The 72,089-nt window shown below is 47.0% G+C and overlaps 1 long non-coding RNA gene and 1 pseudogene across 1 annotated transcript; one reads left to right on the top strand and one right to left on the bottom strand.

The window, feature by feature from the left end:
* Positions 1-519: 519 nt before the first annotated feature.
* Positions 520-2,396, bottom strand: LOC110297937 (GTP-binding nuclear protein Ran-like; annotated as a pseudogene).
* Positions 2,397-24,599: 22,203 nt separating this feature from the next.
* On the top strand, positions 24,600-63,262 carry LOC115031518 (uncharacterized). Its single transcript, XR_003837161.2, has 3 exons — positions 24,600-25,230; positions 61,324-61,462; positions 63,099-63,262. It is a non-coding gene; the product is annotated as an uncharacterized LOC115031518 (long non-coding RNA).
* Positions 63,263-72,089: the final 8,827 nt, after the last annotated feature.

Below are 72,089 nucleotides of genomic sequence, written 5' to 3'. Positions count from 1 at the left end.
TCTTTTGAGACAGGGTCTCACCATTTGTTCTGACTGTCAGAGAATTCACTATGTAGATTAGGCTGGCCTCGAACTCATGGAGATCTGCTGGCACCAGGTGCCATTTTTAATTTTTTTTTTTTTTGATTATTTGAAATCCAACTTTTTTTTTTCTAATTCTAAACAAAAGAAAGGGACTGACAGGTATGAACAAGATCTGACCACTGAACATTGCAATGTGACTGTAGCAGTCTTATCTTTGAAATTTGGGAAGGAAACAATTGTGTTCCAAACAGCTAAATACGCAAGTTCCACTCATGACCCTTCCCCCACAAACCAAATGTATGTTTTAACTGCTACATTCACTTGGAAGCCCATTCATCTCCCATCTGTCCACCCATCCATCCATCCATCCACCCATCCAGTATCCCATAAAAGCACACATTCTGCTTGGCTAGCCCATGTGGCACATACTCTGACATCACAGGCCAGTTGCCTGTAAAAGCTAGACTTCTGACACAGAGGCCCAGCTCCACTTTCTCACTGCTCATTCTCAACTGGTAGGGCAGTTGTTTGAACAACCTCTAAATCAAGATGATACCATGCTACCAAAGCTGGGTCCGTGACCATCCCACGTGGGGCAAGAGCAGGCACGGCAACCAACTCTAAGTTAGGTGCTCCAATGCATAGCTGGAAGGTTAGAGGAAAGCCTTTTCTAAACTTATTACTTTGGGCAGAAATGTCATAGTGCTGAAAATTCTTTTCTCAGTGGAAGACAATAAATAGATTTTGCCTTCAGTTTCCTGTCCTTAATGTCCACTTTGTTGCCATGTAACACAATGGGGATGTTTTCACACATGCATCTCAGGTCTCTCCGTCAGTTAGGCACATGCTTGTAAATAACTCTTGTTTTTGTTTTTGTTTTTGTTTTTCGAGACAGGATTTCTCTGTATAGCCCTGGCTGTCCTGGAACTCACTTTGTAGACCAGGCTGGCCTCGAACTCAGAAATCCGCCTGCCTCTGCCTCCAGAGTGCTGGGATTAAAGGCGTGAGCCACCACGCCCGGCTTGTAAATAACTCTTAATGTTACATTAAACATCATGATAGCAAGCTGGGCTATTGGACTGCTATAGTAGCCATCCTGCAGGTCCCTGAACGTCTTCTGGCCAGCCATGTCTCACATGCTGAACTTAATGGGTTTTCTGTTGGAGTGGAACGCAAGGGCTCAACGCCACATGCGGAGTGACTACAAAGTTCTTTTCAAACTCACCTGGCAACTGGCACTTCATGAATGTTGTTTTTCTGGTGTTGCCGTCATCCACCAGGATGAGTTTGAACTGGACCTCTGGCTCTCCCTATGCCCCAGTTTTCTGTTCTTTTCTGCTCTTTTCTTTTCTGCTCTTTTCTTTTCTGCTCTTTTCTTTTCTGCTCTTTTCTTTTCTTTTCTTTTCTTTTCTTTCCTGCTCTTTTCTTTTCTTTTCTTTTCTTTGTTCTCTCTTTTTGTGGCTTGCTTCTTTTTTATTGCATATTTTCTTTATTTGCATTTCAAATATTATCCCCTTTCCTGGTTCCCCTCTGAAAACCCCCTATTCCCCTCCCCTCCCCCTGCTCACCAACCCACCCACTCCTGCTTCCTGGCCCTGGCACTCCCCTACACTAGGGTATACAGCCTTCACAGGACCAAGGGCCTCTCCTCCCATTGATGACTGACTAAGCCATCCTCTGCTACATATGCAGCTGGAGCCATGAGTTCTACCAAGCGTGCTCTTTGGTTGGTGGTTTAGCCCCTAGGAGCTCTGGGGGTATGGTTAGTTCATATTGTTGTTCCTCCTATGGGGCTGCAAACCCCTTCAGCTCCTTGGGTAGTAACTCCAAAGCAGTGGTTCTCAACCTTCCTAATGTTGTGACCCTCTATAAAGTTCCTCATGTTGTGGTGAGCCCCCCACACGAAAAAATTATTTTGTTGTTCCTTCATAACTGTGATTTTGCTACTGTTGTGAATCATATTGTAAATACCTGATATGCAGGATATCTGATATGTGACGCTTAGGGGTCACGACCTAAGTTAAGAAGCATTGCTCCAGAAATCAACAGGATGCAGTGATGCCCAAGTGAACAAGTAGAGGGCTTAGCCACTAGCTTCAGATATCTCACAAATCTGTTTCTTTATTCCATGTAGTTTTTTCAGTTAGCCACTTAATTCATGAAGATCTGTAACTTTCCACATCAGGTTTTCAGGCTATTCCAAGGGAATTGGCCTCAGACAACAACAATATGATCATGAATGTAGCTGAAAAGAAATTATAGAGAAAACATTAGCAAATACGATCCAGAAAAGCACTGAAAGTAAGACATACCATGAGGAAGTAAGGCTTCGTCCCATGAACGTGTGGGTTAACATTGGGAAATCTGTTCATAATTCCACTCTACTAATATGTTAAAGGAGAAAAACCATGTGGCTGTCTCCATGAATGTTGAATGCACATTTTTATGAAACTAAACATTGTTTCTTAATTAAAACTTACTGAGTTCTGAAAGCTATAAAGCACAAATAATATGAGAAATGAAGGGGAACACAGAATTTAATAGTAGAGTTAGAGAGGCCTTTCCAGTAAAGATAACACAAGATGGATGCTGTCCCTGAGCTCAGCCAGGATGAGATTAGCTTTCTAGCTGAAGCAACAAGGTAAGATAAATAAATACAAGATTCAAATAGTGGAGGGAAAGAGACAAACAGTTATTTGAGGATGGTAGAACTATTTGGATGGACTATGTAAAATGATTAACTATTAAGTTTTTTAAAATTAAGGCTCTGGCTACTAGGAAATATGCAGAACAAAATTATTTTGTTGTTACTTCATAGCCGCAATTTTGCTACTGTTGTGAATCATATTATAAATATCTGATATGCAGGATATCTGATGTGTAACCCTTAGGGGTCACGACCCACAAGTTAAATATACAGAACCTTCTTGTATGTGAGTCACCTTTGGTTGGGAACAGTGGTAAACTTTTGTTATTCTAACAAGTTCAGAAGATAGCCAAGGATAAAGCGAAGGGCTTTACTTTAGTTTCCTGTTTAAAAGCCTCAGATCTAATTGGTGGGGTCACTGTTTTGGGTTTGTGGTAGAAGAATGTGACAAATCCTTCACCTCACAGTCAGGATATAGGAGAGAAGAGAGGAAGGACTGGACTCCCAGTATCTCACTCAAGGGTGACGAACCTACCAGACGGCCTCCCTCCAGACTCTATCCCATCACCATGGACTGGAGATCAAGCCTTTAACACAGGGCACATATGAGAGACATTCTGCATCTAAACTCCAGTAGCAGCCACCAGGGAGATTCCTCACAACAGCAAGCTCCATATCCCACCTGGGAATAACCACAGATGGAAAAATGTCAGGGTCAGTGTTGTCGTTTCTGCCAACCAAAACTTAGTGTGGTGGTGTTGGAAGCTGTGCCTTAGGGAAGAGTTCTTCATTCACCATGTGACCTCTCTCCTAAGTGTCCCTGCCACAGATGCCCCAGGGAGCTGTAATGCAGCCAGAAGGGCCATAGGACAGGCTGTGCAAGTTAAGGTTGTCAGTCTTAGACTTTAACTCTCCCAAACTGTGACCTAAACAAACCTCTTCTTATAAATTATTCAGCCTCGGGTATTTTATTATAGCAACATGAAGCAAACTAAGACAGCTAATGTAAAGAAAAGTGTGCCTTTATTATAGCAAGCAAAAGAAGAATAAGCAATAAGTAGTATTTCTCAATGGTAGGCTCATTATTATAAAGGCAATAGTTCTCAAATTAGCTCATAAGCACAGTGTAGTAAACAAAACACTGGGATGTTTTTTGGTGAAAACCTAATTTGCTCTAGAATTTATCTGGGAGAATAAATGTGAACAAGCAGTCAACAACCGAAGAATAAAAACATAATAAAAGGGTAATTATATTATTAGCACAAACTATAAAGCTCCAGAGATTGTCCCCTCAAAAAATATGACCCTGGGGCAGGTGAAGCTATCTCGGGGAACAGAGTAAAGAACACATAGAAACACAACAGAAAGTAGCCTTTTACATCACCAGCAACAATAGGCAATTGAAATATTGTGACAATTAGCGATCCACTTAGAAGAAAAAGAAAAGAACCTGAAATAAGTATTAGAGCATGTTACTTTGTAATCTTGGGATAGAGGAGCTCTTTCTTGGTGTGTCACAAAGCCTGAGGCTGGCAGATTTAACTAGGTACAAATTCTGATTTGTCTGTGGAACAAAAGACAGCTTTAGGAAGTTAAAAGATGAGCAACAGACCTGTGTCTCCAGTCACGGAAGTATCCGTGACTCCAGTAGCAGACAGTGATGTGTATCTAGACTGCAAGGGCTTTGTAGAAACTGGCCCAAAGTGCTGGGCTTGTTAAGAAAATACTTACTGACACCATAGCTAGACCTCAAGTCTCACTGGAAACGTCAGCTAGGTGATCACCCAGCAGCTTTCCTCCAGTGATTCAGGAATTTGGATTCTGTGTCTTCTCCATGTAACTTCCAAGGCTGAAGTGGGACACACAGCAACACCATATCACCATGACAACAGTCTGCATCCTTGGCCCAGCTGGAAGGCCTCTGATTTCCAAAGAAATGCCATGCCAAGGGCCCCACAATGATGAACAGCCACAGTGTGCATACAATATGGTCAAAATCTCACCCTTCACCCATTCAGTTATAGCAAGGTACTGACTGAGTGGGGAGTCAGGGACAGCGTCTCCATCCTGTGTGTGTCCAGAGTGTGCTTGGGAAAAGTCCTAGATAGCTCATGCCTGATCTTTAGTGTGCTCTATGATGGGCTACAGGCTGGGGAGATAAAACATGAACCTTTTGCAGGGTGATGTTTTCATTTTAGTAAGGAAAAACAGAGGAGAAAGCCAAGCAGATCTCAGAGAACGATCATTTGATGTTGTTTAGGTCACTGGATCTAGCTGTATTCTGGGAATTCGTCTTCAGTTTCTCATTAAACACAAGAAAGAGCACCTGACACAGGGCCTGGAGCGTCCTGTGCGATGTAGATCGACAGATGCACAGGTGGGCTGTCTAAGGCTTCTCTCAGCATGCTCTGCACACACCCCACAACGGTGTCTCCTTAAGTGACCAGCCAAAACCATCTCTCCTGGGAAGTGACATCTGCATTTTGGCATTAGTGAGGAGTCCCAGGCATCCACGTGAGCACTAGAAGGAACAGTAATGCAGAGGAGAAGTAGAATAGAAACTTCTCAGGCAGCAAGTTTGGCATTCTTGAGTTGCACAAAGAAGACTGGCTTGGAAAAATTAGCCGGGGTAGTTTGGGTAGTATCTACAATTGTCCTACAGGAGGAAAAAAGTAACTGGAGGCAAAGGAGATGGTTCTGAAAATGCTTCAGTTTGTCTTTGAGTTTGCCTCTTGGTGCCTCATTTTGCTGACTGGAGTCATTTGACAAGTTTCTGAGCAGTAGACCATGTTAATACACAGACTGAATCACAGGTCTGTAGACGTTCACTTCATCACCCTTGATTCCATTAGAAAGTTGACACTGTAGAGTAGCCCACATAATTTCTCCTGTGCTGGCTTCCTGAGAAAGGTTTCAAATCCAATGAAGTCTTAAGTGGCCGCTGATGTTGTCTAGGTCACTGGAACTAGTTGTAATTTAGGAATGTGTCTCCAGTTTCTCATTAAACACAGAGAGAACCATTCAACTGAGCACCAGACACTGGGTCTGGCTGGCTCTGTGCAGTGTAGACCAAAAGATGTGCAGGTGGGCTAAGACTTCTCCCCTGCATGCTCTGCACCCCCCTCTGCACCCCCACTATACACAAGGTGGTGACCATGTTCCTGACACCCACGATACCCACTCAGTCAATATCTTGCAGCCATTGAGTGGGTGGAGGGTGAGATTTTCTGTACTTTGACCACATTTTGTGCACACGGTGGCTGTTCATCATTGGGACATTTCTTTGGAAACTGGAGGCCTTCCAGCTGGCCCAAGGATAAATTCTATTGTCATGGAAATCTGATGGCTGTTTTCCACCTCACCACCTGCCTCTCACCACCTTTCTCTCCCCACCACTCCCAGAGCCCCAGGATACCTCCTCCAGGCTTTTGCAAGCTTGGTTCCTCTATGTGGAAAGGGTCCCAGTTGCCAGCTCAACTTATAGACTGGTCAAATAAACTGCTTATCCAGAAAGCCCTAGGTCAAAAGTCACTGAAGGGCATTGCTGGGCTGTCCCTCCTTCCCTCCCTGGCCACATCAAATTTCCCTGCCATCTGCTTTTCCTGCCTTTTCCATGGTGTTGCCACAGTTTTATTCTGTAGCCAGTATTTTGTTTTGAGTTATAGAGACAAGTCCTTGCTCTGTTGAAATTTCAACTCAGCCACTCACAAATTATATGAACTGGGGCAAAGCAGTTCCTTTTTCTATTTTGTCTTTTTCACTATAGAAAGCAGGAGTTAGAAGTTAGGACTTACTTCAAGCAGAGTTATGGAAATTAAGAGAGTAAACGCCAAATCATAGCGTTAGCTCATACTATTTGATGAACTCGTTTCCTCTCTCACATTGTGTTCTCTCTGAGACTCTTCACTCTCTGTCTTCTTATTTGTTGGTCCCTGCTCTCTGGTGGATGCTCAGTAATTTGTGTGTGTGTGTGTATACATGCTCCAGGGGTCCAAACTGGGTGTTTTCTCAGTGACTCGGGGTGTTTCCCTGAACCTGGACCTCACCAATTTGGCTGGATTGACTGCCTAGAAAGCCCAAGGGATCCTCCTGTCTCCACTTACTAGCTGGGATTATAGGCATGCGCCACTGGCCCTACATGTTTAAAATGTTTATTGCTGTTATTTTTAATTACGTTTGTGTGCATGTCTCTCTGTGTGTATAAGTGTGTCTGGATGTATGTATGTATATGTGTATGTGTAGGTGGGTGTGGGTGGTATGCAGGTGAGTACAGGTGTCCCGGGAAACAGAAGGATTGGGAGTTACAGGTGGTTCTAAGCCCCACAACCTGGGTGCTGGGAATTGAACTCAGGTCTACTGCTAAGGCAGTAGGGACTCTTAACTGCTGAGCCATCTCTCCAGCCCTTAGCCCTGTGGTAGGTGCCACAGATCAAACTCAGGTTCTCATGCTTGCACAAGAAGCACATTGCAGACTGAGCCATTTCTACCTGCCCTTTTTGCGCTCTCTCTCTCTCTCTCTCTCTCTCTCTCTCTCTCTCTCTCTCTCCCCCTCCCTCTCCTTATTTTGCTATTGGATCAGAACCAAAGGGGTAGATGGTGCAATTCTGTGGCTCCTCCAGCTCCCCAGCAAAGGGAGTTAAAATGATGGGAGTTGTTATATGAGACAAGGGAATTGAGGAAGATTACTCTGATGAGCTGATATTTGTAGAGAGAAGGGAGAAAGCCATGCAGAAAACAACAATAGCAGCAGCAGTAGCAAAACATCGACAGAAGAGGGGATGGCATGTGCAAAGGTTCTGAGGGACATGGGGGATGTGTGTCTGTGTCTCTCTATATGTGTCTATCTATGTGTGTGTTTCTCTGTATCTGTGAGTGTGCGTGTTTGTATCTGAGAGAGAGAGAGAGAGAGAGAGAGAGAGAGAGAGAGAGAGAGAGAGAGAGAGAGATCACAAGCTAGCCACATGGCCACAGCATAACGAAATGAGAGAATTGAGAGGACACTTTTCTTCGAGTCCAAGGCAGGATTTCTGGATTAGTAAAATCAGCCATCGTTGGACCTAGCACAGCTGCAATATGGAGTATGTACTTCTACTAGAAGCCCTTAGACTCTTGTTTCAAGATCTTGTAACTTTCCCCAACCTCCTCTGGGTGCTAGGACTTCTCATGAGTGCCAGGACCCTGGAACATGTGCCACCAACACAGACCAGAAAGCACGTGCGGCGTCTCAAGAGAGATTGGCTGGGAGGCAAGATGCACAAGACAGCAAACAGAGGTGACCCTCGGCTGAGAGGCTCGAGCCTGGCTGGGTGATTGATTGCCAAGAGACCGCCTTGATTTTGTTCTCTAATTATGGGGTTTATTTGGTGCACTATAGCAGGCCTGAAACCCCTCATAGCAGCCAGTACTGATTCTTGTTACAATGTCCTAATTAAGCTTTGATTTATATGCTAATTTTATTCCAAGTGTGTTCAAAAGGGGGAAAGTTATTAGACTTTATTTTGAGATTACATTTTAATCCTGAGGTCTGCCTGAGAGCCCCGTGTTTGTTCTGTCACCTTTTGTGTCTAGGATGTTGGTGGCAATTGTGATGATTTCCTCCGAGAGAGAGATGATGAAGCGGCGAGGGGCTGTTTGGAGTCGGTGGGGCTTCTGCTAATTGGAATTATGTAACCTCTCGCCTTTGTCTTGACAGCTCTGCAATGAGGCTTGCCTTGACTGCCCAGCTGGTTATGAGGGACAACTGGGGTGTGCCTTAGGGATGTCACAGGCGGTGAACGTTCCGTAGGAAGGCCATTCTATGAGGGAGGCATTGGATTTGGAAAGGTGAGTGGAGGTGGGGCTTCAACATATAAGCCACTGGAATCTGTCCTCACAGATTACACCCCAGATTACAGGTCACACTAAAGCAGCAAGGGAGGAGGCAGCTGAACTTGGCTGCAGAAAGCATTCGGCTTTTTTGTTTTTTTCAAATCATCATTTATCCTACATGGGCTAACTCGAACTTTTCTGTTCAAGGGCTCAAAAGTCATGTCATGAAGCAAATTAGACTTTAGAAGTTCATGCAGATTCACAAATGCCCTGAGATATGCTGCTAACTAGAAGATGTATGTACATGGGGATATCCCTCCACCCCTGGGGAAAACACTCAAGTTTAAAGGAGATTTTCCATACTGGCCTTGACAGTGTTAAAAGAGCCACAGGATGAGGTGTGAGACGGAGACATTAGGTTTGGGTCTGTCCTTTTATTTACTGGGTGTGCTCTGTAGTCCCTTCCTTTCAGCCTATCCAAATCTTCAGGTGAAATCTGACAGTACAGGGCCTTGGGCACAAGTTGAATCAGGTGGTACATTTCTCTCAGCAGGTCCTTCTGTGCCAGCAATGAGCAACAAAGAGTGTGGGGCTCTGACTTGAGTCTTATTTACCTTCATGTTATGGGAAAGTAGCTTCTAGCCTAAGTGGGGCACAACCACGGAACTCTGGACACTCATGATGTTGAAGTCCTCTGAACATAGCACGGCTGTGTCCCTGATGCCATCCGTGGCCCTGGGGTGCCCTCACCCTGCAGCTCCTCCCTCCAAACAACAGTGAGGATGTGGGAGGGTAAACCTGGGCATAGTCATTGCACAGTCACACTTTCTCACTGTTATAAGCTCTCTAGCCCTGCGAGTGGCATCTTTAGATTATTCTGGAAAATTCAACCAAACAACCAAACAACAAAAACACCCTCAACACTTAGGAACTGAATTCTGTAAAATGGCAGTAAATACTGAAAGTGCACTCATAGGCTACCTACCAGCGCCAGCTTGTTCACTGTCCTCACAGACTCTCTAGGAGAGCCTCTTGTCACCCCAATGATAGAGATGGGATGACAAAGGCCCCAAATCATTGTGGTCATATAGCTTCTGTGTGCTTAGTGATGATAATAAACATGTCAGCCAGGCTCCAAGTCTAGGCTCAGAAGCATTGTGCAGCGTTATCTCCTGTGGGTTCCTTTTCTTGCTCTTGTTCTTTCTGTGTGTGTATGACAGGGTCCCCCATGTAGCCCAAGCTGGCATGGAACTGGTAACTGGTGGCTCTCCCACCTCAGCTGCCTAAGAGCTGGGCTTATAGATCTAAACCCTGCTCAATCCCATCATTTCCTACATGTCTCCTTTGCAACCTTCTCTATAAGAACCATGCACTTCTTCCCATACTATGAGGACCTGAGGTGTGTGTTGGCCCCTCTAGTCCAAGATTGTTTGCTCCAGGGCATTCCAAGAACTGCTCTGTGAGAAACCAGGGCAATGATATTTAACCCCCATAGATGACCCCAAGTTGAACAAGGCCCTCTCACTTCTCAGTGCGCCGCAGCCCTGCACTGCTGCATAGCGCTGTGCAGCCGGAGTTTTGCATCTGACCTAGTTGGGTTATGGTGTGACTTCAGGAAAGTTCAACACTTGCTTTAGATGCAGTGTGTCAACACCTCTGCTAATCTCCCCTGCTCCCTCATATTTTTAGCTTTACACCTTGGCTTCTGTGAACTCTATCGTTAAAATGTTAAGTGGTGGCTGCATAGAGGAAGGGCATTTGAGCTTTCCTGAATTTTGGACACTGAAGCAGAGGAGATGCCTGTTCCACTGAGGCCCCAGTGAAAAATATCTTTGAAAGGTATTGGTACAGAAGTATACAACCTACTTTAATCAATTCTATAGACTCACAATCTGCTGAGTTTGCATTGGGTGGGTATAGGCACATCTGTTGGTGGAGTGGTTGCCTAGCACTCATAAAGCCCTGGGTTTGATTCCCTAGCACCACATTATCTGGACTTGATGGTGGTCATGTATAAGCAGCACTTAGGAGGTACAGGCAAGAGGATAAGAAGTTTAAGGTTATCCCCAGTGACATCCAGAGTTTGGGGCCAGCCTGAGCTACTTAAGACCCTCATCCTATCTTATCTAAGACATTTGTATTTGACTTTCTCTCTTCATCTACATTCAGACTACTTACTCAAAACAATGGCATACAATCACTTAACATTGATACTTACTGTTGTGCAGAGGAATTTCACAGCAGTATATTGAAGCACACAATAGCTGTCTTAGTCTTCTTTAGCTGTTGCTGTAGTTTGAACTTCCAAAATCTGATGACCAAAACAAAAACATTGGAAAGAAATAAGCAGAAGTATCCAATCTAATATAATCAATTCTATAGACTCCCAATCGGCTGTTTGCAAGGCCGTTGGAGGAGTACATTCAGTTAGCCAAGGATGCTCTAACCTCCCATCCCTATGATAGGCTCTAGGCAGATGTCAGGTTGGGGCTGGAGTCTTCTGAGCCTGTTAGTTACAGTCTACCAAAGAACCAGAAGCCCTGTGCAGTGTGGCGGATTGGATCTGTCCACAGAAAGCCTGAGAAGTCTGACAGGCCAGTAATTAGTGTTCACTGCCATGGTGGCTGCAGGAGAAAAGGGAGATGACAGTTGTGCATCTATACCTTTCCTGAGACTGAAGTAGAGACCACAGAGCTGGTGTCACAAGACCAAAATCACAAAGGAGATATCTGCCAAGAAGAAGAATGGGAGCTGGGCATCTCATTCACACCAGTGCTCCGTGCTCTGTCCGTGGTCAGCCCTACCTAGACACAGTGTGCAAAGAAGTCTGGGAGATAATAAGAGTTTCCTGTGTGGAGAGCAGAAGCAAGGTTCCCTCAAGTTTATGAACAGATCTGAGAATGGACAAGGAACTGACCAGTGGGTGTTTCCTAGATGTGTGAGCACGTGACAAGAAGAGCAGGTCTGCTCTCATCCTTGGGGTTGTGCACATTCACACTGGCCTCTGATACATTCTCAGGCCATCTGGGAGACTCTGGCCGTGGCTCTGCATTCTGTGTTTCCCCTCTCACCCCAATTCCTCTCCAGACTGGAGCCTTTCCTTTCCCTCATACCCTTCTCTCGGAGGCCACCATAGATTCTGAAAAACTCATCATGCTTTGTTGGTTGGGTGATGAGACCCCAGGAGTCCCCTCAGGCTTGGGTCCAGACAGTAGTAACAGGTCCATAAGTAGTGAGGAATGGATCTCTTCAGCTTCCCTTCACCCTATCTTGGACGATCATTTTCATAGAGGTAGATGCCAAGACCTGGTCGTTTTCTCTGCCTTTACTTCCATGAGTCTGAGGAAGGATAATGAAGATAATGAAATGTAAGCTAACATCTTGAGGCTTGTTCCTACTGACATCTACAGATAGACAGGAAGAAAGGCAAGCGAGCTGACTCACCCACCCCCTCACCTTTTTACCACTCAGCAGGGGCTGGGAATTTTACAAAGGTGAAGGAAAGTTCTCATGATCCAGTGTCATTGACCCCTGCCAGGCTCATCCCCTAGGGAGACTCTGTGAAGCACTCACAGATTTTACCTTTGTGCTACAATGCTGGGTTTCACCTTGGTAGCCATTTCCTGCCTCCCTTCCCATTCCCTGCCTTGGGCTTCTTGCCTGCTTCACCCTCAGGCCTTCCTGGATATATGGTGTCTGCTCTTCAATCCGGGTCCTGTCTAATGTTCTGCAGCTCTCGGTCACTGGCATCAGTTGGGCCTTCCTCTAAGGGCAGAAGACATTGAGCTACTCAGGCAGCCAGCAAGTCCCAGCAGTCCTCCTCTTCCATCTCTGACTCCACATCTCTGGAGTTATAAGTATGCATGCGACCGTGTCTGGCTTTTTAATACAGGCTCTAGGGATTTGAACTCAGGTCCTCATGCTTCTGGAGCAAGCAGACTTATCCACAGAACCATCTTCTCGGCTCCCTGTCCTTACCTTTCATTTTATTTTTGTTTCTGAGATAGTGTATGGCTTTTGTAGCTCAGATGTCCTTCAAACTGGCCGTGATCCTCCTGCCTCTGCTTCTCCAGGGCTGGGATAAAGGTATGTGCCATTTCATTTGGCTAGAATAGATTCTCCCTTTTGAAGATTTATTTTTATTACTTTAGATTATTTGTATGTGTGTGTATCTATGTGGAAGTGTGTGTATGCCATTGCAGGTACCCTGAAGGCCGAAGGCCAAAGGCCTTGGATTCCCTTGAGGTTGGGTTATAGGCAGTTTAAGCCACCTAATGTGTGTGCTGAGAATGAAAGCTGGGGCCCTGTACTATAGCTATTCCCAAAGCCTTCTCTCCAGTGCCAGTACAGGCTCCCTCCTCTCCTCTTCTTCCTTCTCTTCTTCCTCTTCCCCCTCTGCCATCTACTTCTTGTCCTCCTCCTCTTTTTGTGGTTGTCAAGTTAAAGTTTTTTGTTTTCATTTATTTTTTCGAGAATGCCATTACAATATATTTTGATCATATTCTTTCCCCTTCCCCAATTCTTCCCAACTTCTACCTACCTAACTTCACATTCTTTTTCTCAAAACAAAAACAACAGAAACAGTAAACAAAAACAAAGCCAAAACAAATTAAAAAAAACACAAAACAAAATAAAACAACACCACCTTTGATGTATGGTTGCTGTTGGTCAACTATTCCTGAGCGTGGGGCCTGCCCTGGGTGTGCCCTATATGTATAGTGTCTCTCCACTGGAGAAAGCTGACTTTCCTAGGAGCTATCAATTGCAAGTAGGTCTTCTGTGAGAGGTGAGACTTTGTGCCAAGTTCCCCCACTAATACATCTTTGGTTCCTTTATACTAAGCTAACCCAGTGGCCCAGAAAGAAGACAATATTTTGAAATGTTCTTTGAAGACTTAGACTACCTAGGCTTCTAACAGTCAGCCCCCAGGGGAGAAGGCAGCAACACAGAGAGGTGGCATCTGCAGACTTCAAAGATGCCTTCCGGGAGCACATGCAGGGAGTGGGCTGCAATGCCGTGGGTAACAATGCCATGTGTGAGTATGTTCATGTGTGCATACGCATGCAGCAGTCAGGGGATTCCAGGATAGAGGTGGCTAAGAACTCCTGGAAGCACGGAAGTAGGGGATTTCCCCTATCTCCAGGTCTTTGTCATCGTGTTCTAATCCTTCCTCTGGGCCATTCTTCACTCCAGCAGAATCTCCTTTCTGATTTGTGGTTGCTCCTTTGCACCTAATTCTTGCTTTACAAACTCACCAACAGCAAGACTATACAGTATGGTGGATATCGGAAGAGAAACTCTGGGCTCTACAAGGTTACACTTGCTTCCCCAGGCCACAGAAGTAGGAGCAGCAGAGCCTACTGCAGCTGAGTCCTGAGAGTGGGAGCAACTCCTCCCCTCTTCCCTCTGTGGCGCAGCGGAGGCTGCAGAGACTCCGATTGCAATTCTCCAACACCCACATTCAAGGTCCCTTTACAGAGATGTCTGAGCTGGTGTTTAGAAAGGCTCTCAGCTGTCAAATGTCGTGCCAGTGAGCTACATGCCCATGCTATGTGAATTTGAATCTCAACTTCATACCTAGCTCTTTGACCTTAAAAGAAAAACAAACAAACAAACAAACAAACAAACAGAAAACCTTTAACCTCTTAGAGTCTGATTCCTTAGGGATAATATCTGTATCATGGGATAATTGTGAGGACTAAGTTGGTCATTACACATCATGCACATTGAAAAAGCATGGATGTGAGCTAAGATTACCTGCGGGCTCACCTATTGTCACTTTCAGTAACAATCCCTTTGAGAAATGCTGGCCTGCTAGAATGGTTATGACCTCCGTGGTCCTGCCTCTAAACATGTACCGGACTCTTCCCACCTACTCTACATGTGAGCAAAGATGAAAGCTAAGATGCTCCCTTTTGGTGCCTGGATGAGGTGCATGCAGTTAGTGTACACTATGGCCAAAGGGGTCTTGGATGGGAGAAACAAGCCCCAGGGTAGCTCAGTACGTGAATGTGGAAGCCTGGACAGGGAAGGACAGGAAGGTTGTTAGGACAAAGGCCAAGGTTCAGACAGGGCAGATAGTTCCCATTGCCAGCCAGGCCCCTCTGACCTCCCCCTCCCTCCTTTATCGGTGCCTCTTTCCATAGGGACTGAATTGACCTTCCCACTTTCACCTCCTCTCCAAGCCTGTTGATGTCTGTGATGTGACTTTTTACTGATGTCTCTGCTTCTTTTCAACAATGTAGCTGAGAAAACCTTCTGGAACTGTCCTTTAAAAAAACCTCCATGTCTTCTAGAACAAACCTCCCCAGCTGACATACCTCACACTCTTGACATTTCACCACACTCTGGCTCCACTTATGTTCTGACTACTTCTTTTTTTTTTTTTTTTAAAGATTATTTATTTATTTATTTATTATATCTAAGTACACTGTAGTTGTCTTCAGACATTCCAGAGAGGGAGTCAGATCTCGTTACGGATGGTTGTGAGCCACCATGTGGTTGCTGGGATTTGAACTCCGGACCTTCGGAAGAGCAGTCGGGTGCTCTTACCCACTGAGCCATATCACCAGCCCCTGTTCTGACTACTTCTAACTTACTGTGGTGCAGAAGTCTTGGTACAGGCTTTGCCATTACTTTTTCTCAAAAGACTTTCACATGGCCAGCCCCCTCAGGTCTAATTCTTGTCATTTTACAAGGTGACAAGGTGACAATCTCCTTACCTGCAGTCCCTGTTTATCACTCCCCACCCCCATACCCATGTCCTTCTGCCACCATCTTGGATGTGCCAAAGTATGCATTTGTTTCTCTGCCCTGATTGGCTCCATTGCTAGAATGCAGAGTCCTGGGAGGATGGAGTGCTTTGCCACACACCCACTCTTTCTTACAATCTCTTAAAAAACAAAGTACCCACTATAGTGCGTGTAGAGATTATGTTGGTACCCATCCCAGCCTCCACAGAATGCTCCCCTCTGGGGAGCATCTTTTCTGAGATGTGACTCCTCTGCCGCCAGCAGATGTGGGTGTTTCTCGGCAGGCTGTGTTTACAGTGTCCTCCCATGCTCACAGACGTTCCACAGTCAAGGCCATGTAGCCATCCACCCTCTGCTCCCACCCTCTGCAGCTGACAGAAAACTCCCACAGCACTGTCTGTTTTAGACACTGCTAATGTCTCAATCTAGCATCAGGCTCTTCATGCCTGCCCTAGCTGCTCAGATGCAATGATACAGTGTGAAGATCACGAGAGGCATGTTTGAGCAGAACCTATCTGGGAAAGGGTAGAGAGACCCAGAATGTTACAGCCATGTCCCCTCCCATCATCCTGTCTGTACACACCATTGCTGAAGATGTTGGAACTCAGAGAGAAACTACATGCATTTAGTTACCTTCAGCAAACTGTGGAAGGGCGGCATTCAAAGACGGGTATGGTAGGCTTCCTGGTGACAATGGGGGTAGGGTGTTGGCTTTCCCTCGCAGTTAGTCTCTAGCTTCACCATTATCTAGCTTTTATTCTTTCAAGAGTGAAATTCCAGCTGATTCCAAAAGGTCCATAATTGCAATTTAATGTCATCACACTGAACTGATGTTTTTGAAAGCTTGGAACAAATCCACCAGTTCTTCGAGTTGACTCCCCAGAGGACAGCTCTGACAAGCTTCCTCTCAGGTGCACCTCCATGCCTCCATAGTTGCTCAGGCAAGGGGTTGTGGTGATAACCCCCTAACCCTCCCTTGAAGACTTCCTTGATACCCAAGTCTCTGCTATACATTCTGAGGAATAAAACAAAGGACTATAGTTTGTACCCTACATAGTGTTTAGTTGGGTTGTAAATGATCTGCTAACAACAAATGTTGTGACCAAAGGCAGGTTAGTCAAGCCTCCCTAGTCTCCTCTTTGTTCCTTCAGAGCTTGATGATAAACAGAATCTATTTATAGTTACTGAGGGTTTACGCAGGGCCAAGGATTTAGATTGACTGGCATGCCTTTGAGTTGCCTGATAAATTAAGATGAAGAGTTCTGTAAGCATAAAATAGTTGCTGTCTAGAATTTTGAGACATTTTAGACTGTTGAACCTTTTGGTAGCCCTGGGCCTGTTCGTTTGAACCCATTTAGCCAATTCACAGGACTAACTAGCATACTAAACTCTCCCCGGCTCTGTAAGACCATCATTAGACTCTGAGTCAGCATTCTGACAAGCCACAGCAGCGTGCTTAACGAGTGGATTGGATGTGCAAAAATGGTTTGCCCACTCATTAAGGAGCTCCTCCTCATCTCAGGAAGCATCCCTTTCCTGTGGCTGTTTCCCAGTGAGCCAGTGTGAAACACAGCACGCACCGGTCCTCTGCCTGGGCTCAGACCCTCTGTGCCGCTTCTCGTGGGTTTGTTGTCTCCAGTCTAGCTGCCAGGTTGTGTGTGGTCTCTTACCCTGATATCTGTCAGTTCAAACTGGTAGACTGAGTGTGATCTTTTGATTTTTCATGGGCTTGCAAATTCATGAGCCAGCTCTATTAAAGCCGTAAGGGTTGATCATACAGGCTGTGGATGCAGAGGACCAGAGAGAGGCCAATCTCTTAGTCATCTCTTTTGACTTCTCAGGACCCCTAATTCTTTTGAAATTCAAATCAGACCTATGAACAGACATCCACATATGGAGACACTCCTAAAATGCACAAGAAAGCAGAATCAGATGGGTCTAGAATCTCAGAGGGAAAGGGTGAAGTTGAATGAATGCTGAGTGGGACTAGGCTGGCAATTGGAAGGGAAAAGAAAGAGGAAGTTGGATAGGAAAGAAGAGGAGATGGGAGAGGATAGGAAAATAAGGAATGCCCTGGGTGGTAAAGTTGGTGTTATGTAGAGGATGAGAAGAGGAGTCCTGTTATCCCCCAGGCTTCCCCAGGCTGGTGGGAACAAGGTGGTTCTGCTTTTGTTTCATTTTTTAAAAAAGGATTTATCATCTTTTTAGATCATATTTTTAATTGCGGGTGTGTGTGTGTGTGTGTGTGTATGCACGTGAGTGCACGTGAGTGTTGGTGCCCTTGGAAGCCAGAAGCATGGGACCCTCTGCAGCTGGAGTTTCAGACAGTTGTGATCCACTTGATGTGGTTGCTAGCAACAGAGCTCTGGTCTGCAAAAGCAGTGTATACTCAACCACTGAGCAAGACATTTCTAAAACACTCACCTATTCATATGCCCACAACCACCACCCACTATTCATCCATCAATTCAGCCACTAACCCACCTGTCCATCTATTCATCCCTCCACCCATCTACCTTTCCATCCCATCCCATCCCATCCCATCCCATCCCATCCCATCCATCCACCCACCCACCCACCCTCCTGCCCACAAGACAAATGTTCACTGAGCATTCATATACTCCATTCTCTTCTAAGTACAGAGCCTAAGAATATGAGAAAATCCTTATAGCAAAGAAATGCCTCTTGCAACTTGAGTAAAAACTCGAGTATGGGATGGAAGAGTTGAGAAAACAGATGATAGTATGAGAGCCCATGGTGGCTATTTATGGTTGTCAACTTGACTACATCCAGAATGAACTAAAACCCAAATGGCTGGACACACCTATGAAGGATTTTTTTCTTAATTAAATCGTTTGAATTAAGAATTGATCCACTTCTCACCTGGATCTTTGAGGAGGGAAAGATGCACCTTTGATTGACTCACATCTTTTGAGGTTGGAAGATCCACCTTTAATCTGGGTCATGCCTTCTTCGGGCAGCCTGTATAAAGGCCCCGGGAGAAGGAAACTTGCTTTCTCTTTGCCAGCTTGTTCCTGCCCTCACTAGGAAGTCCATTCCTTCTCTGGGCTTAGAATAACTTTTTCAGTAGTTCTGCGTATATTGAAGACTATCTGAGACAGTCAGTCTCATAGATTGAACAACTTCTGGAATCTTGGGACCTCAAGATTGGGTTCCCAATGGTACTAACAGAGCCCCCATCTTACTTTATGACATTTCCATGTATGCATATAGTGTACTCTGAGCCATTATGCCCATCACCTGGACTTGAAGACAACATGGAGGTGTGAAGCCTTGGGTTCAGGTATTAGAAGCCGAACCAGGTACCCATGCTTACCCTCTTCACACCTTGCTTTTACCTGCCTGCCCATGCACAAGTCGCTCTTTTAATTACTACTTCTCATTGGCTTCTGGCCTGACTCCCATGTCAATAACCAATCCTGTTCTCTCTTGAGACTCTGAATCCACTTCCAGAGACACACAGCAGTCAGTATGGAACATCTGTGATGAGAGCACTGCACAGACTGGTGGTGAAGTAGCATATGGGGTGCTGCTGCAGTCTTCCAGCTCACACTATTAGAACAGAGGAGACCTAGTCATGCCCTACCCTGGATTTTTCATGTCCAAGAAAGTTCAGCATTCCAGCTTGGCTGACATAGGCAGACTGAGGATTAAGATTCAAATAGATAGCTGGATATAAATTCTTAGCAAATATTAGTAAATTTTGCTGATGGAAACCAGGCCCTTTGGTAGGCAATGGGCATGGGGACGTTTATATCTTCAGCTCTCACTTGAGATTTCAGTATGTGTGTTTGAGTGGGGGTGGTAAGGGGGAAGTGGAGAGGTAATAATGAATAAATGAATGAAAGAATGAATGAGATACCCACTCCACTCCTGCTATCTGGACACATCCGGTCTTTCCCTTTACTCCATGTCTTGGGATCTGACTTAGGTGAGAAATTTTTATTTCTGTCAGTTCCAGCTACATCTTTCTGCTTGGCAGCTAGGTACCAAACCACTCTGTGAAAGGGAGACAGCTGAGCAAAGCCACTCTGGTTTCAAGATAATACCCGGGGAAAACAAGACACTAGAGTCATCCCCAGATGGGTGAGCCTGGGGAAAGATACATCCTTTTCTAGTTTCTGAAGGCCTGGCTGAGACATAGCCCATGCACTCCTTTTCAGTGGGTCCAAGAAAGCAGACACCGGTCTTCGCATAAAGATTTGAGTTTGACGTTGGGAAGCACGCTCCAAACCTCGGAAGGTGCTCAGGAATTTGCTTCAAGAAGGTGCTGAGTACTCTTCAGTGGCAATCAAGGAGCTCCGCCTTGAGGGAGACTTCACACAGTCTGGACAGCTCCCTGGCGGGCTCCTGTCTGGGGAATTTCGAATTTGGAGGGAGCTGCCTAGGTTCTCTGAGAGGTTACCTCTTCCGGTTCTCCAGTCTCTCTCTTTCTTGAATTGTCAAAAATAAGTGCTCACATACAGGTGCTAATAGAAGACCCCACCCACCCACCCCATCTCCAGAGGGGCCTTGTCTGTCTTTCCAGTCCCGGGGCGGGGGGAGAGACTCCGGACCCTGAAAGGGGACCAGAATGGCGAGGCTGCTCATTGGTTGTGAGGCACCATGTGAACTGCACTGGTTGGCTGGGGGAAGGGAGGAGGAGGCGGTTTCCCGGGTAACGGGAGGGCAAGGAGCGGCTGTAGTGGCAGCGCTGGGGCTGAGGAGCGCTGGTCCGAGTACAGAGCGATACAGAGCAAGACTGGCTGGAGGCTGTGGCTTCGGAAGCCGGCGTGGGCACAGGTAGGACCCTGCGCTGCTTCCCTGGGGTCAAGCCTGGCTGGGCTGCCCGCTAGGACCGGCCTGGGGAAAGTTTACTGCCCAATTGGACTGGCAAAAAGAAGAGGACTTGAGGATGCTCTGGGTGGGCTTGGAGATCTAGGCAGGGTGGGGTTGCAAAGGGGTAGGGGCTAGGATAGGAGACCGCACCCTTACTCCAGGACCTTGAAGTAGGGGCTACGAGCCTGTAAAGGAACCGAATTGCATCACAGAGATCTCACAGGAGGACGCTCAGCCACCCGTACAAGCAGGCCAGCCAGTCTATCCACCCTTGTTTAGAGATGATCTGAGAAACTTCCCCAGCAGATGCCGGGCTAGCTGCGCTGCACCGTCAGACCTTGGTTATGAGCTCCGCTGTACACTTTCTCAGGCCTCTCGTGAAATTGTGCACACCTCCATCTGGAGTGGGCGTGTGCCCCTCTCAGTGTAAGCGTCCAAAGCAGCTTCCCATCTCCCTGCGCGTGTTCTTGTGTTTTTGAGTGCTCTGCGTGTCTCTGTTCCTACTCTGTGATTGTCTCTGGGTGTGAGCAGGCGTGAGTCCCTTCTTATTTGTTATATTTGTGTGGGCATCTGCAAACACTCTCTGAGGTGGTGTGGGACTGAGTATCACTGGTCCTGGCTTTTTCTGTTACAGTCTGTGTTTTCTCTCTGTCCTTTCTGTGTGCTCGTTTTGGAGTATGTTTGAGGGTGGTTTTATGTCGGTGCCTCTTTTTCTGGCCACATTTGTCATCAAATATAGGTCTGGCACTCATCTGTGCATCTCTCTCTCTCTCTCTCTCTCTGGATGTGTGTGTCCCTGTGTGTGATCCGAGCAGCTGTGTGTGTGTGCGCGCGTGTGTGCTCGCGCAATGCCTGTATATATCTTGTGTCTCTCCTCTGCCTTCTAACTGGGTCTTCCCATGTCAGCAGGAGAATGGGGGTAGGCTGGTGGGAGCCTGAGCTGGGACACCAAGCCAGGCTAGGTACTGTGGTTCTCTCTCATACACTCTGCTCCTGGCAGCTGCCGGCTACAGGCAAAGGCGGCTAGCAAGCTAATGGGGTTGGGGGGAGGCGCCCGAGCACTGGAGCCCAGGCCCTGTGGGGGTACATCCGCCCAGCCAGCTCTTTTCTTGCAAGCAAAGGGACTTCAGTGGCAGCAGCAGAGGCAGCCTGCACGGCCCAGCTGGAGCCCTAGTGACTTATTTTTGTGTGCGATCCTTTTTTTTTTTTCTTGAGGAAGAGGCGCAAGCATGCTCTGCTTGCTGGCTTGCTCAGATAAAGGCACGGGGGTTGGCGGCTGGGTCAATCATCTGGCAAAAGTGCTTGGCACACAGACTTCTTTGGAGCATCCTGCCCGCACCCTAAGTCTCAAGCCCACCATAGCTCCTTGGTACTCTTTCACACACCTCGGCAACTTGTCTATCACTCAGTTGATAAAGGGCTAGGTCTGCACGAAGCACCCCTGGTTCTCTTATTGGCACGAGGAAGCAAATGCTGAATTAGGGATTCCCTTATAATATGGCATGGGTCAGGCATCCCTTTCACATCCCTCTGCCTTCGGTGCTGGCTGGAAATCAGAATCCAGTGCTGCTGCAGGGACACAGGAGATCAAACGGATAGTGCCCGGTTTTGAAAATGTAGGAGAAGTATGCAAAATGTGGGAAATAAACTCAGGCTTTAGCATCTCAGCAGGAGTGAGTCCAGACTGGAAGCCTTAACTTGCTGCTGTTTGGCACTGGAATCCCATTGGCCATTCACTGGGACTGGGGCTTCCTACAGTAAAGGACCTCAGTAGTACTCTGAGGGAATCGTTTTCTTAGAGACTAGACCCTGCCTTGTACCTGGTGGGTTGAACCTGAAAAACAGCCCTCTATACCCCTGTTTCGATTGTTCAAAAGGAAGAAGTAGGGATAGGTCTGTAATGGGAAACTGGAGCTCTACAGAGTCTATTTTGGGTCGAATGTTTGAATTATCTGCAATATGACTAGGCTTGTATTGTGGGCTTCTGGATCATGGAGCTTGCCCACAAGGCTCCCTAGCTTACCTGTTGGTACCTCCTGGTCCAGGCTTCTCCTCCTGTGTGTCCTTCCCACCTTCTACCTCCACTACACCCCTTGCAGAGGCTGACTGGCTAATGCCTGGCTGACTCGTGGCACAGAGGTGCGAGTGCTGAACAGCTACATTTCAGGATCAATCCAACAGGCGCATTCACTTTCTAACGATCCAATTAACGTTCTCTCAGTCCTGCCTCCTCCTTGCCTCCTTGCACTGAAACTTCTGGAAACTTCTCTGTCAGAGCCCACATCGGACGTGGCACTGACAGCAGCATCTCCATGAGTGCTCTGCACCCTGGCACAGGAAGGCAGTGGCCCCCAGAACTGGTGTAGACTGTCTTCTAGAGAAAACAAAAGGCTTGCAGGAGGTGTGGCACATCTTCCCACTCCCCGCTGGCAGGGAAGATACTTCTGTGGTGACAGCGTCTGTCCCCCATGTGCTTTCAGGGTGTATGCTTCTGTAGGTGTGATGGGATGTGACAGGGTCTCACCCGGGGGAGGGCTGGCTCAAGCCTGGTGGAGGGGCCAGAGCTGTTCTCAGACACAAACAGAGGCCAGGGCTAGAGGAGATCCTTCTGGGCACTGGGCTTTTTTTTCCCCTTTCTTTCTTCTTTCTATTATTATTCATGAGCACAGCCAGGAGCTGTAAGTGTAGGCTCGGAACTAGACAAATGGCATCGAGCTTTCCAGAGCAGTTTTGACATAGGTGAGAATTTTCAAGCCAGACTTAAGTTCAGATTCCAAGCACATGGCTTCTTAACTGTCTTTTGTTTTAGGGAAGTTGACTGGCTGCTCTTGTGCACTCTTTATTTAGCATGAGGCAAGCTGACTGGCACATGACAAAGGGATTTGTTGAATAAATGGATATGTGTGTCAGTAGATAGCATAGAAGAGGCATAGAAGGCATTCGATGACCTTAGCAGGTCACATACTAAACAAACATTTTTCTTTAGTTATTAGCATCACCTGCACTTTGTAGATGAGAGAGCTGGGGCTCAGAGATGTTAAGATACTTGATGAAAGTCACACAGTGAGGCAGTTGCAGAGACTCAAACTCTGCTACATCTGCCTGAATCTTCTATTTAGGTCTCAGCTGGACATCTGGATAAGGTACTACTTAGGGAGAAGTTTGCTAATTTCTTCGGATTGTGCTCTGGAACTAAGGCTCGGAGGCTTGCCTTTGCTAGAAATCTCTTGGAGGGGCAATGTTCAGGGTGCTAGTGGGCACAAGGGGGCCTAGCTATTTCCTGGGTCCACGAAGAATGTCTGAAATCTTGCTCTGGGGAAGTCTTTTCTGGACTTTCTGCTCATCAATTCTTAATCCAAATCAGAAGGGGCAGTGTGACTGTCTGAACTCTGTGCTGGTCACACTTGTCAGGGGTGAACCTGAAAAGCCATACTTCCTTCCAAGGCATCTCTCCCACTCCAGGCTTTCTGATCTTGTGACAGCTGTTAGTTAAAAACTCTCATCTCTGCCTTTCAACCTGATTTGCCACTGAGCTTCATGGAAGCGTAACAGAGTTTGATGACAGGGTGACTTCTGCCTCATTTCAAAACGGCTGCCGGTCAGGACGGCTGCAAGGAAGGATCTGGGGGCTTCTGTCTTAGGCTCAGTCTGGCTGGATCTGACCACAGCTCTCCCAGAGGCAGGCACTGACTGAATTGAAATTGTTTGGTAAGAAATGTTGGCGGGGGAAACTTTTGAGTAAAGCTCTCCAGCATCACCCTGCCCACCCCACCTGCCTCTTCAGCCTTTGTCTCCTGAGGTGCTGATGTTTCGAGGAGAGATATTTGAGACTGTTGACTGAAGCATCCTTAGGATGCTTCTCAGACCCGACTCCACCTCTCAAACCACCCAGGGAAGGATGTGCCCAGGGAGAATGTTCTGAGCACAGGTGCTCGTCTTCTTTCCCCCTTCCGTGGCTCGCAGAGCCTCTGTGACGTCAGGCGGGAGGTGACTAGTGTCTACTCTGCCTGCTGGTTCTAGCAGGGAATGCAGCTAGTTCCGAGGCAGAGTTGCTTTTGAGAGAGATGTCTGTCAGATTGATACTGCACTTTCCCCTCCTTGTGGCCAGGGAGTCTCACCTGCCACACGCCATCTCCTACAGCTGTAGGGGTGTGTGGGGTGGGGGGTGGGGGTGGGGGGGATGTTGTTGCTTCTGGCCTCAGAAATCATTTCCTCTTTCTTGCCATCCCATTGCTGCTGTGACAGTAAGCCCTACATGGGTTTGAAAGATAACTCCTTTCCAGTACTGCCCTGCTTTTTCAAGAACAGGAGAAATGGGGGGAGTCCATGAGCTCTGCCCCCCACCCCACCCCAGCCAGGTTGCTTACCCATGGATGTGACCAGTGTTGGGTTCAGAGAAAGACTGCTGGCTGTTGCTGGGTCCAGGACTTGCTGTGTGGCTCCAGATGGCAAGCAAGACAGCTCAAACATCACACTTCACCACAGGCAAATCTGACCATTGAGCATTTTTTTTTCAGGTCTGGGTCTCTCTGCATGAAGGAAGATGACAGCCGGGAGGGGAGCTGCCACGGAGACAAGCACTCACAGGAGCTGTGAGGAGCGGCTGGCAGAGAGGCGTTTGTGGTGATTTATAGGAGCCAAGGGCTGCAGAGAGGGATGTGGATGCTATCAGCTCGGTGGATTAAATGCCCATTTACATTGTTATTGATATATAAATTATCCGTACCAAGCAGACAGTGAGGAAAAGGATTCCTTGGGCAGGAATGGGGCACATACCCCAGGATATGGACTCTTCTTTACCCAAATATATCCATGGGGCTCTTGTAAAGTGAGTTGCTACCCTGAAGTTGAAACCCTGGGCCTCATCCTCAACATGTCAGCGACAGCCTCTTTCATCCCCAAGGCATCCGTGGCTAGCCAGGTTCCCAAGTGGCTTTCAAGACGATGGCAAGATCTCTGAAGAGATAGCACGATCTCCTTTCTGGTGGGACCTCCTCGGGTTGTGTGCACAGGTCGCCGTTGTGTGGGGCACTTGGTTCTGCTGTGGATTTAAACTATCACCGAGGAAGATTTTATGTCTGGGAAATGGAATCGATTTCTGAGTCAAGTCAACAGCAGAGGAGAAAGCCAGTCACTCACGGCCTGGAAGATCAAAAGAGGGTAAGTGGTGGAGCTTGGTGTAGTGTTTGCTGCCTGGAGCTGGAGCTGTTATATGGAGTAAGAGCTGGGTGGTCCAGAGAATGGTGTTCACGGACCGGACCTGTCTGTGTTTCTCTGCTGAGGAGGAGGTGTGGTGGCTCCTGACTTCTGTGTCCTAGCTATGCTTTCTGCTTTGGATTGTTGGCGGTTAACACTTGAGATAAATGAAAGGAAGGAATATGTTACTGCCAGGACCGAAGAAGGCAAAGGTTTATATACAGTTTACAGAAGCAAACCGAAGTTCTGGTATCCTCAAAGCCAAACTGGGGTCCTTTGCACTTCAGTCGCTCTGGGCAGTGTGCACATTTAGCCTTTCTGGGCAATGGTGCTCCCGGCTAAGCTGGTTTTGTTTAAGGAATTTTCTGTGTTGTCTGCTGGCTCTTGTGTATATAGATAAAAAAAATGCACCCCGTGGACTCTCTTGTCATTTGAAGTGGCCCATTGAGTGCAGGCCACTGGCTGTGATTGGTCTGAAAGCCTCATTCACCCAGGAGTTGCATCTGCCAACTAAACTTCAACTCTTCTTCAAAAGTGAAACTCACTGGGGAGTGACATGCTATGGCTGATTGTTCAGGAAGGGAGCTGAGGCTGGGTCTTCATCCACCAGCCAGGCTGTGACCAGAGGCTAATCAGGGTTAGACTTGTGCGAGAAGGACCAGAGTCTGTGTTTGTCTGCAAACGATCCCCGTGTTTCCATTGAGGTGTTGGGAAGGTACTCAAAGTTGAAGGTACCCGAACTTGTGGCGTTCTACCAGGTGATGAGTTATCTATCATGTCCCCTCCCCTTGTGAATTTCAAAGATCAAGTTTCCTGGTGTGTAATATGCATGGCTTTTTGACTCATTAAAATATTATATTTTAGCTCTCTCTCTCTCTCTCTCTCTCTGCTTCATATGCTTTCATGCTGAGTTTTTTTTCAAAGAATAAAAATAAATTGAAATACGTTTTTAAAATACAGACACTGACTCCATTCCTAAAAAGCATAAACAAAACAAAAGACACTCCTGAGACCGGGCCTCTTGTGATTCAGGAACAATGTCCCATCTCAGGCAGCTGGGGAAGTGGGACTTGTTTTTTTTTTTTTTGGTATTTGATTTGCCAAGTGTAGAGCCTGCTCGACCTTCAGCTCTAGTTTCTATAGGAGCTTTCCCAGAGGTAGAGGGAAAATTGATTACAGTGAGCAGCCCCAGGAATGCCTGCGTTCCACTGAGTGTCAGCCAAGTTTGGGATCCAGACACTTAGCAGAGGAACAGTTGAGACCTCTGACACCATAGAAAATTTTAATTGGGCTGCTACACTAAGATAATGTGCAATTATGAAGGCTCTTCCTTGGCTAGGTGTAGCTGCTTGCATTTCCCATCTGTTCTTGGCTTGGGCTGGGTTGTTCCACATGTACCACGGAGCCTCTGGAAGGAGAATACAACCCCAAGTGAGGCTCGGCGGCAGCTGGGGTAACATCAATTGGTCATGCTCAGCTGACATTCATTTTAACTTGAACTCTAGCCGTCATGGTGATTATTAAATTTATAATGATATATGTAAGATCCATTTTAATGGCTCTCCATGCTCGGGTGAGCCCTCGCTTGTGCTGAGAAAATAAAGCTTAATAGAGTATTACATTTCATTTTCTACTGAATTTTCTGGGCAGAGGTTGAAACTTGGCTTAGGAGGAATTAGATTGTTTTCTCTGATAGGCATTGTGATCAAGTTCCACGTTGCTTAAGAGTTAAGTCTGGACTTCCAGCATCCTGCCACTGCAGTCGCTTCTGTTGGCGACAGCAGCTTCTGTTGTGTACATGTGTGTGTGTGTGTGTGTGTGTGTGTTTGTGGGTAAACACATGCCCCATTTGCATCAAGTGTGAAGCTAAACAAGCCTCCCAGCGTGCAACCTGGAATGTCTTGTCCACAGAGCTGAAAGGCAACTCTGCAGTGTATTGGCTCCTACCTCAAGTCAGCTGAGAACCCCTCTTTTAGGGGACTGGCTGAAATCCCACAAATGCATCTGCTGGGGAGCTGGGGAGCTGGGGAGCCAGAGAACAGGACATCTGGGGAGCCTTCACCAGCATGCACAGGGTACCAGTGAGCCTTTGTGGGATGAATGACAGGCACTGCAGAGGGCTAGCAAGCATTACTTTTGCTGTATTCCCTACTATCTTGATGCCTCTCCTGAGCTTGGTAGTAGCTTCATTCTGCTTGTGGGTTCTCTATGGATGGAGCAGCCAGTTCAGAGCCCACCTGGGATTTAGTCTGTGGAGAACCACATTGTGTGGGTGCACAGTGCCATGAACTGTGAAAGGAGAAAGCTAGGCTCACATGCCAACGCTGCTTTGCCCTCACTGTGTGACCCTCTTGGATCTAACAGAACCCAGTAATATCTAATTACAGGTTTAATGTTGAGATTAAGTGAAGTAAATGCATGAGGAGTTTGTTGTTGGTAGACATTTGAAAAGTGTGCTGTATATCTTTGGGATGGGTTGAAACATTGTATTACTCTTTTTGTTTTAGAGGTCTACTTGGGAATGAATTCGAAATACTCAAGCTACACTTAAGCACTCAAATTTAAATATTACAGAAACATATAGAGTAGAGAGGGTCCCCCCCCCAATTCTAGCCAGGAGCGATGACTGTCAACAGTTTGATCTATTCAGGTGTCCTACCTGTACCCTATGGATCATATGTGTCCCAAGGTAGGAATGATGCAGCCTAGCACCCTTTAATGTCATGTCACAATGTCACAATGCTGGACAGCCCTCAGTTACACCTGGGGTTTCAAAATATTTCTTTTTAAACAGTTGTTGGTGGTTCGTGTTCCTTCATAAAACAAAATCACATTGTATATAATACTTTAGGAAGCTTGCTTTCTTAACATAGTGTGCGTATTTGGCTCACTGCACACATACTATGCCCCTCCTTTTATAGATGGCTATGGGCATGCTAGCATTTCTCATGAATGTGGCCAGTAGAGTAAACACTCTGGGATTTTGTTTGGTATCACAAAGTTCCATTATTCTATCATTCATGCATTCCTCAAGGATCAAAGATGGGCCTCTCTACACAGCAAGCATGGTTCTAGGCTCAGGATAAGCTAGACAGCTGTGGCCTCCTCCTGTCTGAAGAGTACATGTAGAGCCTGTACTCTCTGATGTCACCTCCTGCCGTGATAGGTGTATCATTCTGTCCACTATATGCATCAGCGGCCAGTAGCCACAGCTGACTGTGGAACACTAGAAATGCGACAGGTGGGGCTGAAGACCTAGGCTTTCAATTCTGTTCATTTCAGGCAACATAGCTCTAACAGCCATAGGGCTTTAGTGGCTACCATGTTGGGAAGTGGCTTTCTGAGCAGTAAAGAACTATCAGATAACATTGTCTATTTGTAGACCTTGGTCTCTGGTTAAAAAAAATTAAAAAGGAGAGTGGGGGGGGGATGGGCAAAGGGGCAATGTGAGGGAGCAATAGACTTCAATTTTATGATAATTTTTAAACCTCCTTTTCATGAGAGGTATGTTAGATCCAGTAAAGCACAGGCCTATAAAGTTCCATACTGATGGATATTTTGGTTCAGACCCCTCACAAGCTAAAGGTAACGTGAGGTCTCTTCTTAAAAATCAGTTAACTTTTTAAATGCCTGTGAGCATTTTGCCTGCATGGGTTTATGTGTACGGTGTGCATGCCTGGTACCTGTGGGTTTCAGAAGTGGATACTGGATCCCTTAGAAATGGAGTAATTGATGGCCATGAGCCACCATGTGGGGCTGAGAACTGAACTCGGGTCCTCTGTAAGAGCAGCAAGTGCTCTTAATCACGGAGCCATTTCTTTAGTCTAACGCATGTCACATCTCTTGCTCTGAGCCTGTGGATGAGTTGGGCATAAGGGGCTGCCTCTCCAAGGCAGGTTCTTTGGGGGTGGGGACCTAAAGGTGAGCAGCAGCTGGCCATGAGAACGTCTGGAGGCAGCTGCAGTCACAGAGTCACAGGTGTGGAGCCTGTACTGGGGGCAGGTGTCATTCAGAGCTCACTAAGCTCATCCCTCCTACTTTAGCGACATCCCTTGATACCACCTGCAAATAGCAGATCCCTCTGCCTCCCTGTCAAATTCAAATCCGGTGCTGAGTCAGGAACAAGGCAGGAGAGGCCCCGGGGCTGCAAATCACCACAGACAGAAATCCAGTGGGTGAGTATGGCTGCGTGCTGAGAGTCCACTTACCCAGCACAGATGGGAGAAGTCAGACTTCCTGACAGACAGCTATTGATCTATCAGGGGGAAGGACTTTTGAATTGATTTTTTTTTCCTCGTCTACTTCTGCACAGAACTGTGTCCTCTGTGGCGGCAAGCTTCCCCATGGAGGGTGAATACTGAAAAATAAGCTCTGTTTCCCGCACTTCAAAGGTGCTTGATGACTGAGTAGTGACAAGGATAGTTTAGTTTGAATATTCTCCGGGCTGTCACCTTCTCCGCATGAAAGCTTCCCAGAGCCAGTTTTAAAAAAATGACTGTGGAGAGGGTAGACTCAGGCTTTATGTAATTAAAATGTGGCTGGCTGAACTGCTCTAGATTGCCAATCAGTGCCCTACTAAGGGGGCATAGATCACCAGGCTACCTTGCCAACTTTTCCTTGTGTTTGGTATAATCACAACCCTGATTGTCCTGTCACATGTGGCTGCAGCTTATGACCATTCCACCCCACAAAGCCACTCCTTTTTTCACCCTGTCACCCCTTCTAAGCCACAGTTGGTCTGGCCTCTGTGTCTCCTCTGACATCATGCCTGGAGAGTGGCATAGCATTGTGGTTAATTCTCTCCCATACTTTACCATCCAGCCCTGGCCAGATGACTCTCCCAGAGATTAGCTACCATCATCCCAGTCCGTGATTTCCCACTTGTCCCTCCCCAGAGGCTACTGTTCCCAGCCCCAACCGGATACTTTATTATACCATGTCCATCCTTCAGGGTTCCATGACTGAAGCTGAAGCCCTGCTAGAATCTTTTTTTACCTCAGTCTAAACCTGGAAGCACTTGGTGACATTCCTCAGCTGTGTCCCTGGTGGTATTTACATATAGTTTATAAGATGTCAGCACCATGCTAGGCATCGCATAAGTAGTATGTAGAGGGTGCTATGACTAAGTTCTTCCATTCTCTCTATACATCTCTCCTTTCTAGACTCTGATGATCTTTCTCAACAGTCCTCATGTTGACCCCCCCCCCATAGTCTTTTACTTATATGTCATAGCACCCCCTGCCCCACAAAGACTTCACTCCCAGGCTATGCCTCCTTTTCTCACAAAGGTTGGATCATCCATTCTAATATTTACCTTGTTCAGGAGCAGCAAGATAGCTGTTCACTGCACCCTCCTGGTTCCTGGATGTTTTCTCACATCATAACCTTGGAGCCAGACAGTTGAGTCTTTAAGGGAAGATGCTGATCTTGTCCATCACTTTCCCTTCTGGAGCACAGGCAGCTCCGAATACAACTTACTTAAAAGATTGAAGGGTGCAGGTTGCTTTGGATCCTCTTCCCCTTTGATGAAGTTGAGTTTGGTCCTTCTAGATGTAATATGCTTCCACTCATGGGTATACGGGAGAAAATAAGATTCAAGCAGATGTTCAGGGAGGTCCTGTGGAGGACTGGAGACACCTGATATAGTAGATCAAATGGGGTCTAGAAAGAGAGTGGTCTCTGAGCAGATGTACTGAAGCGCACGGGCGAGCACCCCTGCTTCTGTGGCTGGAGGGAGCAGTGGTACAAGAGAAATCTTGTTGAGCTGTGGGCAGAGCATCTTGAGGCTATGATGCCCTCTCACTCTTCTTATGGCGCACGTGCCGTGGAGCTTGCTCTGCATCCGTGGATGCATGGCACTGGTTATTCCTCCTTGTCACAGAGGAGACACAAGACCCACAAATATGCTAATCTTCCTGAGACTAGATGACCACATTTAGTGAGCTTTGCTGAAAGTAAATATGCCAAGAACAAGGAGGGCAAGTAACAGGTGTCAGGCACTTGCTCTGTGTCTGGGAGACGGCTCAGTGCTAGCATGTCTGTCGTGCACAACGCTTGGTGTTCAATCCCTAACACTAGAAAATAAAACAAACAAATTTAAAACTCCTACACAAGGAGTCTGAGGAAGAACTGAGGGAGCAAAGTAAAGGAAACTCTGGGTAGCTCCCAGACACAGAGCAAGTGCAATGTCTGCGAGGCTCTAGGACTTCACTGAAATCTTACCTTGTTGTTAAGTTTCTAGGTCTAGATTTTTAATGTGATCAACTTTATTTCTTTTTGCTGTTGTTCCTGAATACACACATGTGCAGAGATGTGTATGCATGTATGAGTGTGTGTGTATGTGTGTGCACATGCATGCACATGCCTATGCACATTGCATGTGTAGCATGCATACATAAGCACACACACACTGTAATGGGACTGGTCTACATGACATCATACAGGTATCACTCACCCAAGACCACGTCCACAGCACTCTGTAAGTCAGGTTCACTTGCCACCAACCTTCTTAAGGAGGTGAGTTACAGACTGGTGACAACACACACCTTCTGTGGAGTAATCTTTTTCCACCAGTGGACTGAGTTCTGAGGTGCTATTGGTGCATTTTGGTCAGGTGCAGGGTGGGGGGAAGGGCTGGAGAGTGGTAAGCTTGGTACCTGCCCTCATCCCTAGTCACCATTACCCATCCACTCAACATTTACTAAGTACTTGCTGTCTGTCATCCAGCTACTGTATGGTGGGCCTAGGTATTAATGTCATGGAGGTTGTGCCACTTGAACCAGTAGTGTCAGGGATATTAAGCAAATGTCTATCTGGTTTGGAGAAGCCAAGAAAGTCTCCTTGGAGCATAAGTGACCCAAAATATGTATGGAAGGGACTGAATGAAAAGTATGGTGGGAGGTGGGGGACTAAGCAAGCAGTTTCCAGGAAAGGGATTGCTCTGTGGTGGGGTTACAGCTGGGGTGCCACCATTATAGATAGAATCTGTCCTACCAAAATTCATGTGTTGAAACTCTAGCTCCCTCATCCCCACCCAATGTAACACTCATTTGGAGATAAGTCCTTTAAGAAGGCAATTAAGGTTTAGACCAGGTCCTAAGGCTGTGGGCCTCCTCTAATAGGATTTGAGTCCCTGGGATGTAGGCAAAGTTCAAGGCAATGTGAGGGAGGACGAGACGGCCCCTGCTGTCTGCATATCAAGGGGAGAAGCTGGACAATGCAAGCCCTTTACCCTCACCTTGCCTCCAGACTGCAGATCTTTGAGACACTGTGCCTGGTTTAGCTATCCAGCATGTGCAGTTTTGTCCTGGCAGCTAACACCAGCCGAAGAGCTAAGAGGGCAAGTTAAAGGTAATCTGACTATAACTGCCTGTTCTGGGAATGCCTTGAGGACACTCATCTGCACTGATGTCTTCCATGACAGCATGGAGCTCCCTGGGACACAATAAGAGATCCTGGGATTATTTAGTAATGTAGGTGAGGGCAGAGGGAAGAGGAGAGTAGGTCCAGATGCAAGGTAACTGTCCAAGGTAGAGGATTTACAGGATCTGGGTGTGGTCTATTTGTGTTCCAGGTGATAGGGTCTAGAAGTTAACTCCGCATCAAGGAGGATAATGACAGATAGCCTGGTACAGACAATCTCAGATAACACCCTCATAAACAACTCCCATGCCTTGGAGACAGGATCTCTCACTGGCTTGGAATTCACCACTTAGGTCAGGTTTGCTGGCCAGTGAACCCCAAAGAACCTCCTGCTTCTGCTGCTTCCCCAATGCTAAGATTGTAAGCCTGTGGAAACTGTCGTGTGTGTGTGTGTGTGTGTGTGTGTGTGTGTGTGTGCCTGTGTGTGTGTTCTGGGTGTTTGAACTCAAGTCCTCATGCTTGCAAGACCACTTGAGCCATTTCCCCAGGCTCTGGATTGTTTTTCTACTGCCTTTGGGGTACGCTGTGACCTGCACCCGAACCTGTCCCAGGAAAGCAACTGATACTGTCTCCATTTGGTGGTTGGGATACAAGAGCTACAGACAGATACATGACTAGCCAAAGATCACATGGCACATTAATAATCAAAAGTAGGTGACCCCCCACTCTTTCCTTTTCCCATTTCCAGTTACTTTCCAGGGAGTAAAACAGCCTTCCTTTCAGGCTTTCATTTCAGCAGAAATGAGTGTTTCTATTTTATCACTTTAGCTACATTCTCACTGGAGAAGAGGATTGGGTGGATTTGGGGGGATCTCATTTGGAAGGCACCAGAAAATGTGCTTTGTGTTGGAAGTTGAAACATAGTGCAGGCACCTCGTATATGAACACTCCTTTATTTACAGCTCACAAGAGTACCGTGAGGACCCCTTGACACATCAGCACTGGATTCTCTCTTGCCTTTCTGCTCTGCCCCCATGGACTTCCAGAAGCCAAGTTCCAGAGTCCTTAGAATGGAAGAGGGCGGGGGACGAGTGATGAGGAAGCAATGAGCAGAGCCACACCTCCTGCATCTTCAGCTGGCATCCAGGGTTGGCGTGTTCATCAAGCCTCCCTTAGAACTCACTTCCCCCTGCTGCTCAGAGCTGATCTCCTTGGTTCCTGCTTTAAATGAGCTTCAACAGTGTTTTAAATGAGAAGGGAAACCATAGCAAAGCCACCTTGGTTGGTTTTGTATCCTTGCCTACATAGCTGTGGATGTTTTATAACCTTTCCAGCATCCTTCCTCAAGGCGAAATTTAGAAATCTAGTAATGGCAGCCTGGAGAGGACCCTGAGACACTGCACTGGCCATACTTAGGACAGCACTTAAGTACTGAATAAAAGCTGTCATTAGCAGTACTTAGCACAGCATTTAAGTAGTGAATGAAAGCCATCAGAGTTATCAGGCTTGAACATCCCTAAACTCGGCAGAAACCCTATCAGTAGCATATTTGTGAGGTAACTGGGAATACTTCTGGTCCTGGGATTTGCTTTTGGTTAATTGTGGTGACACAAAATTCCCTCTGATTTAAACCTCATCTGCTGTGCATCTTTCTGAAAGCAAGCTCGTGGCCAGGCTCCTCTTTGTGTGACATTCCTTGCAGCAACACCCTTTACCCCATCATTCTGCTTGCCTCTTGCATGGAGACTGTAGGCATCTGTGCAGGTCTGAGACACTCCTTGTAATTCAAATTTCTGCTGCAGTGTGCTTTGTGAGTATCATCTGCTGTGCTTTATGGCGTTCCCTAAAAGCCAAGTAACGGGGAAAGTCTGGTTACCTGGGGGTCCATTCCAATTCATCAAGGTTCTCCAGAGCTACCCAGGTTACTCTCTCCTGCAGCTTAGATCAGATTCTTGCATGCCTGGGGTTTGAATCAAAATAATGACATCTCTGACTCCTATCCTCGGGGCATTAAATTTTAATCTTCCTTCTCTTTGGGATAATTAGAAAGAGAGAGAGAGATAGAGAGAGAGGGAGATGTGGGGGTTGGGAAGCAAACTAGGAGGAGACATGGATAGCAGAGGCCAAGTGGGGATTTCTTCAAGGAAGCTTCTTCCAAAATCAGGAAGCTCCTCTGAGGACTGGTGGCTGCACGCTGAATCCTTTTGCAGGGACAAAGGACTGGGCCTAGGGCAGGTGGCAAGAGGGGCAGGCCAGGGTGGCTCCTGACAGGGACCTGGGGCCAGAACCATGCATATGAACTAGAGAAGGAGACTGAGAAATCCCTTCAGGTGATCATAGGACTTGTCTTGACTAAGCTGAGTGAGCAAAAACCAGGCCTCTCAAAGCCTTGGTTGTTCCTAGGATCCACATTCCCTAGAGGACTGGATAGAGGGCCTTGTGAGGTCATAGTCTGCATCATGGTTATAGCTAGTTCAGCCCTCTGACCCCCAGCCCTGGTAACGTTACCACAGAGACAACAACCTGACCATCTGGGAACATCAGGCTCCCGTCGACTTCCGAGGCAGGAGGGGGAGGTTCCTTCTGGGCTCCTTAAAGGGTGGGATGGGTTAAGATGAGATGAGAGGCTCCCTGGGCGATTCTAAGTGCATGTCAAAATATTTCTCTTTTTTTCCATCTGTGGTTATAATTTAAAAATCCAATAAGCAAACGTCCTCAATTACACGAGCAGTCCTCACCGGAGGCTACAAAGTAGAATGGAGCATTGTAGCCCCCAGCCCTTGTACATCTTAACAAGCGTAGCTCACCTGCCACGACTGTTTGGGCTCACTCTTGCCTGAGTCCTTAGGTATTGTGGTGGTTTCTATATCAGGACATGCAGTACAGCGTTTGCCTTATAGCAGAGGATCGGGAGATGCTCGTTGAAGGAATGAGTAATGGTAGACACTCTGAATGGGGGCGGGTAACAAGAGGCCACCACTTTAGGGCTCCACTTGGATTATGATCTAGAGTTGGTGTCAAAACAATAGCAGATTAGAATGGAAAATGTTTCAGTTGCCCATGTGTATGAATGGAGAGAGGCATCTGGTCTGGGGGCCCTGCTTAGGTGTGGCTGTCTTACACTCATGGTCTTGCAAGCTGGCTTTCCTCTGCTACTGGCACAGATGTCCCTTTCTTTCTGAGCCTCCCTATGTCTGTGGTGATGATAACCTAGAAAGTCATTCTGTGGATGACGATGTGGGTTGACTATTTGGGGGTCCAACCCGTGGGAGAACAGTGGCTCAGATGTACCCCAAATGGGAACCATTGAGGAAACTGGTACAAAATACCTGCTTCCACTTCCACACTGTAGGACAGATCATCAGAATTGCAGACAGATGATGTAGCCGTTGGTAAAGAAACACCTAAGCTCTCCTAGAGGAGTCTGCAGAGCCAGGTTCATGGTGCTCTCTCTCCATCCCAGACATTCTGAGAAGATAAGAACGGCATTCAAGAGAATCACTCGAGCAATGAGACCAACTTCAGGTTGTCACTGGGTCAGACACACTCAGGAAGTGCCCACAACCAGGCAGCTTGAAGGGCTGGCTTCTCATGCCTCTGTGGTGTGGGGTCCACTTCCCTACAACTCATTGCTTCAGTCACTGCCTGACCCTGTCCCTTCTTTCCAACATCCTTTCTCTCCTGCTCTTTGGGGCTGACCCTCAGCAGCCCACCAGCTCTCATCTGCAGCCCACCAGCTCTCACCTGCTCCACCTTCACGGTCTGCTCCTTAGGAGGACTCCAAGAACTTCGTACTGACCCATCTCTTTTGGAGAGGTTCGGTGGCAGACTTCCCCCTTCACACTAGCCAGACTCTGTTGATTCAGTCTTGACCCCTGTCCCGACAGAAGCCTGTGTAACCCAGCCTTACCAAGAATCCCCAGGTCAGAGCCAGCATAATAGTGCATGCCTGTAATCCTCACCCTTGAGAGGCTGAGGTGGGAAGATTGGGGCTAGCCTAAGTTATTCAGTCAGACCTTGCCTCAAAAACAAAACAAAACAAAACAAAACACCCCAAAAACCCAACAACAAAGAAAAACATGCCTCTCTCAGCCCACTCAACTCTGCTTCAGCCATGTAAGTTCCCAGTTCTCTTTGCAGGGTTTAGAGTTAAACCCTATCTCTCCTCCTAGTTCAAGTTCTCTCTTACCATAGTCTTGACTAAACTCCTTTGGTTTAGTATCAGAAAGTTTACATTTTAAAACAAGGTTCACTTATATTTACTCTGAGTGTTTGTCTCTGTGTGTGTCTATGTATCACCTGCATGCCTGGCATCCATAGAGGCCCGAATGCCCTGGAATTGGATAGTTATGAGCTGTCAGGTAGATGCTGAAGACTGAGCCCAGGTCCCCAAGAGCAGCCAGTGCTTCTAACTGTTGAACCATCTTGATAGCCCAGGATATTTACATTTTTAAACAAAGAAGATCTAGAAAGATAAGTTAGCCTTTGGAATGGGCTACTGTTGAGTTCTGTGTCTGTGCCCTGGTTATTCGGTTACAGCTAATGTCGGGTGTGGAACCTTACCATTGAGGGCAAACCACTCCAGAAAGAGGCATGACTGGATGAGCAGTGATGGGCCTCTCTATTTGATTGGATAAGATTTGATGTAAGAGGGCAGAAGAGGCTGAGGGACAGGAGGGATGCTCAATAGTGAATGGTCCAGAAATTGTCTTGTAAATGTCTTCCTTGCTGGAACATCCCTGACCCCACACAGCTCACAGCATGACATCACATGAATGAATGACATTACATGAATGGACATCAACCCAACATCTGCTTAGGTTAGCTGACAAGGAGAACATAACAGAAAGGCCCACTCTCCATAATGGAGAAGAGAAGGCTGGGTGGTGAGGAGGGAAGACCTTGGGCTGTCAGAAGTCTGGGTTTGGATCTTATCTTAGCATTTTTTTTTAATCTTAGGGAAGTTCCTTGAGCTCTCTGAAGCTCACAGCCTCACCTGCAAAATGGAAATCCTGACAGCATCATTATGAATAACTTGTATATGTAAAGGACTTAGTGTGGTACCTGGGGACCTTGCTTCTATATGCATCTTGGCTCACTCGGAGCTCTGACAGACTGCACTTTGTTGTTGAAGTCCTTGTGGCTCCAACTTCATGCTACTCTCAGCCTACCACCTCCCAGTGATCCAGTTACAACTTGTTAGTTACTTCTTGCCCTTGGTCCTTCTGATTCTACTCTGACACTGTTTTAGCTTTTTTGCTGGAGTTTGGGATATAGGTCACTTTTCAGGGGAAACTTCTTCTTGGGAGATGTGTCATGTTATAGCCAAGATGTCTTTTGCCCTAGACGCCTCCCATGATCTTGAGTTATTGCGGCATGCTGAAGGAGGCAACTCACTCTGTAGATAGAAATTGAGGGGGCTTGACGAGGCAAGTGGCGGATGTGTGTCTTCCCTCCTCCTGTGGCCATCAATCATTGGCAGGGAGCACATAGGGCATCGAGAAGGAAATGGCAAATAGGCAGCTTGCATTACTAGAACCACGTGAAGCCCGGTGCCTATGGTAATTGAAAAATATCTAATCTCTGCTGCATCCCTGGAGCATCTTCCCCATTGGATTCCTGTGGCGTCTCCAAATCTTATCAACGCATCTGAGGAGGTGGAAGGGAGGTTCCTGCTGGAGCTGCTTGCACTGTGAGAACTAACAGCAGCTATGGTAGCTTTTTTTGTTTTGTTTTTTTTTTTTTAACTGAGCGGTACTATGTGCCAAGCACTGCAAGAAGCATCAGAGTGTGCAGACCACAGGCACCCAAGCCTGAGATTCAAATCTGCCACTTTTCTGACATGTGATTGGGACTGGCTTGGCTAGCTCCCCTGTGCCTCAGTTTCCTCATTGGTAAAATAGAGCAAATAGTGGTATCTCCCTTCTGGAGCAGGTCTGAGCTTGAGACAAATCTACAGCCCTTGGGAATGCGTCTAGTAGACGCAAGCACAATGTGAGTGTGAGAACACAGAGCCTGTAGCTGCTGCACTTTCTCAGAAGTCAGGCTGTACTCCTGAAGTCCTCCCTGTGGGACAGACTGCTGATAAAGTGTGCCTGGGCCTTGGATACTCTCCATCTCTCTCAGAACTGCAGCTCTGATCTCCTCCCTACTTCTCAATCCCAAGCTAACTTGAATTATAGCTAGTCTTCATCAGTGCTTTTCTGACTTCCAGCTTGTAGACTGGGTTGTGGTAGAGAGCTCACTGCTGCCCTGAGAAAACCTAAAGGAGGCAGACATTCCCTTTGTTTTCAGCATCTTGAGTAGAAATGACTGAATTGAAGGGTCTGAGTCTATTTAGGGCCCTGTGCTGATTACCTACAGCCATGGTGTCATCTCCTAATGCTTTCCTACCTCCAGGCTGCATCATAGATATAACCATGGGCTTATACAGTCATTCTGAAGGTGAATGTCATCTCATCTTATTTTCTATAGACATATATTTTTCTTCTATCCAACAGCAAGCATTGACATCTATTCACCTGTCCATCCATCCATTCATCCACCCACCCATCCACTCATCCATCCACCCAGCTACTCATCCATCCATCCATCTGTCCATCCATCCCTCCATCCATCCATTCACTTCTGTTATATCTGACAATACTGAATACACAGCTCCTGTTTTTTCATTGCAACAGTCCATAATGTGCTCATCTTCATTTAGAATACCTAGGTAGAGTTTCCCTTGAAGCTGCCAAGTGGACACAAGATCAAACTAATATTCGAACCCAGGTGCTCTGCGGTTCTACTGCTATGATTGGTTTTCTACTTATAGAACCCTTTGAACATCTACCATCCAGACTGCCTCCCCTCCCCACCTTGGACAATCCTCTAGTGCCAGATGTCTTCTTGAGTCCCAATTTAGCTCTGGAATTTTCTATCAGAAACTTTCATTAGATCCTACAAGATGATGATGCAGTTCTATAAGACTTCCTGTCCTGCAGGTGACAATTCCAGGTCCTGGCCACCCCATCTTTCCAACTAGCTGGTGTCAGCCAGGGGTTTCCATGACCCCTCTTTGGATTTTATCATATCTTACAATGGCTTACTGATGAACGCTGGAAGAAGTACAGAGCATAAGGGAGCCATGAGGGAGCACAGCTCTATGTTGACACGCAACCCTCTCAGTACCTCTAACCCATGCTCGCCACCCTGGGCTCTCTTCCCTACTGTTGATAGTTTTGATGGAAGTTCCATGTTAGAAACATTAGATAAGCCATTGGCCATTCACTCCATCTCTAGCCATTTCCCCTCCTTAGAGGTTGGAAAGTAATCCCATGATCAGTCCCTCTGGTAGCCAAGCTCATCCCAGAGGCAGCTAGGGTTAAACCAATAGTCATCTCCTAATTAAATAACAAAGTACAAACAACAGTCACCAAAAATAATGATGGCAGCAGACACTCCTTTTACCCCATCACCTAGGAAGTTGCCAGTGTTTTTTTAGATCCTCTTTGCTAGGAACCAAGGACAGGACATACCATAAAAGCCAGAGCTGGCACCCTTATTACCACCTCATGAAAGGAAGACTACTTAATGCCAGAGTTGCATGTCCACTCAGGCATGTGGCCCATGCTTAACAATCATCTTAGGCCAACTGTGCCTTGCCTGGCTACCAGAGAGCAGCTAGTGTCACTGTGCCTGTCCCCATAACCCTAATTCGATTCTAGTCATGTGTGAACGGGAGTTCAGCTCCTGTAGTTTTGTCATAATATTTGTGTCCCCCACAGTGTCTTCCCAGAGCCCAGGAGCTTCTGCGTGCAGAAGGGAGGTCAATATTTACTGGAGCAGAGAAGCATAAAGAGGTCCACAGTGACTCAGCAAACAGAAGCCACTGTGAGAATATAAGAGCCAGGTTCCATCATGGATCCCCAGGGTTCAAGTCTCGGGAGCTGAGGACCTGTTATCAACCAACAGAGATTTACCCTATAGGTATATCACTATGGAGTTCTCTTAAATGACTTCACAAAGCATTTGTCACTATTTGTTACTTTCATGAAGTTGTTCTCTGTGGGAAGCTAGGTTTTCCTGCATGACCAGTCTGGCTTTTGATCGCCATTTTCCTAGGGAGATATTTGGGCAAAATGTTATCATCATTTGTGGCCCTGGAACTTTCTTCTTAGGGCAAGAAACGTATTTATTTCTCTTTGGGGGAGAACAAGGGACAAATGAGCCCAAGTGAGGTTTTGTCAGCTGTGTTAAGGGCCTCGAGGGGATGGCCATAGCTGTGCTTGAGTATCTGAAGCCAGCAGCCGTGGCTCATCCTTCCCCCAGTCCACTCTCCTCCAGCCAGCTGCCCCTAGCCACTCTTCAAGATGCAGCTCACGCTTTTGCTTTGAAGCCTCTGTTTCTTCTCCTATCCTTTCTTCTCTGATTCCCTTCAGCCTCTCTTTTTGTACTGTATTCTTTTTTTTTTTTCTACCTGCAGCAAGGTTTTAGTGAACCACTTGCAGGCTAAGCATGTTAGCTGTGGAGTGTAAATGACAGAAATCCCGGCTCAGCGATCCGGCTTAGCGATCTTCAGAAGGTCACCCTACCTCTCTGAGTGACTCAGCTTCCCTCTTTTTTATGTGGGAAGAACCATTCCTGTTTTGTTCTGGCCTTCATCAGAGGATCAGTGTGAGGCAAAACTGAATGAGGTCCAGGAGAGAGTGACCACGTACTAGAGAGGATGACCAGGAATGGTGGCTTTGGCAGACACACACTGGTCTGTGCTCCCAGGCAGTCTATAAGGTGCTGCCAGGCAGAAACTGCTCAAGGCTGGTTTCTTCCCCCAAGAGCTGATCTTATGCTGAAGGACAGCACTACCCTGTAGCTATTCAATGGGCTTAAGCAGGATTCTGAAGTGTGCCTCTATCTGTCTGCTTTACCAAATGGCATTTAAATACATTTACCTTTTGACTAGTACTTAAACCCAGTGTCGAGAGGGAATGGTCAGTGACTAGCAAAAGGGCTTATTCATGTTTGTCATCCTGGAGAACTTGGCTTCTATAAAAGGCCTGTGTAGTTCCAATCCTCACTCTTCCAACTACTAACCTCCAGTGATGAACTTAAGCCTAGAAGGGGTGTCGTCACCCCTGATCAGCGCTTGTAGAAGCAGCCAGTGAAGGAGAACTAGGGGCAGCTGAGAATGGGAGATGTCAGTCATCAAAATTATCTCCCTTTCACAGCCACTCGAAAGAGCTCCAGCTGCCCCTTCCCCTGGGGGATGACTTTTGCCCTGAACCAGCGTGATGGGCCCAGCTGGGGTAAGAGGGAGCTGTCATCACGGGTCAGGTTACCAGTCTAGTCAGCATGATGTCAGGGTGGCTCATATGAGCCCCCATGCTGCTGAAGGGCACAGATATTGAGGCACAACTGTGCCCAAGGATGGCCCATGCCCTCCTGCAAAGGCCTCTCTTGTCCTGAATTCAAGTAGATAGGAGAGTGCATAGGATGGCGTCCCCTGACTGCCTCTTTCCTGCTCAGTTTTCCTAGGCCAGGAGAACAGTTTGCAGCTCAGGTATGCCAGAATCCCTTTGGCTGGAGGAAACCATGGAGCTTGAGGCCAACAGACTAAGTATTTCAGAGGAGTGAGGCAGAGAATGCCCTGCAAGAGCTCAATGGCATGGAACTTCAGTTGAAACCCAGACATCTCCTTACAAGCAGATCCGCATGCTTTCCAGCCTCAATTAGCTCACCCGATAAAGCAAGGGACTATAGCTGTGATGCCAACTGAGAGCCCCAGAGAGAACCCTGAGAATGGACCAGAGAGAGAAGAGATGAGGATAAGAGAAACCCTACCCCTTTCCTCCTCACTGTGACTAGACAAGTAGCTGAGGCTGTGAGCTGCACTCCAGCATCAGCTGGGATGTCTCTCCTGTGCTTGTGAGTGCTCTTCACTTTGCCTGGGGACTGTGCAGGGCATCTCCCTTTTGATCCAAAGATCTTTAAATTCACGGTCATCATCCTATAGACAAAGCACTGTTGTTTCTGGAGTCATTGAACCCAGTCCTGGCCCTCCATCCAAAGCACACAGGACCTTTGTGTGGCCCCTCCACACTACTGAGCCACTCTTCCTTCTGCCAGGATTCCCATTTGCCATCTGCTGGTCTGTTCACCTTCCCGAGCTGACCTCTGTGGTGGCACTTGTCACATGGCAGTGTGACAATGAGCTTGTCAAGGTTTCAGGCTAAGTCTTAATCATTTTTGTGTTTCTATGGTCACGTCTGGCACACTGTGAGTTCTCCAAGAGGTCTTCACCAAAGAATAAAAGAATGCACAAGCAAACATAAAGGGCATAAGATGCTTATGGCGGTGGCCTTTCCAAAGAGGCTGCTACCAGCTCTGTTAACAGGACAGCAGAGCCCACCCATGGCTTTTAGAAATGTTTGCCTTCTACTGCTATGGTCTCACTTTCTTGGGAGTCCACATAGCAGCCAGCATCATCCCAGATATGTGTCTATCCTTGAGGGCATGAGGAAGTCTTCCTCTGTGACACCCCCAGAGTCTGAGATTGGAGGGTCTGTATGAAGTACAACTTTTGCCATTTTCTTGGCTCTGTCCTTGTCTGACATCCTTATAGAGTCTAAGACCCCAGAGATGCTTTAATGAAGACATCACTGCATCGCCCCCGGAGCCCTGAATAAATGACCCCAGCGTGTGTTCATTCATTCACTCATGCATTCATTCAGCCTGGTTCCCTTCCATTAGGGCCCATAATCACAAAGTGACTGTCTACAACTTTATCACTCTCGTGGCTCCAGTGTCACTCTGAGCAGGCAATTAGATTTTCCCAGAGGCCATATTTGGGGGTCAAGAGGGCAGGCTGATGGAGCATTGACAAGTGCTCAGATGCCGGCTTTAAAATACACAGCAGAATCCTAAAGTAATAGACCGCCACTCCATACACACATGGGTCCCCAATATCCGGTGGCAGCTTTGGCGATATGGCTGCTCTCTTTCTCCCCCCTTAGGCAGAGAACAGCTGGTTAGACCAAAAGGCTCCACAGGAGTCACAGTCCCAAGCATGGCAGTCATACTAATTTGTTCCTGTGTAGAAGAAAAACAAAACAAAAAAACCCCCAAGCTTTCTCCATCCTCCCCGAAGAGTGTTGGATGGATAAAATAAGGCAAAACGGTGGAACAGTGAGGGGATCCAAGCTCCCCTGTACCTCAGCAGGACTGTGAGAAGGTAGAACTGGGTCTAAATGGAAGCCCTTCAACTCCAAGAGTCTGTTTTTCATCCATTTGCTACCCAAGGCTGTGGTATTAGTCCTTTCCCCCTGGTAAGACTGCTAAAGAGAGTTGGATTAAGTCATGTCTGTGAAGATGGAAAGTTTACCAGTCCCTATTGCACACTGGGTGCGGGCACACTTCCTGTTGTGTAAACACAGGACTGTGTTGCAGGGAACCGGCACACTTTGCACAAAGTCCCAGCTAATGCATTGCATGAATGGATTGTCTAGCTTGAGAGTCCAAACTTCTCATTAGTTTCACTAATACTTTTAGATTTAGCTGTGTGGCATCAGGCAGGCCCTTCTCCTCTCTGACATTTAGTGAAACTAGCTGAACTTGAGAACTGGGGCCTGGAGTTTTGCTAATGTCCCTTTGCCACCAACTTCCTGAATCCACCATGGATCCACAAACACATTACAAAGCTCACTTCCTCAAGCTTGAAAGTTCTTGAGAAGGAAAGGGTAGGACCATTTGCAGACTGAAGCTAAGAAAGTGTGGTGGAGGGGCGAGCAGACTGAAACACGGGCCTGAGCATCGGAGCTGAACCTCAGAAGTGGGGAATGGATGCTGTAACACAAAGGCAGTTAGCAGGCTCCTTGGTGGGTTCAGCAGGATGCAATTATAGTTCTTAAGAGAGAGAAAAAAACAGGCTAGCATATGTTTTTGAGCAAACTCAACAGATGCTGGGATCTTGTGTCTGTATTCTTTAGGGAGTGCTCCATGACTGATTTGTCTGCAGCACCTTTGTACAGCACATCGAACAACTCATTGCAAATCAATTCCTAGGGTACCGTTTAATGAAACTTTCATCGGTGATTCAGATTATTAATCTAAAATCCCTTATAAAATGACCACAACTTTATCTCTGCCTGCTCTATGCTGTTGGATAGCTAAGATGGATTGTTCTCTCTGTATTTAAGGCTTAATGCGATTGTCTTCAGAAAGAACCTCTTGCCAGGCCCCACCATGGGAATTGAGGGTCTGATGCTCTGTGGTTTGTTTGTGGCACAATATTCTTTGCAAAGTTTATAAGTTTCTTGAAGATTTTCTTTGAGCTGTGTGATGTAGAGATAGCTTACAGAAGGTTCCCTGCCATCTAATACATACTGATGTAGAGAATCAAGGACAGTTCAGGGCTTTTTTTTTTTTTTTCTACTAAACATTGTCTGTTCTGGAATAGTATCTGGGAATCCAGGTTCTTTTCAGACTATTGAGACACCAGGAAGTAAAAAATAACAAGTCTAACTGTCTTTGGCAGATACCAGGCATCTCCCCTTGCTGGAGCTCCAACTAGTCTGAAAAACTTCCAGGGGAATCTACAGAACCAAGTGGCTTTTATTCCTAAGACCATGAGCAGGCTTCTGGGCTTGTGTCCCTGCACTGGGTACCTCAGAGGCATAAGATTTCCATGATGATGAACAGTTGAGGATTGCAAGAGATAGAAGCAGCAGATGTGTTGGATTTGGGAGGAGCATCAGCCTTCAGGTTGTGTCCACTGGCTCATAACCTTCCATGATTTCATAGCCATCGATCTCCCCTCTCCCCAACTTGTTCTCTGATTGGCCTGCGGCCCACAACCCATAATTGCTCCAAGTCACCTCTTGACCTTCCCCTTGCTGAGCCTGATTAATAACACACTGGACACATTTCCTTGTTGCATCAAAATCCAATTTGGCCCAAACGGGTGAAAGAATGGGTAATGAGGACCACGTAAGATCTTTATGCTGGATAAGTCCTTCCTCCGGCTGGCCTGGGGAGATGGAGGTGGGAGAAAAGGCCATGATGTAACCTTTGTTCAGCAAGTTTCCCTCCAGCTCCACAGCAGAGTCTGATTCTGATGACCTGTAGTCAGTTACCGTGCAGGTGAGAGCGTCACCCAATGCCTGGAGACTAAGCAGTAAGAATCCCATTGTGTGTGGCTTTTCTGGTAGCTGTTTGCCCAGACAAAGGTTTACGCTAAATATTTTGGATCATAATTATGGTGTAAGGTTGGGATATTTAGGAAGGAATAGAGGAGGGAAAAATGGAAGGAAGGGAGGGAGGGAGGGAGGGAGGAAGGAAGGAAGGAAGGAAGGAAGGAAGGAAGGGCAGAAAGGCAAGGAGGAAAAAGATTAGTTGTCTCTTTTCTGTTTATGTCCTAAAATGGCTTGGACATATGCAAAACAAGAACTGGATAGATAAGCTTGGAGTTGCCCAACCACAGAGAACATGGTGCCTATGTTTGGTGGCTCCTTGTTGTACAGAGATTCATTTGTAGTTGCTCCGAGGGTCTGCTTTGCTGGCAGTCCACGGGGTAAGGACACACACACCAGGAGATACAGCTGCTGAGCTTCTGCAACAGTCACCAGGCAGGCCGTCCTTGGAGTCTTGGGAGGACTCTATGATGTCCTGGGAAATGCATGTTTCCTTGGCTGGTTTCTCTGAGTTGCCCTTCACCTCGTACTCACATCATACGAGGTTGAGGATCCTTTAAGACCTTTTAGCACAGGCTCTCACTTTACAGGAAAGAAAACTAGGAGTTTCAGACAGCAAGGGGTTGGATCCACGACACAGAGCAAGTTGGCCTCTGTCATCTTTGCTGTTATTAGAAAATAATTTCAGGAAAAGAGAATTATAGTAACAAACTTCATCAATTATTTATTGTGTACCAGGACCCATGTGATATAGGTTATGCCATGTCATTGACAGAAAAAAACCCAACAGGTTAGCACTGGTTTTTATCTCCATCTCCTCAGGGAGATATTGTAGTTCTGAGATAAAAACTGAGGTGTAGTAAATAATACTAGAAATCCAGGCACAGGGTTTCTTTCCCGCCTTGGACTATTTATGTTCCCGGATGAAAGACACACAGCCTTTATATTTTTAAATATGCCTCAGGCAGCGCAATAGCTGGACAACTGCCTACCCTCCATGCTGTTAGAATCGCCTTTTTTTATCGATAAACCAAGTTATTACTATGTTTCATCTGGGCTGCTCTTAGCTCCAATTGGCCAGCACACATGGCCACATTTTTTTTTATGACTCAGTGAACCCGTGGCGGCTCTCCTTTCTCCTCTCCTGCAAGTTCTTTTTCTATTCCGTGGAGGTTTTTCTCTGCCTCTCCCAAGCCCCCCAAACCTTAACCCCACCTATGTCTCTTCTGCCCAACTATTAGCTGTCAGCTTCTTTATTCACTAATCAGAACTCACCAATCAGGGTCCCAGGGGCTAAGTACAGACTCCAGGTCTTGGGGACCTGCACTTAGCATTACAATAGACAGTAAGAGATAAAACCTTCAAGACTGGGGGAATTCAGCCTTTGAAGTCCCCATATGGAGTTTCTACAATCTCCCAGTTCCAGACTGATTCTGATTCCCCCTCTTTGATTTTCAGATGGGGACACCTGGTGTCCCCAAAGAAGAGCAGTTTGTTCAAGGCCACTGTAATCAAATGATCTTTGAACAATATTATTATTGCTACTGAATTCTAAGCATGAATTACATGGCAGGGGGTGGGCTACATACTTTGCATCACCTTGTTACATTGTTACCATGATACCAGGTGGAGGTAGGCACTACAAGAAGAGGTGGGGAAGGGGGGAGGCGAAGAATAAGTACTCTTCCTCCTCGTCCTTGTCCTCCTCCTCCTCCTCCTCCTTGTCCTCCTCTTCCTCCTCCTCTTCCCTGCTCAGGACTAATTTTTTTTAGAATATTTTTTTATTAGATATTTTCTTTATTTACATTTCAAATGCTATCCTGAAAGTTCCCTATACCCTCCCCCTGCCCTGCTTCCCTACCCACTCACTCCCACTTCTTGGCCCTGGCGTTCCCCTGTACTGAGGCATATAAAGTTTGCAAGACCAAGGGGCCTCTCTTCCCAATGATGGCCGACGAGGTACATATGCAGCTAGAGATACGAGCTCTGGGGGTACTGGTTAGTTCATATTGTTGTTCCACCTATAGGGTTGCAGACCCCTTCAGCTCCTTGGGTACTTTCTCTAGCTCCTCCACTGGGGGCCCTGTGTTCCATCCTATAGCTGACTGTGAGCATCCACTTCTGTATTTGCCAGGCACTGGCATAGCCTCACTCGAGGTCCTGCTCAGGACTTATGATTTGAGCAGAAGCCACCCAGTTCTAAAATTTGATTTGCCTGATTCTGCTTAGAAGATTCAGGCATACATGTTCCCATGTCTTTAATCCTTATACCAGAAGTGTTTCCTGCATTCTTAGATTCTTCCATCACTCCTGGTGCCTTGGTTTCATTGCTGGCATCCCTGTTCCTGCCCCAGCATCTTTGGAAGTAGATGCCTCCCTGGGCTGAAAACTGCTGAATGGGTATTCTTCTGCTTCCTTCCATTAGGTCCCTTTATCCTTCAGGTCTGAGAGCTTTCTCCATTGCTCCCTCCACTTGGCACTAGGAACCCCCATTTGTTGTGAGTTAGATGACCGCTTGGTTTGCACTTTCTTTAGATGGAGCATGGCCTGGTTATTAAGTGGTTGTCAGCAAGGCCTCTTTTCTGGCTAGCTCAGGAGGACAACAGAGCCAGGCTGGGATGCTCCCTCCAGATGCCTGTGGAGGGGAGCACTGAGGCCCCCACACTAAGTCCTTAGCCATCCATGCTTGAGGGGGCACATGCAGAGAGCACTGGCTTCATACAGGCAGGCTCACTCTGGCTTTAAAACTCTGCCCCCTATGCAGGAGACAGGAGAGAAACAGGACCAGAGAGGGTGTAGTGAAAACTATGGCTGGAAAACAGCCATGGAGGCTGGGGAGACAGATTAGTGGGGAAAGTACTTACAACACAAGTGTGAGAAGTAGAACCTACTTAAATGCCAGCCATCACACAGGCAGGCAGAGACAGATCCCTGGGCTCAGCTGGCCAACTAGTCATAATCAGCCTTGGCAAGTTCTGGGCTCAGCAAGTGCCAAGCCTTGGTAAAGTAAAAGCAATCAAGGAAGACCCCCTAATGTCAACTTTGCACACACATATATTGACCCCCACACATGTATGCTCCCACATATGAGAAAACACACACACACACACACACACACACACACACACACACACACACACACTGGCCGAAGGGATCAGGTTCCAAGGATCCAGTCCCCATCAATACAACATGCTGATCCTTCTGAAGCAAATGGCTGTCATGGCTGCAGGGATTTCCCGAAAGAAAGTTAATTTTGATTTTACCCAGTTTTATCCAAGTAGAGGGGATGTTGCTTCTTTCTCTGGCTGGCTATCACTTCTCCTTATTCTAAATCCTTCAGGATTTACTGCTCCCTGAGGGCCCAGATAGCCAAATACTATCCCTCCCTGGGGAAATCTTGGTCTTCCATAGATATATTCACATTGTTTCCTCAGAAACAGACTTCCCTCCATGCAAGTTCACATGCTCACCTCATCTATGCACGTGTTCGTTCACATGCTCCCCGCCATCTCTGTGCATGCTCATATGCCCTCCCTCACTCCTATAGTGACAGTTTCTCCTTTGTGGTCTCTGAGGATGACCTTTTTCATCAATGGCCATCTAGGCTCAGGTCATAGTCCTGCCTTTAGTCTTTGAATGTGATTTTGTCTCTTGGTTTTTTTTTTTGTTGTTGTTGTTTTTTTGTTTTTTTTTTTTTTGTTTTTTGTTTTTTGCCTTATACCTTTCTCAAAGAGTCCCAAATGAGAGATTGTGGGTGTGCCATTCACCCAGATATCCAAACTCATACACTACCTGGATGTCTAAAAGGCCACACCAACCCTCTTGCTGCTCCTTGAGGCTGCCATCTGTTCCCCGTGATGGTCTTTGCCTTCACTTGGGAAGGCTTCTCATGACAGTCGCATTCTTCACCCATGCCTCCTCCTTAGATGTCTGCCATCTGTGTCACCTAAGCCAGCCCCTGTGCAGGACCCTGCCTCCTACATGTAGTCTATCCCTTTATCTTGTTCTTTCTTGTTTTGGGCCACATCCCTTGTCCTGCCTGAGATGACATTGTAGGGTTATGGACATATTTACAATGATTCTACTTCCCGGTGTTACAGACTGGGAAACAGGCAAGTCATAGCAAGAAAACTGGTAAAATGTTGGTAGAACATGTTGGTATTTTCCCTCCTATTATAAAACCTTTCTTCCAGAAATGGCCATTAAACTTGTTTTTCAGGTCTGTCCATATTGAGAAACATGGCTCTGGCCTCAATCAGTCCACACGTGCTGCTCCCTCAGCCTCTCCTGCCTGCTCAGGGATCCATTTGAGGTCTCTGTATCAACTGCTGGGTGCTGTGGCTTGGATGGGCCCGACTACAAGCACAGAAGTACATTAGAGCCTCTTGCCTTTACCCGCACAGGTGTCCAGACCCTGTAAAATTGCCTAATAAAACACTAAACGACCTCCAGAGGTCTCAGCTGAAGAACTCCATGCTGCTATCGCTTGGGACTCTGATAACTTTTTCATTTTCTATCTTCCGGTGCAGGTGTGTGTGTGTGTGTGTGTGTGTGCCATCATTTTATTACTTCTCTTCACAAGATCCTTTTATTAAAAACACAAATATCACTAAAAATATCTTGGTAGGGCAGTAGAAAGGGATTTTGAAAGCGACTAGGCAAAATGATAGACTATCTATAGATGTAGGCTGCAGCTCAGACAAATGACTACAATATCACAAGAGCCTTTTTTCTTCAAGGCAGATTTCATCTTCTCACTTCCAGATGGGTTGGAGCAGCCCGGTGCATGCTGGTTTAAACTGAGCCATGTCACAGGGGGAACGGCAAGGTTAGAGAGACTATTAGAACATGGCTGTGTAGCCCAGGCTAGCTTTGAATTTGTGATCCTCCTGCCTTAGCCTCCTGAGTGTGGGATTATAGGCATTTGCCATTACTCTTAGATAATGAGACTCTTTAAAGAAAAACATCGTATTTAGTATAAATTTGCTAGTTAGCTGTTTCCTCCTCAGAAATTTTCTTTTCTTTTTCTCTTTGAGAATGTGAAATGCCTTTTGTTTGAGAATTTCGTGTGTGTGTGTGTGTGTGTGTGTGTGTGTGTGCTAGAGCTCTGACCAAATCTACCCATCCCCTCTGTATGTAGGCTTAGACTGTTCAAAACCTACTTTAATTAGAGTTTCTTAACATTCCAGACTCCCTTCTAGCCCACCTACCAGAGGTAGGGGAAAAGAAAGGTTGATAGGAAACCGGGGTCGTTGACCTGTTTAGAAGTAGTTCTTTGGGAAGATCCCAATCTTCGTTGTCAGGATAGCAGCAGTGCAGTTGTCAGGATAGCAGCAGTGCAGTCCAAAACATCAAACACAAATCAGTAGCAGCAGTGCAGTCTAATTGGCAAATACCAAACACGAATCAGTAGCAGATGCTCGATCCGGAGGAAAGCACAAGGCTCCACTGAAGTGGCAAGAAGCAGCCAGAAGATGAGAAGTTCTTTGTCAAGTTGCTCTCCATGAAGTTACGACAAGCAGAGATCACAGTGCAATGTTAACCAATGCAAGAGCCTCACCACTCTGTCTGTAGGATCATATTTAGAGTCTTTCTAAACATCACGATTCCTTCCTGTTAAAGCAGGGTTGACATCGGGTTTCTGTGCTTACTTATGTAGCACCATGGCTGAAAAATACACATGATCTACCTCTCCGTATTTGGCAACATACAAAGTACAGTCACATTGACCATCACATTCAATGTCCTGAGAACTCTGAGACAGATACCCTAGACACCTGCAACAGACATCAGAGCTCAAAGGGAGCATGTTACCCAGCCCTTATGAGACTAGGACCAGACAGAGCACTGGCACTTGCACCCAAGTTCCCCCATATCAAACCAGTCCTACACTATGGTATTGTTTCTTAAGGAGACAGGTCTGTTAATTAATTTTACTGGCCATTTATCTACCCATCCACACATCTACTTACCCACCCCATCATCCACTTAAAACTCTCTGTTGAGAATTTACTATATTCCAGACACTGTCTAGAGCTTCTAGTTTGGCAAGGAAGAAAGCAAGTAAGTGGATACTTAGGATGACTTGTGACCAGTGCTGATGTGTCAGCATTCATGGGGCCAGCTAGGAGAGGGAGCACGCTCCCTGTGAGGGTGGCTGGAATGGTCAGGTCTCACCACAGCCTGGTACCTTGGCACCAGTTTCTCTTTCTCTTGGTCTTTGCCTATGATATCCACTACTCACCTCCACCCTGTCTCCATTTCTGTACTTTTGTCTCTCAGAGTGATACAGAGTCCTCCTCAGCTCCCTCAGAGCCTTGGTCTGTAACATTGTTGCCCCTGCTACTGGGCTTGGGTGTTTGCAAACCTGATTCATCTCTGAGCCATGGGTTCCTTGGGAGAGGCATTGTAGCACATAGCACCAAGGGTGGTATAATGCAGGCAAATGGATGAAGGTTCGTGGACTTGGCTGGATCTAGAATAGTCAGAGTTAAATGCTTTCTTGTCTGCTAGCCAGATTTTGCTTGCAAAGGTAAAAGAGCATGCTAAAAGGTCAGGACATGCCCCCTGCTTCCCATGTCAACAGTTCTGCCCGCCCACCAAGGTTCCCCGAATTTTATTTCATTTCTTCTTCCTCTTCATCTTTCTTTCCTCATCTCCCTCCTTCTTTATCTTCTTGCTTTTCTTTTGCTTTTTTTTTACAAGCAGAAGGGGCCTGAGTGCTGATGTAGAGAAACGAGAGCTGGGGTGGACTGGCCCCACTCCACTTAAGAGTGATGGGGAGTGCTTGACAGTTTATTTGGGTCTCAGCCTTTTGAATGGATTAAGGAGAGAGGCAAGGCTCGGAGACCCTGGCAGGTGGAAGATCAGAGCAGGTAGCTTTTGACAAGGTGGAGCTGTCTGGGGCTTGAGCAAACAGCTCCTCTCTGGAGAGAGGATTCAGGCTTCACTGAGCATGTATGAGACAAGCTCCACGAGATGCGGGCCTGGAAGTGATCACATCTTTGCTGGGACCGCAAACACATCTTCCCTGGTGGCTCAGCAGCACAGCCCCTCCTCCTCATGCCCGCTTATTTTTTGCTATCCAAGTTGCAGTGAACTCTTTCTGACCAACAGAAAACAGAGGCTTTGGGGAGTGAGGTGCCTACCTCGTTCTCATTACTAGTCCTTCCTCACTGCATTCCTGAAACTGCTTAGGGCTCTTTGTTTCCTCAGCTCTGAATCTATTCCTTGGCAATGTGTCCCAAGCTAAATGGAACCATCCCAATGCATTCTCTCATTCTGCTGCTCACCAAAGCCCCATGTGAGGCACCTTATCAGTTCCCTAGCAGACTCAAGGAGGCTGCACCCTGTGCACGCCCTGGATCACTGATAGGCGTGCTGGCAGGATCATTTTAATGAAACCCAGAGCCTCCACTTTTCGCAATCATAGGACTATTGATCAAGTTCTCATTGGGATGGCTTTGGGATGGCAGGTGAGGAGCCGAGTTCAGGTGTGAAATAGCACTCTGAAGAGACACCCCTTCTAAGGTCTTTTGATAAGTGCCTTGAATGTCCAGCAGAGGACAGGTATAAATCCAAAAAAAGGCAATGATTGTACCCACCCCAGGTGCTGCTAAAGGAGCCTGACTTCCCAGATACCCAGGTCCAGAAGGCAGCTGTTTGCCAGACTCTAGGCTCCTGGAGGGCAGAGGCTCAGTTGTATTCATTCAGTTTTCCCAATCCTAGGTTCAGTGCCAGGCCTTCGGAGAGAGCCACAGCCCTGACTTCTAGCCATGGTCTTGCCCCTTATTTGCTGTGTGGTCTTGGGAAGACTAATCAGCCTCTCTCTGCTTCCTCTGTAGTGACAGTTGGAGGACTGTGCAGCTGTGCAGGCAGCACCCGAGAGGAGTGGGAGGAGTAGAAGAGGCTGAGTTACATGGACTCTATAGGCAGCTGCGGGTGAGAGGGCCAGCGGTCCCCAGCCGAATCGGATCAGAAAGCAAGAACACTGACCCTGGTGTTTTTGTGTGTGGAGCCACCCAGGAAACAGATACTGTGAAAAAGCCAAGGACACCAGAGAGGTTTTGTTTTGTTTTGTTCTGTTTTTTGAGTTAAGGTCTTGTGTAGCCCAGGCTAGCCTTGAGTTTGCTAGTAATTGAAAAGGCCTGTGAGCTTATGATCCTCCTGCCTCAGGAGTGTGTCACCATAGCTGGCTGAGAGTTTTAAAGAACAGGTGTGGGGAAGATCCTTCTGGAGAATGTGCCACAGAATAATGTCAGCGGTGAGAAAAAATAAAATAAAAAAATAAAAACAAAAAAACCTCCCAGGTGAAATTTAAAAATAAGTCAGGCCAGTCCTCTACACCCACCCACTAGAAAGGGTCCATCGTCTCTATCTTTTCCCCATCTCCTAGCTGCATTCTGAAGCAGGCTCCTGAATGGCCACTTTGGAGACAGGGCCAGTCTGGGGAGGGTGAGAGGGTCCCCGATACTTTCCAGGCTGACCACTTCAGTTACCCCGACTCTTTCCTCCAAGGCATTACTTTGAGCATCTCTGTCTCTGGGGAGCTAGAGAATCAATCCTGTGACAACCTCTCAGAAGGTCTTTCTCAGGCTTTCTGTTTTACCCAGCTGTTCCTCTGAGACCCACTGGGAATCTAGCCCACATCCCGCTTATGCCTTCTATGGCTGTGTGCAGAGCCTAGCCATACCACACCCGCATAGCTGTTGACTGTGCTTCCACATTATTTCCTTGTCCACCAGCACTGAGCATCTATCTAATACCCCCCTTCCCCCCCTGCCGGGTCACTAATAAGCTATCCCCCAAGTAGACTGAAGAAAGATTGCCAGTAGCTTTCATGTCTACACTTAATAAAGTTATATAATTAACATTGTGTATTACTTTCTAGGATCCTTTAGAAAGAAAAAAGTATCCATTTTTTCTAAACATTTCCACTCCGTACAGTTTCTGTGCTGTTTGCAGTTAGCCATGTGAATGAAATCTTTTATGCAAATGAATAACAACAGGCACCTTCTCATCATGCTGGCAACATCTGAGATTTGAACACAGCATGGCGAGGTGGATATCTGTCAAGCTCGTGGGGTGGGTTTCTCTCTGTATTGGATTTCCATAGGCTACAGCTGATCTTTGTGGACGTACGTGCCTGTTTGTGTCCTGAAGATCTGGAAGGTACTGGCTAGGAGAAGTCACTGGTCCGGGAACTTCACAGCATGCCAGAGCTAGCTCTGGATTCTCCATGTCCTGTAATCTCATGGCTGCCAGAGAGTGTGTGCTTCTGAGTAGCCTACCATGAGAGGAGGAGTATGCAGAAAGGCAAATCTTCCATTTTGGGGGAGCCCAAAGCAGGAGAGCAGGGTGCAGCAAGACATTCAATTACCTGGCAAAGCCCTGGTGTCCAGGGCACTCTGAGGCATTATGAGTCCTATGACAGTGTGCTCACGGGAGAACATGGACTCAGGGTGGTGGAAGCAGGGGCTAAGTACTCTGCATACATTATACATACAAACTCAGTCTTCTACTGACTCTCCCCATCTTTGTGCAATGTTCGGTGTCTTTAGCATGACAAAGTCCTATAGGGTGGTCATTCTTCCCTCCTTGCCCAGGACCAAGAGGGTTCTGGGGACACAAGACTCTCACTGCTGAGATTGGGGAGGTCTGTGTAGACATGGGACTCTCACTGCTGAGATTGGGGAGGTCTGTGTAGATATGGGACTCTCATTGCTGAGATTTGGGGAGGTCTGTGTAGACACAGGACTCTCATTGCTGAGATTGGGGAGGTCTGTGTAGACACGGGACTCTCATTGCTGAGATTGGGGAGGTGTGTAGACATGGGACTCTCATTGCTGAGATTGGGGAGGTCTGTGTAGGCATTGGACTCTCACTGCAGAGACTGGGGAGGTCTGTATAGATCCGGGACTCTCACTGATGAGATTGGGGAGGTCTGTGTAGACATGGGATTCTCACTGCTGAGATTGGGGAGGTCTGTGTAGACACAGGACTCTCATTGCTGAGATTGGGGAGGTCTGTGTAGACATGGGACTCTCATTGCTGAGATTGGGGAGGTCTGCGTATACTGGCCTCAGCTGTTCAGCTCAGGTCAGTGACATGGCCCAACACTCTGCAGCCCATCTCCTGCTTCCCACCTTGAACAATACCTCTAGTGACTCATGGTGGTGGCAGAAAGTCCCCGCTATCACTCACCCCTCTGTTCTCTGTGGTCTAGAAGCCCACCCTGATTCCTGGTTGTTATGGCTGAATCCCTGCATTCCTTAAGGTTCATCAAAGCCTCACCTATCCCAGGAAGTCATTGCTCACTTCCTAGTAGGGCAGCATCTCTCCTTTGTGCTTAACCATTGTGCTTACCCGTCCCCTCGTGGGTCAGTGATTACTATACACTCCCCGCCCCCCTCCTCCCAACCTGTTTCTGGGTCTGTCTTGTTTCTTTCTCCCACTGGACGGGAAGCGTTGTGAAGGCAGACGCGTGTTTTTTTCACACTTTGCTTTCCCAGAACAGTGGATAGATAATGCCATGCACTCAACATTTACAGATTTAATTATATAAATATTTCAGTTAGTGAGCAGATGGAAGTGCAGATGAGAAACTACAGGAGGGGTGCTGGTGGCTCTGAAAACTCGTGTGTGCCTATGGTTGAAAGGCCAGAATGGAGTGTAGTTCTTGAGATTGGGAGACCAGAGGTCTTTCCTGAGACAAGGCAGGGAGAGTCACTTCTCCATGCTCTGAAATGCCCTGTTCAGGGATGGTGGGGTTGGAAGTGAGAAAAACATAAAGGGAGAGGAATTAGCAGGCCAAGGCTTGGTAGACACTGGAGTCTGAGGATGTGGGGTCAGGAGAGGTGTGGACCACACGAACCATTCTGGGAGCGGGGAAAGAACCAATTATAACATGAAGGTAAGGTATCCTGTTGGCTTTGGTGCCAAGAGACACTTGGAACTCAGTCATTCAAATAAGGGCTAGAACTGGGGAAAGGAAGGCAGAGGATGCAAAAAGGTGACCAGGACCCAGAACTCAGGAGGCACTTTTCAGAGATGCCCTTCCTGGGTTGCTCAGGGCAGGACAGGATGGGACAGCAATAGGTAAGACCTAAAGATATAAGGTCCTTGTGGGCAATGCATGTGGGTCAGAACTACCTGAGCCCTAGGAGGGGCACAGCTGGAAAGAGAAGTACCCGGGCCATCTTCCCAGGGCCACCTTATGCGGCCTCTGTGGACGGGACTCTCCTGAAAGGCAGCTGGGAAAGGCAGTGCCTTTTGATCTGTTCTGAATGGAGCCTGAGGGGGAAGGGCATGGTGACCTCGGGAGTGAGTAATGTGCATGCAACGCCATGTCCCGCTCACAATGGATAGGGGGTGGGTGTGCATGGGAGACCCCGCAGCTCATAGAACTCCTTCTCTCTTGGTCCACACCGAATGAGAGGCTGGGATTGTCACAGTGACCTTCGGTGGCGGTAGCCCAGGGTGAGGCTGACCTTGATGAATTGAACGCTGGGGGAAGCTAGCAGCTCAGCTGCTCCAAGCAGCCCCCCTCCAGCCAGATGCTTGGCTTTCGTTAACAACAGCCTTTTGGATAGAATGATCTCTCGCTTTTCATGGGGGCAGAAACTGGCCTCAGGAAGCCAAATGGCTTCAAAGCAGTGAGCACAATGCCCTGGCCCAGCATTCCGAAAACAGCAGTTGAAGCAGACCAGGTAGAAAGCCAGCTGTGACACGGCTGCCACAATCAGCTTTATTTTACAAAAGAGGGAATTAAAGCAGATATATTATAAGTCGCTTGCCCACAGTCACATAACTGGCAAGCAGCAGTGACAGCAGTGCATTAAGGTAGTTTGACACTTGTATTTGAGCGCCTAACTATTCACCATGCCACCTCATGAATGGTGAACACTCAGCTGCAGTTAGTGGTGCTGAGTACAGGAGGCTGGCCCTGAGGTACCTGGGTTGGGTCTTTATATTAAGCTCAGAGATGGTTCGTGGATCTATCCAGTTACCCAAGGCTTAGAAAGCCCTTTTATCTTCTAACCTGTCATAGACAGTGCTACATTGGCCACCCAGGCTGTTCCTTGGGCTCCCAGCACCTTATACTTCCCTATCTCCTGTGTATCCAGTTCAGTGGCAGTGATGCATTCCAGCCAATGGACTTTGGGTTAAAGAAAAACCTGAATGAAAGAAAGAGAGAGAGAGAGAGAGAGAGAGAGAGAGAGAGAGAGAGAGAGAGAGAGAGAGAGAGAGAGGAAAGAGAAGAGAAGAGAAGAGAAGAGAAGAGAAGAGAAGAGAAGAGAAGAGAAGAGAAGAGAAGAGAAGAGAAGAGAAAAGGAAAGAAACCTGGCTTGCCCTAAATACTACCAAAATCACTCTCCCATCCAACATTCTATAGCCTCAAGTAGAGTCATAAAATGGAGAGCCTGGGTACCTGGGTGACTTCATGGAACTAAGCCTCCTGCTCCACTCCAGCATCAGATCATGATGTGAACAAAAAAGTCACAGCAACCAGCACCCGACCCTGGTCCTAGCAATGCAAACTCTAATTTGCCCAGACCTTGCTAAACCCAGGACCTCTTCTGTGGGATTCACATAGCACCAACAAGGCCTTGTGTTGGGAAAGAAGCCAGTGCAGCCCATGTCCCTTATACAGCACTGATGCTGACTAATACTGATCATCAAGTTGAGAGAACCTAGAATCACCTAGAAAATCAAAGCCTTGCCATACCTAAGGGAGTTAACTGAAATGGGCAGGCCCACCCTGAATGTAGACAGTGCCAGCTGCTAGGTTAGGGTCCCAGACTGAGTACAGAGGAGAGCTGAGCCCCAGCGCTCATGTCTCCTCTGCCTCCTGACTGTGGGCGAACCGTGACCAGCTGCCTCAAGCTCCTGCTGCCTTGCTTCTCAGCCACAGTGGACTGTGCCCCATCCTGTGAACCCAAACAAACCCTTATACAGCCTTTGTTAATTAAAAGTAATAATGCAGTGCCTCTGAGTCTACAAATGTGGAGGTCATCTCATTGATTTTAGAGGTGCTAAAAGTGGAACCCCGGACCTCCTCCAGCCTGGGAGGCAAGGGCTTCACCACAGAGTCACACCCCAGCTCAGTGTGAGCTTTCGATGCAAAAGCAGTTCTGCCTACTGTGTGAGCCCTAACAACTGTGCTTCTTCTGACACAGCTACTCCACTTCCAGTTTATTGGAAGAACTTTTCCTTGGACAACCAGAGACCATATGTTTATGTTGATAGGTTTATCCTATGGATGCATTTCAGTGAAAAATGGAAAACAAGCTAAAAGTTCAGCAACTCAAATTGGTTAAATAAACCGTGGTGCCGCTATCCAATTAAGAAGCAGCCAGCTTAGCTGTCTCTTGTGAGACAATGCGGGGCCTAGCAAACACAGAAGTGGATGCTCACAGTCAGCTATTGGATGGATCACAGGGCCCCCAATGGAGGAGCTAGAGAAAGTACCCAAGGAGCTAAAGGGATCTGCAACCCTATAGGTGGAACAACATTATGAACTAACCAGTACCCCAGAGCTCTTGACTCTAGCTGCATATGTATCAAAAGATGGCCTAGTCAGCCATCACTGGAAAGAGAGGCCCATTGGACTTGCAAACTTTATATGCCCCAGTACAGGGGAACGCCAGGGCCAAAAAGTGGGAGTGGGTGGGTAGGGGAGTGGGGGGGGGAGTGTATTGGGGACTTTTTGGATAGCATTGGAAATGTAAATGAGGAAAATACCTAATTAAAAAAAAAAAGGAAAAAAAAAAAAAAAGGAAGCAGCCAGCCGTCTAACATTAGCTAACAGAAAACCTCACAATGATATAAAAGAGGCACACACACACACACACACACACACACAGAGACAGAGACAGAGACAGAGACAGAGACAGAGAGACAGACAGACAGAGACAGAGAGACAGAGTTATAAAATTATGAATTCCCCTTAATCCATTTTAAAACAAAAATAGAAATATAATATTAAAGTGTTTGTCTCTAAGGAGTGGGCTTCTTCCATATCTGTAATTTCTGATTTCTAAAATGCAGGCATTGCTTTGGATAAAAGAATAACCTAGTTCATAGAACTATATGTTTTGACCTTTTCTGCCTTCATTAGACACGGCACTGAGCATCTTCCTTCACCTGTGTTGTGTGACAGTTGACTCAGGCAGCATGAACGACAAAGACTCAATGGCTCCAGGCATTTGTGGCACTCTCTAGCAGAGGACTGGCTGTGGTCATCAGTGGTTCCACTGAGTGTTGCTTGTTCAGTGTTTAAGATCATGGGTATTGGATGCTCAAGTTAGTGCCTGTTAGTGTTGTGGGTGTAACCTGCGTGGACCCATGCGCATGGGGACTTTCCTCTCCTCCACATCAGGTTCTACGTCTACTGTGAATTCCTTCTGGATGGGGCCTCGTGCAATAAGACACTGTCTAGATGCCTGGTGGATGTGAGCTACTCTAGACTAGCTGAGGACCACGAGAAGAAAACTGGAAACTCTCAGCCTTGATCTAAAGTAGCATCCTATGCTGAAGTGTTGGGTGGAACCATCTCAGACGCAGGGACCATGGTCTCTCTGACTCCGGGCTGGGGTTTTTGATAGGTGAGCCTGAATCTGTCTTCAAGCTTGCCAAAAAGACACTTTTGAGAGAATCAGTGAGTCACAGTCTAGGAGAGGATATCTACAGTGTACACATATGGCAAAGTATTCAAATCCAGACTATGTCAAGACTTCCTACTCATCCAAGTGGAACAGAAAGGGATCTTCTCGCTCAAGCAGAGCCTGCATGGGGGTAATGTGTGAGCTTTGAGGAAGCTGCCCAGGCTCTGAAACTGTCTGGCCAGCCTGGAAGGGGTGGTAGGGGGTCAAGCTTTGGGTCCAGAGCATCTCTGAGACAATAAGGACAAGACAGAGGCCTTTCTCATCTGCACGCCCAGTTCAGTATAATAACTGTGAAGTGATTGATTTTCTCTAAATCTTCCTCTTTACTGTAATTTGATTTAAATGGCGTTCCTTAATTTTCAAGCCTAATTTAAGAGTTCTATTTATAGAAAGAAAAAAAAAGCTCAGTGGAGAGGAAATCTCTGCACTCAGTTCCTTTCCATGAACTCTGGGTGTCTGGGTTTCTAGCCGCTGACTTCCTCATGTGTCTCCAGCTTGGGGGTGCACAGCCCTGGAGCTCTGTAGAAATGCAGGGTTCCATTTTTCTAAACTTCCTGTAAGACCATGTCACAGAAAGATTCTAGTAGAAGATGGGTGTAGATTAGGGGTGGAGGGGAAGTGTGGGAGGGCAGAGGGTGTCAATAATGGGTTTGAGGGGGGCGACTTGGAGAATTATGTGTAATGACAGACTAGCTTGTCAGGTGCTTACATGGAAATATTAGTGGGGGAGTATGAGATTGTATCCCATCCTAGATATCATTCTTAAAATTCACAGTAGTCATTTGTGAAATGCCTACTATGTGCCATAGACATTCCATACATTTGGATTTTTTTTTTTTTTTTTTTTACAATTCCTTCAGGAACCTGACAAGGTGGGCAGCACTATTCCCTTTTACAGGCGAGGACACAGAGGGTGTCTAACCCAAGCCCAAGGTCATAAAAGCTAACATTGGAATCTGTTCATCCAGGAACTTCTGTGAACAAACAGACAAACAGAAGGTGAGCAGAGACTGGCCTGCTATGCATGCAGACTGGAAGCAGTCAGTCTGCCAGACAGTCAATTAGAGCAACGTTTGATAAATAGTTCCGATGCCCAAGGCAGGGCTCTGAGCTCTGGGAGGTAGAGGTTGCTATGGTAGGATCTGCAGATGTAGGGCGCTAGGCAACAAGCCCAGTGCTTGCTCCTAGTCTTCTAGGCTGAGTATCTCCTCTGAGTCCCAGGGTCCTCACATCAAAGATGCGTCTCTCAAAATGGGCACATGAACTACACGCTGCATCTGAGTGGCACAGTGTAGCACCCAGTGACCATTCAAGATGGTTTCAGATACCCTGTGTGTTTTGTATGTCCATATGAAATTTAATATTACTTGTTCCAATCCGTGTGAAGAATTGTGTTGGAAGTTTTGATAAAGAGTGCACTGAATCTGGAGATGGCTCCTGGTAGGGTGGCCATTTTCATGGTACTAGTCCTAACCCGAGAGCGTGGGAGATCTTTTCCAATGTCTTTCTCCAAGAGCTTAAAGTTTTCATTGTTCCAGTCTTTCACTTCTTTTGTTAGATTTATTCTAAGATATTTAAATGTTTTCAAGGCCATTGTGTGATAGTCCCTACATTTCACAGGATTTGCTGTGACTGGGGCCTTTGTTCACTAGGACTCTTTAGGTTCTGCCTCCTTTCAGGCCCCTCTGCCATTCTGAGCCAACACTGCTGCATCTCTGGTCTCAGCTCTCCACTGTGACTGCCCCCTCAGAAGACACCCCCCCCCCCGTGTCACCTACTAGAGCTGCAATGGTGGCCTCTCTCTTGTCCTGCATCACTGTTCACCTTTCCCTGGTGTTTCTCCTCTGTCATCCTCACAGATGCCCTCATCCCCATATTTGAGCGTATCCTTCTGTGAATCCAGATAATCCCCAAGTCTCAAAGAGGTCAGCTGTTTTAAACCTTATTGCTGATGTCAGGAGCAGTCCTTTCAGGGCTAGCAAGATGGCTCAATGGGTAAGGGTGCTTGCCTCCAACCCTGACCATCAGAGTTCAACCCCCCCCCCAAAAAAAAACACAGTGGAGAAAAAGAACTGACCCCCAAAAATTGTCCTTTGACTTCCACACTTGTGTGCCCACACATTAAATACAATAAATGAATGGATTTTGTTTGTTGTTTGTTTGTTTGCTTTTAGAATTAATGCTCTAAGGCTCTTCAGGCTGAGGCAGGAGGATTATGAGCTAGAGGCCAGCCTGAACTACACAGGGAGATTCTGCATCAAAAAAAAACCAAAGAGAAGGGTTATTGTTTATGTTGTTGTTGTTTTATGGTTCATTTTATATCCCAGACATTAACCCCTTGCCTGAAGTATAGCTAGCAAAGATTTTTCTCCCACTCTGTAGCCTGCATTTAAAACAAAGAACCTTGCATCTGGGCCCCTGGGATGGGCAAAGCATTCACTGTGGATGTAAAGCAACAGAAGCAGAAACAGTGGGATGCGATTATGGATTTGGGTGTTGTAAATGGACATTTTACACCTATCTGTGGGTGGCAGGGCAGAGGGAAGGGGAGGCAGAAGGTGTGGGGGATTCTAGTCTGTGTTTCGTAACAAACTTTAGAGTTAAATCTCAACTCTCCATGACTTCTCTTTTTCAGTTTTGCTTCCCTCAGTGCTTCTAGGATACCACGTGGCAAGCCTGGAGCCCAGTGCTATGTAGGCAGATGATGCTGTTGTTGCTTCTGGTGTTCCCACCATTCTCCATGGTTCTCCATCCCCAGATGGTCTGTCTCCTGCTATGAGTTTATTTTAATGTTGCTCTCCTTGAGAACATGATATTTAAATGAAGCTAAAAATAAGTAATGGGCACAGATAATCACGAAGGCAGGAATATATTAAACTCTTGATTGGAATGTCAGGGGGTGGAGTTTGCTTTAGTGTTTCCTAACTTGGGGTTAGACCACTGGTCTGCACATAAACCTGTGCTTCTGAGGTGCCAGATGAGGCTGGGAAGGTAGTGTGGGATGGTGGGCATGAGCATAACCTTGCCAGCTGGGTTTGAGTCTTAGGTGGTACCTCTGTAAGCCGTGAGAAAGGTCACTTGGTCTTCTTAGAGACCATCGAAGGCCCAGCATTCTCATCTGAAAAGTGGTAACCTGTGTAATGAACCCACCCAGAGACTTGGGGCAGCCACGTTGTCTTGCTTGCAGCCCCATGTTCTGGGCAGTTCAGCAGGTGTGTCCCCGTCTCCCTGGCACCACTGAGGCAACTTGAAGCTTGACTCTTCAGGACGGCCACTCCCTCCTTCTCATTTCTGTGACTTTCTTACTGGGATGCCATTGGAAGCACCCCAGTTTGGATTCGAGTTCCCCATTCCCGCTACTTGCAAGTGAACGCTGTGTATGTGCCCCCAAGCCAGTCACAAGAATCAAAACTATCCAACCTCCCGTGAGATGCAGAATATCCAAACCTACGGGGTGTGGCGAGGGTTAACTCCAGGCCTGGTGAGGTCACCTGTGAGGGCCTTTCCAGCCATTTTAACTTCTTACAGACTAGAAAGCTGACCCATGTAAAAGTGAGAGAAGTTACAATCTACTCTGCCTCCCTCCCTCCCTCCCTCCCTCCTTCCCTTTTCTTTTTCACACTGGGGGTCGAGTCCAGGGCTTTGCACATGCACCACTGAGATCACCCCAGCCTAGGATCTGCCTTTACAGAGGAGTGGTGGTGCATAACCAGCTGCCATATTTAAAGCAGCCCATACTCCAGCGTGATCTTGAACTTAAAGGCAGGCACCGTGCCTGGCATGGATTAAACCGGCAGCCTTTTGAGGTATTTTAGGTTAGATTTCTGTTCTGCAGTAGCCATGAGAGGTCCCGTGTGAACTGCAGGGACCCCCCTCCTTGATGTTTAGGGGCCTTTCCATGATGCTCCTGGACTCTAGCAAGTGGCATTGTCAGTATCACCTGCACACGGCTGCATGTGAGATACCCCAGGCACTGATAGTGAGAAGTGGAATGTGGGATGTCCTGACTGCTGCAGCATGGTGCATCCCGCTTTCTCTTGGAAAGATGGCTCGTGGCTCTTTGTGTGGGGGCTGGGATAGTTTGTTTACTTCTCACTTAAACTTATTTTGAGCTGATACTGGGGAACAAGTGATGGTGACACATGTTGTAATATTTAAATAAAGTTAAAGACACCTCTGAGCATCAAGGCTTCTCATTTCTTCATGCCAAAAGCTTCCTGAGCCCTTCTCTCTGGCTTTTGGAAGAGCTCAGCCACCTGCACACAACAGCCTTACACCCTGCCACACTGGAGCACTCCTGACCTTCTTGCTGTATCTGGCTCTAACCCAGTGCCCAGTGAGTCCCCGCTCCCCAGTCTTCTCATGGAATAGGAGGACCTTTTGCTACGTCTTGGGCACCTAGTTTCAGGGATCACACAGTGGAAGTAAGAACTTCGTTTTTCTTGAGTCATTATCCTGAGGTCTTGAATAAAGGTGTGCTCCACCCTGAGGGTCGCAGCCCCCTGTGCCCCGTCCAGCGTGCTCCTCTGGAGGAGGAGCAAGCTCCTACAGACCCCTGGCTTGCTTTGGAACCGTCTGTCCTGCGCTTTAGCCGTTATCTATATTGGACTCATCTGTAGCTTTAAGACCCTCCCCACTCCCCGTGCTGTGCCCCATTGATTTAGAGGGAAGGTGTGTATCTCTTTGTCTGTTTACAGGGCTTGTAAAATATGAGCTGTGTTTGCACTATGAAATTATATATGTGTCAATAAAATATAAAAAATCTGACAAAATGTGTTTTAATTTTGCAGTGGAGATCATAGCAGCTGTCACATTAAAATTTATTCCTCCTCTTTGAAGGGGGAAAAAAAAAGAAGTGCCTTCTACAGACAAAACACTGGGGAAGAAGACAGTGTAATTGGGCCACACCCCCAGGCTGTTTAATCTGGATTCTTTTTCTCTTTTTGCTGCCTTCTCTGCCTGGTTATTTCTTTTCCCAGTAGCAATTTACTTGCTTTAAATATGAGACATACTGGATCGCAGGTCCTCTGGTTCCAAGTTATTAGTTGTTTTAAAAAGAGAGTTTATCATTAAAACAGTTTTCTTTTTTTTAAGTTGGACTGTAAACCTGGAACACTTTCTGGCAGAATATGTCCTGGGTCCCTCCTGGAAGCCGAACTGCACTGTGGATTCTCAGCCTATAGAGCACATGACAGCTGGGAAAGGGCTTAGGCTCCCTCACACTCCAGATGTTCGTGCTGTGGGGCCTTAGGTGTGAGTGTTGAGGGAGGAAGGTTAGGTGCTAAGAAAGAGGATTCTCTCCACTTCTGCTTGTCTATAAAATGTTTGTGGTGCTTTTATAATGGGAAATAAAGGTTTTGACTTGAAAAGTAGATGTCTCAAATTACTATTTGGAATGATTCTTCTTTCCCAGGATTGCTGGGCATTCATTCATTCTTTCATTTGTTCCTTAAGTTGGTTTCCTTTAGGTCAAGCTCTTTGTCCCAGGTATTATGCTAGACACAGCATAGCTGTACGTGCCCATCATCTCAGAGCTTAGAGTTTCATGCCAGCCTGGGAAGAAAGCCACTGATCCCTTGAATCCAGTGCTCACTCTGGGGCCAGAACCAAGGATCATTTTCCTCTAGTCATGTTCTGCTTGAGTTCACTGAGGAGCTGTGTCTGGAAGTAGGGTTGTCACCTACCTCACTTCAGATTCATGCATATTTTGTCTTAGAGTATGCTCCAACATGGCTCCTCGGAGGACAGGTTACCAGCTCCTCCATCAGCTCTGTGGAAAGGGCAGCACAAGACCATCACACAGCAAAAGTGCTGCATCCCTGAGAACAGCTAAGGGAAGACATTCATAGTCCTGGTTACTCGCATGTATCCCACAGTGTAAAAGCGCCTGCAGTAGAGTGAGGAGGGGGAAGCTCAGCTGCGGGGAGAAAACCAAGCTGTGAACTTTAGCCCACTGCCTCAGCTTCACCAGACAATTTCTGTTGAATGTTGTGAACAGCTGATTGGATGTTTCCCTGTCTGTCTGTCTGTCTCTTGCTATTTATTCTTTAACTTTAACTTACTTATATACTAATTAGACTCACTTATTCAAAGTTGAAAGTATGACTACTGTGACTCCTCTCCAGACCGCACAGAATGGAGAGCTGGGTTCACACAAGGTCAGGCCCTTTGCGAGAGATTGTTGTGCAACTCCAGGCTCTCTGTTAAGAACTTTGACTCTGCAAAGGAATTCAAAGCATGCAGCAGGCCATCCTTCACTAAGTTGGGCAGTTCTTTGTGAACTTGGGGCTTCTGGGTTTTCGTAAAGTGGGGCTGACATGCAGTCACTGTGAGTGGCTTCTGAATCTTTTTAACAGGAGGAATTGAGGGGTGGAGGAAAGTTTGTTTCTCTCTCAAGGTAGTCTATGACTTGGGACCCTAGTGCAGCCTGTGAGTGCTAGGAGAACCCAAGAGCATTCTTCCAGACAGGCCTAGTGGCCTAGTGAGAAGACTCAGTGTGTGTGCGCACACATGGGTGTGTGTGTACGAGTTTATGTATGGGAGGTGTGTGTGTAAGATGTGTGTGTATATGTTTGTGTATGTGTATTCATATGTATATGTGTATATGTTTATGTGTGTGTACTTGTGTGTATGAGTTTATATATGCAAGATGTGTGTATATATCTAGGTGTTATGCATAGATGCTCAAAGGCTGCTATAAACTACAGGGGACAGATAAGCTTGGATGACAAAAGCCTTAAACTTGGGTTAGGAATAGACAAGAGACACTGAAGTGAAGAACTCTGACTTTCTGGCTACCAAAGTGGTCCTAGGTGAGTGACAGACTCCACGGAAACTTACTCAGCCCTGCAGGTTCACGATGAAGGCATGGCAGCACTGCTGCTGTAGAGAAGATATGATCCACGCATGTGTGTGTGTATGCGCGCGCGCGCGCGCGCGCGCGCATGTGCACGCACATGCATGCACATATGCATTATGAATACTGTTTCTTTTCTTATTTTTGAGACAGGGTCTCATAGTCCATGCTAGCCTCCTGCCTCAGTCTCCCCAGTGCAAGGACTAGAGCCCATGAGCCACAGTACTTAGTGTGGGACTCATTCTTCTTATTGATCTCAAGTGGGCCTGCAAACACCTGAACAACACATACATACACATACACACACACACATACACAGACACACACACACAATTATAGTGGTCATTTCTGCTGTGTATATTGGTGGGTGAGTGGGGGGGGCATTATTTCAACATTTTATTTTAGTTTTGTATGTATATTAGTATAATTAGTATTAGTACTACATATATGTATATGTATATATGTATGTGTGTATATGTGTGTATATATATGTGTGTGTGTATGTATATATATATATATATATTGGTTTTTCGAGACAGGGTTTCTCTGTATAGCCCTGGCTATCCTGGAACTCACTTTGTAGACCAGGCTGGCCTCAAACTCAGAAATCCGCCTGTCTCTGCCTCCCGAGTGCTGGGGTTAAAGGCGTGCACCACCACTGCCCAGCAGTTTATATTTTTATAACAAGTAAATATCAGTTGTATAGTTAAAAAAAAAAAACCAAAACCTTAGAATTGATCTTGAGTCAACCTGGCCTCTGAACTATATGTCACAGAGGGGAGATTAGGTCAAGAGGCCCGGAGTCTTGCCTTAGCATAGCTGATCTCTTCATGTGGTACAAGTCCACTGCAGGCCTTCTGTTTCCTATCTGCAAAATGGGAGGCTTGGATGGCACACAGTAAGTATGGCCCTAGGCAGGAGAGGGAGACAGGGAGCAAGGGCAGCAGCCATGCCTCTGTGATGGACAGGAGTTGACAGCCCAAGGAGGGTGTCAATCCTGACTCAGCTTGACATCTTCTGCCTGGAGCTGAGTAAGGGGTGCACCAGGAACCCTGTGATGGATGCTAGAGAGTTGCTTCTGGAGAAGCAGGCCTGGGAGATGTCATGTTTGACCTCCCCAACAGTCTAGCTTTATTCCTTTGGTTCTCAACCTTCCTGATGCATGTGGTCCTCATGTTGTGGTGACCTCAAGTATAACATTATTTTCATTGCCACTGCATAACTGCAATTTTGCTACTGGTGTGAATCATAATGTAAATATCTGTGTTTTCTGATGGTCTTAGGTGACCCCTGTGAAAGGGTCAATCATCCCCCAAAGGGGTCGAGACCCACAGCTTGAGAACCACTGCCTTGATTCTAACTGGGCTTCTTCTATCACGAGAGCTGGCAATGCCAGTCAGTGGTGCTCACAGTTTCTTGTGACTGCACATAGCCACTCTGGGCTCCACTCAGCCCCTCTGCATTCTTGCTCCTGAACTTCTGATCCCTGTTAGTCTTTTCTACCCTGTCTGTCCCTAGCTTACCTAAATCCACTTTCCCTGCTACCCTGAGCTCTAGATAGGCCCACACTTTGGGATTATCAGGGGGCTCTGCCCCTCTCTTGAGAGGTAGCCTCTACTCCCTGAGGATGCCAGCTGTCTGTCCCTCTGAGACAGGCTCCTAGTGGGTGGGTGCCTTTGTGTGCAGCCTCAGTCCCTGGCAAAGCCCCCTCCTGACTCCAGGTCATCATTGCTTAAGTTGCAGCTGCATGCTGGCTTCAGAACATGCTGGCTTTCCCAGGGCTTTAATAACCCCGAGCTTCAGCTTGCCTATTGGTTCTCTGTTCTATATCAGCCTCATAAAATGGACAGTTTGGGTTAAAAGATCTTATTACGGCAAAAAGAGATGTTGAATCACACTTTCAAGGTCGCTGGTGAAATGTGATCTCTGAGACTCATTGGCTCTGTTCCAGGGCACGGGGAAGTGGATATTAGAAAGATAGATTAGAAGTCAAAACACAGTTCTGTTTCCCCTGTGTCTTGGGCTGAGTGTCTGTGATGAATTTTGTGAGGAAAAAAAAATATCAGAACTCCCTCCCCTATGATATATGCCAGCCACCTTCAGAAGTGAGGTTCCGATAGCAACCCTTCATTCCAGTTCTGACATCCCCAGAGTGGTAATCTCCATAGCAGCAACAGGGGTGTCTTCCCTCGTAATAGAAGGTTCCCAGGGGCTCAGCAAATCCATCAGCTCTCTCTGTGCAGAGCAAGTGAAAATGGCCAGGGACAAAGAGGAACAAGGCAAGACTCTTACATTCAGAACCCCCAGACTCCAGAATGAAGGAAACAGGCAGAGAGATGTAGCTTATTTGTTCCCTCAGGGTGCTGCTGAGATGTTGGGACCCAGTCAAATATTTTATGTACACATTTTACTGATTCTAAACAGCAGGCAGGCGTTATGATCAGGAATCGTGCACAATTCCATGGGTGACGAGGAAACTGAGGCTTAGAATTGTCAAGATGCCTAAAGAGCCCGTTTGCATGTGTGTGTGTATGTGGTGTGTGTGTGTGTGTGTGTGTGTGTGTGGTGTGCATGTGTGTGTATGTATATGTGTGATGTGTGTGTGTATTTGTGTGTGGTGTGTGTGTGGTGTGCATGTGTGTGTATGTATGTGTATGTGTGATGTGTGTGTGTGTGGTATGTGTGCATGTGTGTGTATGTGTATGTGGTGTGCATGTGTGTATGTGTGTGTGAGATGTGGCATGTGTGTATGTATGTGTATGTGTGATGTGTGTGTGTGTATGTGTGTGTGCATGTGTGTGTATGTGTGTGGTATGTGTGGTGTGTGTGTGGTATGCATGTGTGTGTGTGGTATGCATGTGTGTGTGTGGTGTGCATGTGTGTGTATGTATGTATATGTGTGATGTGTGTGTGTGTATGTGTGTGGTGTGTATGCATGTGTGTGGTGTGTGTGCATGTATGTGTATGTGTGTGGTGTGTGTGTGGTGTGTGCGTATGTGTGTGTTGCCACTGAGCCTAGAACATGGTCTGCTGTCCTATTGCATTCTGCCTTTCCACCTGGGAAGCCCAGGCACCGCCAGCAGGAGACAGAGCAAAGTCCAGAATGGGGAGTCCATGGGGTTTCTGGTCTCCTTTCTGCTGGGTGGTACCCAGGTGCCACTGCATGCCATGGGGAGAGGAAGTCAGGAAAGAAGGTCTACATTTTCCTCCAGGGAATCTATGTGCCAGGGAGGAAGGGGAAGACACAGTTAGGAATGAATAGGATTGGCTGGTTGGGAGCAAGTGCCAGAGGGGCTGGAGGAGAAAAAGCTTTCTTTGAGAGTCTTAGATGTCTCCAAGGCACCTAAGGCCTTCCCCTTGGTGATATGAATGAAGCAGCTCTATTGACAGTGGATGTGGGCACATATGCTTTATTTGGTGTAAACCAGAGATTATGTACCTCTCAGAGGAGAGAATACCCAAGAAGGGAAAGTCATTGGTTGAAGGCTCAAGGTTATCTAGATACCTCATTAGCATGGAGAAGAATCCCAAGTGCTATGCTATGTAACTGAGTGCACATGGTCTTCTCAGTGGGATGCTGTGGTTACCTGATCCAGAGCAGGTACAGAGACAGGTAGGGAGTGTCTCCACTCCTGCTGTTCTCTAATCTCTGAGATTCCAAGGGGTTGAGCTCTTCAACCTTACCTGTTCTTATGCCTGTCTGGTAGCACAGTACCACACGCCCTATAGTCTGCCCGACTACATGGTCTTTAATGGCCTTTACCACATTAAAGTGCACCTAGAGAAGGTTCAGGCCCAAGCGTCAGGAGATGATCCTATGAATGGTTCTCACAGACTGACAGATCCAAATCAATGATAAAACTGGAGATGCCTCAGGGAACAAAACATACCCGTGGACCAACTACAGGGAAGGCATCAGGTCCTTTCCATTCATCATTGGCAGAAGCCACAGCCAATGGAGCATTCCCTAAGGTCGTGCATCTGGATGTGAGAGTTCTGTTTGCATGAATACAACATGCCGAAGCTTGGGCAAGCTGGTTACATGCCTGTTTCTTTGAAGAAAGGTGTGGATGCTGTGCAGTTAAGTCCAATAGCAATGATGAATGCAGGACACGTCAGAACTCTGAGACTGGCATGTAGAGCACACCAAACGCCACCTGTTTCTCCACACTAGCCCCTCTCCCTCTTTCTCTGTTAATTTTCCTACTCACTTTTCTATTAAACACAGATCCCACTACCCAACTGAAGAAGGGGCCACACCCTTCCTTTCTTGGGGTCCTATAGTGTAGTGAGCAGGCCTTCTTTTGGGGAAATGGCAGAACCACATGTGGAAGGGTTATTTCTTTCTCATTGGCTGGCAAGCATAAGCCTCGGGTCTCTAGAATTTTTCCCTCTGAACTCTAAATCCCCCTGTGGTAAATTCCCTATTGCAGGCCTTTACCTCTTCCCAGACAGAACTCAGAAGAGAACTTTCTGATAAAGCTGGTGTTGCTTTGGGGTATATACTTTACACCTACAGATTACCACCCCCAGAGCAAGTATCAAGCCATTCCCACTAGCACTGAGAGAAGACATAGGATTGACAGACTGTGTGTGGGGCAAGACATCTTCAGTCGGGGAGGTGTCTTTGGTGGGTGACCTGGGTCTCTCAGCATTTCTACTGCCGTCACCAACACGCACTCAGTGAGAAACAAATCTCCCTTTGTCTCTTGTGCACCCTACACTGTTCTAGGTGCTGCAGATGTATACTAGACAAAACAGAGAGTAAGT

Source organism: Mus caroli, unplaced genomic scaffold (assembly GCF_978045245.1).
Source record: "Mus caroli unplaced genomic scaffold, Mus_caroli_1 scaffold_8, whole genome shotgun sequence".
NCBI lineage: Eukaryota > Metazoa > Chordata > Mammalia > Rodentia > Muridae > Mus > Mus caroli.
This window is presented reverse-complemented; position numbering and strand designations above follow the sequence as displayed.